The 72,089-nt window shown below is 42.7% G+C and overlaps 1 protein-coding gene across 1 annotated transcript; it reads left to right on the top strand.

Moving 5' to 3' along the window:
* Positions 1–26,180: 26,180 nt before the first annotated feature.
* Positions 26,181–63,185, top strand: LOC147879841 (vacuolar protein-sorting-associated protein 37 homolog 1-like). Its single transcript, XM_087371777.1, has 7 exons — positions 26,181–26,380; positions 27,268–27,477; positions 54,574–54,661; positions 54,813–54,852; positions 55,035–55,081; positions 62,175–62,295; positions 62,683–63,185. Exons 1-7 carry the CDS (start codon positions 26,364–26,366, stop codon positions 62,850–62,852), a joined length of 693 nt encoding a protein of 230 aa, XP_087227903.1. The 5' UTR covers positions 26,181–26,363; the 3' UTR covers positions 62,853–63,185.
* Positions 63,186–72,089: the final 8,904 nt, after the last annotated feature.

Genomic DNA, 72,089 nt, shown 5'->3' with positions numbered 1-72,089 from the left:
GACTCGCCATGCAATGGTTATTAATGGACAAAGGAATTTCAATACAATCGATGGTGGGGGAGATTTCACCATTTACTACACGAACTAGAATAGGAGTGTATTCCAAGGTTACCGTGAAGGTTAGGAGCTGAGTGCACATGTTATATGAGATCAAGTTATGGCTAGCACCTAGATCAATGAGAGCATCGGCCAAGCAGATTGTTCCTTGCACAACTAAAAATTGGCTTGCATGCCCTTGCAGGGGCAATGACCTCCATGGGGTTTAAGCCTTCCACATATGCCTTATAAATCAATATAAGCCCTTTTTCTTTTGCTTTATCTTGGCATGCTCTAGCTTCTTGTAATGCTTGCCGCTTTATTCTTGTTGTGACCACCAATTTTAGTTCTTTTTCTCTATGGAAAGACTATAATGTATGCAATGTCAAAGAGCCATAGTAGCGTTTAAGCTTACTACCATTAATGTGTCCATCCATCTTAGTGTCATCAATTTGGTAGAACCCTGAGGTGTAATCTCCACCTCTCAATATAGACCCATGCTGTGATACTTCAACTTGCACTTGGTGTTTTGCATGCTACATAAAAGAGCGGCCCTGAGAGAAATCCACAATTTCTTCTTTTTTTGTGAGTCCGAAATATGGGAAAAGAATCAAATACTCAATAAAGCACTTCCATATCTCATGATCTTTTATATTCAATGCTCCTACAAGCCAGGCCTTTCTCTCAATCATTTTCTAGCCAGCTCCATGATTTGTTAAGCTTCTCTATCATGACACCATAACTAATCTCGCCGTAGCCTTGTTTTTCAAAGTTTACTGCCATCAAACTCTTTGTTTCATGAAAGCGTAATGAAATTGCGAAGTAGTGGAAAAACACTACTCTCAAAATGGTAGCACTGAACTACAACTCTATAGAACAAGCCAACAAGAGATGGCAACACCATCTCCATATTGATTTAGCCAAAGAATATGCACCTCCTCCAAAATGACAATATGTAGGTGCCATGCAAAGATGAAACATGAGGAGAGAAGGTTTACAACATATCCACTTATGGTGTGATGGGAAGATTTATCAAAAATGTCTACTCCAAAACTCTACTTCGCCATTCTCAAATCCAACAACATTACTGAAGTTTATGGGTGGCGGATTGAAAGGTATGTATGGATACATCACAGCTCAGTCTCAAGTTGTGCACATGTATAAGTCTTTATACGAGCAAGAGGTGAAGACAAAAACGCAACAATAGATAGCCGAAAGCTCTAGATTGAAAGAGCAATTATAGAATGAAATTGAAGAACATACAAAGACGAGGGAGAAGTTATGTAAAGCAAAATCAAAAGCAACCCCGTTGGGAGATAGGCTTACAAGAAGAAAACTTCACAACCTTGCAAAATTGAAAGCATGAAGTGGAGGGTGCAAGTGTTGAGTTCAAGAAGCACGGTAATATTTTTTAAACCATTTGCTATTTGCAATGTGGCTATGATAAATCTTCCTATGTTAACTCTTATTTATGCATTCAGGTTATAGGAAAGTTTTGGAGCCCCAAAAGGAAAATGTTGATTCGAATTCTCTTCCTATAAAACAAATGAAATGTCTTTTTTCAACTACTATTGCGAAAGGGATGATTGAGGAAAATAAGTTTAAAACCGTCAAACAAAATGTTGTCCAACAGTTTGTGGAAAGCAACAAAGTTAATGTAAACTTAATTCAAGAAGCTCTCGATGAGAGTGGAGTTAGCAAGAAAGGTTATTCTTCTATTTTCAAAGTAGTGTCATCAACTTTTAAAGATCAAAGGATCAAACATGTGCTTCTTCCAAATTCTCCAGAAGTTTGGAATTTCAGAGCTTCACTTAATGAACAATTAGATGATTTATTGGACTATGGTTGCATATTGAGGATGTATTTGAAGGTAGTAAGGGGAGCACTATGTATAACCCTTGGAATAATATTTTTGTTGATCTTGAACAATTACAAAAAAGAATGGTTGAATTCTACAGAATCACATTTGAAGAGTGTCAAAGATGGCTTATATTTGTCATGCACATGTGACAATAAAGTACTAATATAATTGATTGTTTAATCAATTTCTATGCTATATGGGTATTTTGTCATAGTATGAGGACATACTGGCATTTGATGGAGCATTTAGGGTGTCAAAAAATGAAGGGCATCTGTGACATATCAGAGAGGGAGCTATAATGGGTTATGGGTATAGCAACAAAATGATTGAATGGAAAGCCATAATTGAGGGGATAAGGTTAGCGATTAGAATTTGGAATACCTACATTTCCAAGGTTATGGTAGACTCAGATTTGGTAATTTGATAACTGAAAGGGGAGTATAAAGAGCTTAATTAATATTTGAGATAGTATTGCCCAAAGGCTTCATAGTTGGTATCTAAGTTCCACAATGTCAAACTCGCCTATATGACACAAGATTGAAATGTGATGGTACTCTTAAGATTTCTATAGTCTTATAGCTTGAGGGATAAGGCATGTGTTGTTGTACAATTTTGAAAGGTTGCCTTGGAATAGTTTTTGACATATTTGTAAAATGAACTTGTCTTTGTCTAGAACAATGTTTTGGACATTTTCTTATAATTTGGCCAAGACAAATGATGAGCTCTAGCTAGAAATTCAAATGCAATCAAGGCAATGAAAGAACTGTTTAACGAGATATCTCCAAAGTAGTCCTTTCTACATGAGCTACTCATGGTCCTCTAATTGACATCACTAAGCATCGGGTCAAGGTAACTATAATATTGTAGACTCAGGTGGTGTTGTTTTGAACCATGGTAAATAGAATCTAGGAATATATGTAGTAACACTCAAAAGTTGAGAGGTGCACTCATGATGCACCTTCTCCTAGTTATTCGGATCTATTTTAAGTCACAAGTTCCTTGACACTCATAGTTGATAGAACACTTATAAGTAGATTTTGAATAATAGTTTTGCCTAAACCATCACATTTCTATAGAAAACCATATCCATGAAGCTATCAATAGGGTGCATTGGATTTTCATACTAATTCGTGCAATTGTAGGAAAAGATCAAAGTTACATTTTGAAGACAAAGACTTTGGTCATAGCCTCTCAATAGTTATGAGATAGATAAGGACATATCTATAAAAGAGTTAGACCCTTGGAGTTTTAAGCTCAAGATGAGATTGGCCAAATAGGAATAGCCAAGTGTTGGAAAAGTCATGTTTGAGAGAAGTGCACTTTTTTAGTTGAATTTGGATGAAAAGATAGCTTTTCGACAAAAGTCAATTGAATAAGGTTCAAAGACTAGAGAGATTCATGTCAGGGTAGTAGTTTGATTACTGTAGGTGGTAGTTACCGGGACCAAATGAAGTCAACTTTGTGTCAGCTAGTTGCCAGCATAGTGTATTTCAAATAGGGGGAAATTACAATTATTATTCCACTCCAGCAATAATAATGAGACTCAACCATTGATTCTTAGTGTGAGGATAGGGATCTTGCATGGATTTTCCTTCCTATATTATGATGATCTATCCAAAAGTCTTGATTTTATCCAAATGCTCTAAGAGGTGGCAACAAAGAAGATGTTGCTCCCAATTCTAATAGTATATGCCATCATGCTACCAAAATTCCATCTCACTCATTTCTTGCCCCTACTTGCAATCCACAGTCTCTCTATCATCACCATAGTAAAACCTCAAATGAATTTTTCATTCAAGGATCTCCCCTTTAAAACTTTCCCACATATGGTTGAAAATTTGATTGGTAGCTCAGGAATATGAACCTTGATATTTGGATGAAATATGACCATCCAGCAATGGATGAAGCAACAATTATGGAGCTCACCAAGTTGTTTCTTTCAAGCAAGAAAGAAGTTCGATGGTAGGGTGCACCCCACCTAATTGATGAGACATCCATTACCTACATAGTAGATATTGAAAACAATGGTGTCCAATCAGTATCTTTGATCAAGCTACTTACAAGATGTCAGATGATGGACTATATGTAGCCGATCGGCATCACAAATGTCAAGGAAATGGTAAAAGTTGCTAGAAGGTGGAGGTTGAATAAAACAACCTAGTTTTGTATCGAGCCTAGAAGGAACCTCATCATATCTTTTTGAGCCATAGGGTGCTTTCCAGAGTTTGGCATATGTGAGCACCAGAGCCATTCAAGGGGCCTATGCAGCCAAAGTGATGAATTGGGCAATAGAGGTCCATGTAGCAATTGCAGCGGCAAAGCATTTGCACAAAACTATTAGATATGCAAAAGAAAAAGGCTCAATAAATTTTGATGGGGTCATGTTTGGCATCAATTGATAGACACTTATTTGTAATCAATCCAATTACGTATGAGTAGGTTTAGCAACTATAGCCAATGCTCAGCTAAGTATAGGGTGGTTGTGAACTGGTGGAGGTGTACTTTAAAGTCACCTAAGGATGAAACTCCAATCGATTCCTCAAGGGGCCACCCTATAAACTGACCAATAGACATGTGATAACTTCTCAAGATGCCAATAAAAGTGGAAGAAGCCTATTAATGATGAGGAGAATGATGCAAAAACTAGTTGAATGAAGTGATAATGTCTTCAATAGTGTAGGTCATCTAGGGAGACTTTTGTGAGACCATTTGATGATTTCAACTAAAATTCCATTTCTTGAGTTTATGTAGTCTGACCTTCTATCTAAGGAAGAGCTAGTGACAAACCCTTTGGTAATCGATATTTAGGATACCTCGAAGGCTTCCATAGCATGAGGAAGCAGATTTGTTGCTCTCCTTTACCAAACAGGGTGAGTGATCAAAATGGAGAGAACCAAATCAAGATGTTTCATACAGCAGGTCTAAGTCTAGTGCGGGCTTGTTAAATCACAGAATTCCTTGAGAAGACAACTGAAGATCCATTATGAGATTCCATTAAAAGATGCATAGGGTAGCTAATGCCTATCACTAGGAAAATCAGCTAGCCTAATACATGGAGAAAGCTTTGATTCGAGGTGCTCAAGCACTTGCCTCTAGGGGTTAGGCTTTTCTCAAATAGTGCCAGGAAGAGCTTCAAGCTAGAGAGTACTATGTCAAAAAACTTCATAAAGCCTATGCATTTCTTAGCACTCAAGCTCGGGCATTAAGTGATCAGGCTAGCAAATCAAAGTTTAAGCCAACCCAATACGAGGCTGCATACAAGCAAGAAGAAACTCTAGTCTAGGCACTTGAACACAAGTCAATTTACAATGAGTGATGAATGTATCAGTGCCTAAGAGTAGTTTTCAAAGGATCTAAGGGAAGAAACAGAAAAGGATATTTCTCAGACAATCAACGAGGTCAACTCATGCATAGAATCCCTTGCAAATTCAAAGCATCAAAATTGAGACTTGGAGGAACTTGTGGTCAACCGACTGTGATCTACTTGAGCTATGCTTTCTATTAAATAGAAGTGGGTGGTGACCTTGGCAGTGCAACTAAGGGTAAAAGAAAATGAGCAAGTTAGGTCGCAGGCCAAAATTGATGAAGTTTTTGTTTAAGGTGATACCCTACCATAGCAAATTGAGGTGTTAAAGAACATGCTATCTGGGTCGTGACTCGACTAAGGTTGAGAGATTAACATAAACAAATTGGGTTCTTGATTAATCAATTTCTATCTCATGGGTGCAAAATGACATTAGTTTAACAATGCCACCTAAGGCATTTGATTAGAGCTACTTGTGCATGGGTGAGCTTTAATAAGTAGGTAGAGTCTATACACAAAATAGTACACACATTGTATAGAGAAAAGAAGTAGACATTGAGAGATCTGTGAGCTTTAATAAGTAGAGTCTATACGCAAATTAGTACACATATTGTATACAGAAAGGAAGTAGATATTGAGAGATCTATGATTCAGAAAGGGATTTAAAGCTCAAAGATGGGATGGGATCTGTGAGCTTTAATAAGTAGAGTCTATATGCAAATTAGTACACACATTGTATACAAAAAGGAAGTAGATATTGAGAGATCTATGATTCAGAAAGGGATTTAAAGCTCAAAGATGGGATGGGATAGAGTGAAGCATATGCTCCTCCTCCTTGTATTATAGATAGTGGAAGGTTCCACTTTACTAAAGAATATAAGTGGAATTTCTATTGCTTTAAAAAATTCAATCTTTCAGTAACTTTCCTATGTGTTAAGTATTTTAAAGTTCAATGTGAATAAATTTTTGCTCAACTCCCTTTTTTTTCATTCAATAAGGCTAACTTGCATTATGCAAATAAGATAGGGGATAGGTTCAAATGCTAGTATGCACAATTTATTCATTAGCAAAAGACTTAGAAGGTAATAATTGTATAGAATGATAGGTGTTGAAGTAGTCAATGGGAAATTTTTTACTCTTTTGACCTTAACTCTAAGCATTGATTCATTTGATGTTGAAGAGGGTCAAGGCTAGGCAAGTGAGCAAGATCAATTATCTTGACTATCGTCGAGGTCCTTGCCTACATTCAAAAGGAGTTTCTCTCATCTAGTTGTTCAATTTGATTGAAGAGACCAGCTATGTTCACAAAGGAGAGATGAGGGGTGGGTATAGGGGAGGGTTGTTTGATATTATAGGGTATTGGAAGGAGAACATGTAATGGTTGAGTAGAGTAGGAGTCCACAAAAGAATGGGGTTAGGGAGTCAAAATCAATGTTGTGATGGTTTGATAGGAGGGCCACAAAGTGAGGGTTTGTGAGGGATAGTAGGACCACATGGCTAGGGGTAAATTTCCAGAAAGAATTACATGGGAGGTGGGGTGAGGTTCAATAAAAAAAAGTAGAAAGAGTGGAAGGTAAGGAGTGAAAGAGGTTGGGGAGTCAAAAGCAATGTTGCAAGGTTTTGATAGGAGGGCCACAAAGTGAGGGGTTGTGAGGGATACTAGGGCCACATGGGTATGGTTAATCTTTTATGAAAGAATTACGGGGAGGTGGGGTGAGGTTCATTGGGTGAGGGAAGGTGAGCAGAAAAAGAGGTTGGAACTAGTGGTGGTGAGTTTAGAAGGGAAGGACTAGTGGAAGAGGATGTGGAAAGGATGGTACTATGATAAAGAAGAGGCACACTGGAAAGGAGTGGGTGTGCTCCACCTTAATTATGACCTAAATTTGATACTCCTTCAATTTGGATCCATTCTAGACATAAACAAATATCTTTTCTTTTATAAAAATCACTTCTTACATAAAGCATGAGATCTCCTTTGCTGAAATTTGGTTACCTCAAATGTCTGCCATGCCTTTTGCCTCCTTTTCTCTCTATTGCAAGCTATTCTAGTCTCTCCTCTTCATCAAGTTGAGCCATGACCTTTAGCTTCACAAGGTATGATTTGTGGAAGTGCTCTCTTCTTGGAATTATTAAACTATAAGCTCGCAAGTTGAATTCAAAGGGCATGACAACCTCTTGCCCATGTCCCAATTGTAATGCAGTGTGCTTTTAGTCGTGGCTCTATCTGTGGTGCGGTAGGCTTATAGTGCACCTAAGAGAGCCTCATCCCATTGCTAGGATGCCTCCTTGCAAATGTTCAAGATTTGTCTATCCAACAATCTATTTCTACTCTTTGTTAGCCATTAAGAAGCATGAGATGATGAATGATTTTGTACAATGTGAGGAGAGTTGAGATGACATCGTTATTAAAATGTGTACCTCAGTCACTTGTAATTTTTAGAGGACAACTACACCTTGTACATGCTCATAAAGAAAGGTGGCCACAATGTCTGCTGTGTTATTTGTTGTTGCCTTGGCTTCTACCCATTTGGTGGTGTACTCTATGGCTACTAATCTCTTCTTTTGACCATGAGAGGCTAAAGTGATTGGCCTGCAAAATCTATGCCACACTACTAAGGAAGCCTAGGGCTCTCTAATAGTGAGGCGGTTGTGGTTGAGATGATTTGGCCAAGGCCCTACAATTTGACATGCATCGCATTTTTGCACAAAGTCCTTGGAATCTTTGAAGATGTAAGGCCACCATACCCAAATTTGGTAGGACCTTGCAGTGGTGACAAGCACTAAGTAGTGTCCACCTGTCAGTCTTGCATGTACATCTACCAATATGTGTGGGATCTTATGGGCATTGAAATACCATCCTAAGGATACCACCTCTACCCATTTGGTATAGTTCTCCACATGTCATCTAGTACCTTGTGCATTTGAGAAGTAGGGTGCGCTTTTTGCCTTGCTCTCATCCCTTCAAGAAAAAGTCAGAAGGGTGGCCACATCTTCATACCAATATGGTATTGCTTCTACTTGGGACAGGGTTGCATCTTGTAGATCATTAGGCGTGCCTTCTTCTAAGTTGGGTTCTCAGACTCAAGAGGTGGTTTTTTGTTGCAAGGTGTTGCTTGTCAGGCAAAATCACCACTTCAAAGTCAAAAACCCAAAAAAACAATAGGCACCTTTGCACCTTTCTTGAAACCAAAATTTAAGTAGATACTTGAGTGCTAGATGATAGGGTGGGTAGCCACCTATGAAATTTTTGCAAAGAGACATTCCCACCCTCTCTATACTTAGTCTTAGTAGCTAAGTTGTGATGTAGGCTTGCAAATATATGGGGAGGTGCAGTGCTCCCTCACCTTCCAATTGAGTGAGTACCACTCCTACATCATTATTTATTGCATAAGTATGGGGTCACTAGGATTAAAGTGCACATCAATGCTCTCTTGAGTGTATCACAGGCCTGCTATTGTCAAGTGCCCCAAGAAAGGGAACATTATAGCAAAGAAACTCTATTAGAGTATATACTATTTTTTCATAGTGCTTGATGAATTTCCTATGGTAGCTTGGGGCCCAAGGAATATTGGCACTCCATTAACATTGGTAGGAAGCTCCCGTGTTAGGATTGCCTGATCTTCTTTAGGTTGAGGCACATTCCCATGCAAGATATCACATGTTCCAACAAAATCCCTCTTGTGAGTAGGATTCATAAGGTTGATTCTCAATCCAACTTTTTTGCACAGTAGCAAAAGGAATTGGTGCTCTTTGAGAGATAATTTGTTTGTTTCATGCCTTTTTTATTTTTTTGCAAGAAGTCACCCAAGAACACCCACATTGTGAAGTCTATAAGATTTTCATGGAAGACATGGGTGATGGCCCATTGAAATGTGTTGCCGAGCCTAAATGCCATCTTCCTAAAGTTGTGGGTTCCCCATGGAGTCATGGAGTACACAGACACATAGATACACACATGCACATACACATACACACATGGACATACACATATAAATACACACACACAAGCGCATGCACACACACACACACAAGCCAAGATCAAAATTGAAAAGACATACCAGGATACTACTAACTTCAAAATCGTATGCAGAAAAAACGTGGAGAATGCATTTGTCAACAATTTGCTAATGTCACAACTCCTACTCCTAGAAACACAGAGCATGATGTGAGGTCCACTATGCAGTGCTTGGATATTTTCTGTAAAGCATCTACTTGATCACACAAAAACTAGTTATGCTACTCTCAAAGGAAGGGAACATGATTAATTGAAAGAACTGGAATGCTACATGATCAACAAGGGAACTGTTTTCATATTGCCTGGGATTCCCATGGGATTTGATATTACCATGAAACAAAGATGGGACTGGTTCATGGAGAGGTTTCAGAAGAAGATAGACAAATGGAGAGGCTATCAAGCCAATCTTATAGGCAGGAGGTTGGTTCTCAATCATTGAATTTATCCTATATCCATTTTTCACTTATCCTGTTGGTGGCATCCAAAACTAGACTGGACAGATTCATTAGGATCTACAGATCCTATCTCTAGGGAGGGAACTCCAAAATATCCAAGGTAAGATGGGCCTACTACATTAAGCCTAAAGAAGAAGGGGATTTAGGAGTAATTGATATAGCTTCAGTAGCTAGAAAACTCTTTGCAACTTGGATGATCAAAGCTATTTTAAATCCAGAATGTGACTGGGCACAACTCCTATTGAGAAATAGGTCAGACCAATTAAAGCCCTTACAAGGAAGAATTGACCCATTCTCTTTGATGTACGCAACCATGATCCTTGTAAGGCTAAGGGGAGTTCCCTTTGGCAATCTTTTTGGAAAGCCTTTAAGGAGATAAAAGCCTTTTTTAATTTTTTTGGCAAAGGAGCCCTTATGGCAACTGATTCTATATGGGTCTTAGCTATATTTAGGGAAGCTCAACTCATAGATGAACATTTATTTCTAGCCAACATCCTCTTAAAAAAAGGACTACAAACTTGGGCCCAACTTTGGAATAAGGATCAATTAAGATGGAAGACCTGGCAAGAAATCAGAAGAGAATTTGCCTTAACCAATCAGTGCCGCACTGATTCTAAGCAAATTTGAGCTTTGTCAAGGGAATATTTGTTGGAAAGGTTGTACCTTCCTAATATATCATAGAGAGTTTAGCTGGGTAGGAAGCTCTGCACTGCTTCCAATCCCCACTCCATCCTCTAAAATGGAAGATCTTTTCAGAACTCAGAATACTAGATGGATACTGTAGGACAACAGAGAAAAGTTGCATGAAAGGTTTGGGAAGGTATGGACCAAGCAGGTCCATGAAAAGATGCCATGCCTAGCTTGGATTATTTTATATAAAGCTATGTGGACTAATGCAATAGGTCTTAGAATAGGGAGAGGGGATGCAAAAGTTGCTGTAGTGTTCTTGAAGACATTTTTCATTGTTTGTTGCTTGCCCCCATACTAGAAAGGTATGGAAGTATATATAGATAGAAATTGGGGAGCTAGTTAGCTAGAAGGCCATTTTGTTAGGGGATGCATTTCAGACCAAGCAAGGGCTTTGGTTTTGGATAAGAGCTCATGCTTTATGGTATATTTGGATATCTAGGAACAACTTCCAATTTAATGATGTGCAGATGCTTACTAAAGCTCTATTTATTGTATAGTTGAATAGGAAAAAAGGAGATTGGACTTCCAAATAAGTGCATACAACCTTGAGCACACCAAGTTGAGTAAAGATCTAACTGACCATATAAGCAGATGTACTTTGAAAGAAAAACATGACAAGCCACCTCATTACCTTCATAGGAAATCACCCTCTCAAGCTGAAGCTATTCATACCTCTGCTCAAGACAATGTTGCTCAAGGATCTATTGCTCAATACCCCTCCTCAGATATTGCAGACTAGACACCAGGTGTTTCATCTCATGATCAAGATATTTCTATCGACCCTTTACAGGGTGTTCCCTCGTGCTGCTACTACCACCAATGCTCAGGGTTCATATGCTTCTCATGCTACTGCTCAAAGTTTCTCATTTTAGGTCCCCTCATGCATTTATAGGAGGACCTAAAATGTCATGCATGCCTACTACATGCTTTTATCACCTAGTTACTGGCTGTTCTCAGGTTTTTTGTTTGTATTTACAACTGATGACTTAGTTAGATTACAAGAAGGATAACTCTTATGATGTACAAACGTTTTTTATATTAATATAACCACTTTTTTTTGCTTTAAAAAAAATGTGGAGAATGCAATGCAACTATAGAAGACCACGACTAAGTGTGTGTCATGGGGTGTGAAGGATCAGACTCCACCCTATGAATTTTTACAAAGTTCAATGAACTTTCATGCCTACTACGTGAACGATGGATGTTTTTCACATAATATCCATTGTCAACATTTTATATTGCTACAGAAACATATTTTATATACATCTTACTATGCCACTTTTGGATTCACGGAGTTTGGGTTTGGATGGCTACATAGATTTTTATGATATTTCTGAGTAAAGTCATTTGTGATATAGGTCAGTAAAATGCTTTATGAGCCATGCTCATTATGTTTTAGTGGGTAAGGTTGTTTTAAAGTAAGACTCATGAGTTGAATTAAATGAATGTCAAGTGTACATACTCTATATTTATTCATGTAAGTTTCTTCCTTTTAGATATTGGTCTGCTTAAAGGTAATAATTCTCTTGCTTGTGAAAGGACTACTAGACCTCGTCTTACTTAAGGGGTATTTCCAAGGTTGAGACATTATATTTATTATTTGGGGTGTAATTTTAGGAATAATAGATATATTTGTAACTTCTACAATTATGTAAGGTCTAAGGTTTGCCAAGAATTATTAATGAATGGCGGGTGGGTGGATTAGTATGTTGGGTGATATTCTTAGATAATAATTAGGAAAATTATAAATGCTATAGATGCCCTATATTTCAAAGGCTACAGTGTTTTGAATCATATTTTATGCATATAAATTAGTTATAGAGGTAATTGCTTTGGTTGTCTTTCATTGACTTTTAGATAGTTGTTCTAAGAGTACTTTTGCAACGTTTTTTTTTTACGCTTGATTAAATTTCTCTTTGAATAAAGGGGCTTTAAAGATTTTGAAAGATTGGTAAGTTTGGACCTTTTTCTTGTATAGGAGGTTTATTTATTATTTTTTGTTTTTAAAGGTGGATTTTAAAGTTAGTAAGAAGGAATTTCTCCTCTACTTTGTAGATGATTATAAATACTAAGCTTGTAATGGTTTAAGTTTGATAAATGAGTCTCATAAACAATCTAATGAACTTTAATGTGCACAAGATTATTAATCATCATTCTTATGAATAATGGGAGTTTTTTTTTAAGAAATAATTAATCTTTGACCTTGTGTGGGTAGGCAAACGTCCTAGTACAAAAGAGGTGGAACAATGCAAGCAAGATGCCTACTAGGGATGTCAACATCTAAATTCAAATTACTTTTTTAACTCCCACTTCTTCCTAAACTCTACTAACCATTATAAATGTGGTTCCACCAAAGAGATCTTCTTTTGTTCAAAATGTGCCACTCAAAATGATGCCGGTGGGCCCCAGCTTTTCTACCAAAGATGACAACTTTTATGTCAAGAACTATTGGAACCTCTTCAGGCCTTACATAAAGTGCACTTGTCTCATAAAGAAAACAAACATATCCTGCAAATCCTCTATCCTATGGTTTGATCATGTGGTTTGGTATATACTCAACCATTTGGATCTGTTTTTTCCTATTGGTTCCCTACAAGCAAAATTATTTGCCTTCTTAAACTAGATGGTGCAATTACCCAAAGAGGTGATTTTCTCCCTTGCCATGTTTTACCACTTCAGGATCCTACTCCTTGAAATGGCAAATTCCCTGTTTGCCTCTGTCGATTTCTCACTCCCCTCTTCTTTTCTCAACCTCCTAAGTCCCTCCCTCGCCCTTAACATTCTTTTCCTTTCCTCTACTCCCAAATTGACTCCCCCTTTACCCAAAAGAAGGCATAGTCCCCCCCCAAAATACACCCCCAAATTTCAAAAATTCACCCCTTCTACCCCTCTTAGCAACCTGTCTTTCGCCTCTCATATCAAAGATTCTAGACCAAAGTCCTCCACCACTTCTACTCCCAAAAGAAAAACACTTGATAATGATGATACTTCACACTACTCTATCGACTGGGATAAACACTGATCATCTCCAACGTGTTTTCTTTTGCAAAGCGCTCCATCGGATGATCCCAAGGTACATTCCATAAAAGTACTCAATAATGATTTATTTCATTTTCAGTCTATTCCAAAGAAGAAAAGATCAAATTACTTTCATGTTCTTATGCTAATAAAATTTTAACTAAAATCCCCCCTAGATCTCTTTTTAGAGATACATCGTTGCTACACTTTCACATTGATTCTGACACCCTCCACACTTTCGACTCTTTTACTTTCAGCTAGAAGTATACTCCACCCCTTAGATCTTTACTTTAGAAACCAAAACTAAGCTCCTCTACTTTGTATTTGATTTTAAATCACTAAGCTTGTAATGATTTAAGTTAGATAAATGAGCCTTGTTAACAATCTTATGAACTTTAATGTGCACAAGATTATTAATCATCATTCTTATGAATAATGGGAGTTTTTTTTAAAGATATAATTAATCTTTGACCTTGTGTGGACAGGTGAACGTCCTAGTAGTGCTATTGTATAAGACAAAGGTGTGATAATATTATGAAGATATTTAGAAAAGATTGGTTAATTAATTAAGCGCTAGATGAACTAAGGATTTTTTTTTATCTCAATCACAATGTGCTCTAAGGAGTATGCTTCAAGTGGAAATTCCTTCACGGTGTAGCCTACCTGATGTTTCACTTCAAGAGTGAGTTGCTAAAGTGGTGGTGGTGTTTGTTTACTCTTAGAGTCGGCATGCTAGCTCATTCGTTGTCGTCCCTTGCATGAGTTTTGCCTATAAAGTACCTCCTCCTCTATGCTAATTCCTCCCATTCTCTCCTTGCCTCCGTCACCTACCCACTCATGCCTATTTCCTAAAAATCACTTCCGATAGCCCCTGTGACTATCCGCTTGCTTTCACCTCGCCTCCTATGCTAGTTGCCTCCCATGTAAATCATTTGTTGTCTTGCCTCTCATGCTGGTTTCCTTGGTTCGCCCCTCGAGTTCTCTCTAATCCCTCATACCTTCAAAGCCTCTAGTTCCTTCAGTCCTGTAGTATCTCGAGGCCCATTTTCTGACTACACAGTGCAATGTTTCTATCCCGGTTTTGTCTCTTTTTTCGCAGCACGCACCTTCTTTGGGTACATGTCTTGACATGCATTGCCAGGTACTCTTCATTTTTGTAGGTGGCATGATCTTCGTCTGTCTTTTCACTTATTATTCCTTAGTACGTCCCCCCCCACCCAAATTCATTTCATTACCTTCTGTGTTTTTTAACACTTTGTTTCTCGATTTTTCTCTTAAGTCTAAATCCTATCTTTATGCCTCCTTCACCTCACTAATTCCTTAATTTAAAAGGGAAAAACAAATTTCTCAACCTCCTCGTCTCCATTTCTTCCCTCCCCCATTATTCTAATCTCTTCCCCCTTCTATAGACTGCCCTCCCTAGGCTCTTTTTAGTTAAATCCCCCCCCTCTCTATTCCTAAAAGCTATCCTTAATTTTTCGTTTATTTTCCTCCCCTTCTTGTTAATTCTTTATCTCATTATCACTTTTCTTTTAGCTTTAAAAACCTTAACAAAACGTAGTAAACGGTCACACTACTCCTACTCAGATTTTTGTCCCCCACTTCTCCTTAATCTTCTTCAACTTCCCTCTCTAATTTTAGATATTTTTAACATAAGGTTTTTTCTTTATTTTCTATCCGTCCTTACCCCTAATATTCTTCAAACTCCCCCTCCATTTTCTCTATTATCCTAATTTATTTATCTATGTCTTTATGTTCATAATCTATCTATCCCCCTTAACCCCCTCCCCACCCACTATTTCTTTAGATTTTAAAACTAACTCGTTCCAAGTTCTCCCTCCCCCTTTCCTCTAAACTACCTTCAAGATTCCCTGTCTTACTTATTGTTTTTCCTCCCTCTCACTTATTCCCTTTCCCTTATTCCCTCGCCCATTCTATTTATTTAGTTGCCTCTCATATAGTTCCTTTTCTAAATTTCCTCCTTCATCTTCCCTTAAAATATAATTGTTTCCCCTTACAATTTCCCTCAAATAAAATTTCCCACCTTCCAGGTTCTCAAAACTTTGATTAAATTTTTTAGTACATTGTTTTCTTCCCCTTCGTTCTTCCCCAAAGTAATTTACCCTAGCTTATTCATCATAGTTGACTCACCCCACTCCATTGGTTCTAAACCCACCGTTCTACACATTTAACACCACTAACTAGCTGAGTAAGTCTGTGTTTAAGCTAATTTTTTACTGTGACCCTTATAACAAAGAAGTATTTATGACATGAGTCTTCCCAATCAAAATTAAGCTGGTTCTTACCGTGTTTTCTTGTTGGATGGTGGCAGGAATGCAGATTCTCCTCTTCAATAAAAGAGATGCTTGTCTGGACTTCATCGGCTTTAATTTTTTTGCTTTTTTTTTTTTTTGCTAAACCAATACTAGCACTCCTTATCAATTAAACTCTTACATTTTTCTAAATACAATTTGGTAGTTGTTTTACCTACTCACTTAAGCACTTCCTTTACTCCATAATGTTCTCTTTCTATCCTTTTCCGTGACCCCTTTGTCTTTTAACTATGCAAAAGGGGTTGTTTTCTTGTCTACCACACACGTCTGTTTCCCTTGCAACTCTCGACAGTTGAACATAGTACACTTTAGTCATCAAGGCTTCTTAGCCTCTTGACTCCTTTCATTGAATTGGCTTTTCTTTCCTAATGTTGTACATAATTTTTTTGTTAGTAATTCATTTTTTATCTTTACAGAAATACTCTTGGGATACTACACTCCAGTGCAAGTCACTCAACACTCCTCTCCCCACTCCCTCTCCTATGACTCAAGCAGTACTCTCGTGTTTCCAAAAACCTAAGTTCTTTTCATTCATTAGAATGTATGATATTGAGGCTCTTGCAAAGAACACTCCTTTGCTCATTAAAACGCTTTTCCTTAATGATTGGATTAAGCTTCTCAAATTCCCACAAAGCAAAAGCGATGGTGCCCTTGCGAGACTTGAAAAAGTTGCCACAAACCTAGCCTCTATCAATCTCAACAACACAAAGGCTTTGAATGATTACCATACCATCCTCCCTGGCCTCGCAACAACATCCGTGTCCTCAAGGGTGCCTTTCCCCTCCCCATCCCTGTCGTGTTAGCTCCTGCTAATTCAAATTTTCACAGCTTTATAAATCTTGACCTCCTTTCTCTTGAAGATATAGCTTCCTTCGAAACATTTTCTTAGTCCCTCTCTCAACCACCAAAGCCCCTCAACAATAGAGAGCTTAAAAGTTTTGCTTCATGTGTTCCCCTTCTTCCTCTTAGACACATAGAAATGAAGGTTCTAGTTTTGGATCACAAAATCTGGTTTCCGGATAATTTTAGCTCTCTTGCACCCTTTTCCATACCCTCGCTTGCCTTGATTTGTAACCTCTCTTCAAAAGAGGTGGAACAATGCAAGCAAGATGCCTACAAGGGATGTCAACATCTAAATTCAAATTACTTTTTTAACTCCCACTTCTTCCTAAACTCTATTGACCATTCTAAATGTGGTTCCACCAAAGCGGACTTCTTTTGTTCAAAATGTGCCACTCAAAATGATGTCGGGGGCCTCGGCTTACCTACCAAAGACAATAACTTTTATGTCAAGAAATGTTGGAACGTTTTCATGCCTTACATAAAGTGCACTTGTCTCATAAAGAAAACAAACATGTCCTGCAACTCCTATATCCTATGGTTTGAACATGTGGTCTGATATATACTCAAACATTTGGATCTATTTTTTCCTATTGGTTCCCTACTATGCAAGCAAGATGCCTACTAGGGAAGTCAACATCTAAATTCAAATTACTTTCTTAACTCCCACTTCTTCCTAAACTCTATTGACCATTCTAAATGTGGTTCTTCTTTCGTTCAAAAGGTGCCACTCGAAATGATGTCGACTCTTCTACCAGAGGTGACAACTTTTATGTCAAGAACTTTTGGAACGTCTTCAGGCCTTACATAAAGTGCACTTGTCTCATAAAGAAAACAAACATGCCCTCCAAATCCTCTATCCTATGGTTTGACCATGTGGTATGGTATATACTCAACCATTTGGATCTCTTTTTTCCTATTGGTTCCCTACAAGAAAAATTTGTTGCCTTCTTAAACTAGATGGCACAATTACCCAAAGAGGTGATTTTCTCCCTTGTCATGTTTTACCACTTCAGGATCCTACTCCTTGAAATGGCAAAATCCTTGTCTCTCTCCATCGACTTCTCACTTCCCTCTTCTTTTCTCAACCTCCCAAGTCCCTCCCTCGCCCTTAACATTCTTTCCTTGTCCTCTACTGCCAAATTGACTCCCCCTTTACCCAAAAGAAGGCATACTTCCCCCCCAAAATACACCCCCAAATTTTATAAATTTACCCCTTTTACCCCTCTTAGCAACCCTTCTTTAGCCTCTCATGTCAAAGATTCCCAACCGGAGTCCTCCGCCACTTCTACTCCCAAAAGAAAAGCACCTGATAATGATGATACTTCACACTACTCCATTGACTAGGATAAACACTGATCATCTCCAATGTGTTTTCTTTTGCAGAGCACTCCATTTGATGAGATCCCGGATGTACATTCCATAAAATTACTCAATAATGGTTTATTTCATTTTTAATCTATTCGAAAGAAGAAAAGATCAAATTACTTTCATGTTCTTTATTCTAATAAAATTTTAACTAAAATTCTCTTTTTAGAGATACACTAATTCCAACACTCTCCACGCTTTCGACTCTTTTGCTTTCAGCTAGAAGTATACTCCACCCCTTAGATCTTTACTTTAGAAACCAAAACTAAGCTCCTCTACTTTGTAGTTGATTATAAATACTAAGCTTGTAATGATTTAAGTTTGATGAATGAGTCTCATTAACAATCTAATGAACTTTAATGTGCACAAGGTTATTAATCATCATTCTTATGAATAATGGGAGTTTTTTTAAAGAAATAATTAATCTTTGACCTTGTGTGGGCAGTTAAACGTCCTAGTAGTGCTATTGTATAAGACAAAGTTGCAATAATATTATGAAGATAAGTGGTGTGTGTTTGCTTTCGGAGTCAGTAGGCTAGTTCATTCGTTTTGGTCCCTTTAGTGAGTTCCGAGCATCTTCTAGTCAGTTGAGGACTGGAATGCTCGTTGCCATGGAAGTGTTTATCTTGGTTTCTTCTGTGAAGTGTCTTCAGCTATACTGGCTTGCCTATTGGTCAGATCTCATCGTGTGGGTCTTCACTCATATCATTATGATCTTCTTTTCTTCCGATTGGTCAAGTTTTGTTTTGTGCGTACCTTTCCGTTTTGGTTCACGAGAACATGGAGATTATCAAGAGTTTGGAGCTATTTCTCAATTGTCTGGTGCAGTCAAAGGTGTTGTTCTTTGTGCGTGATTCTACCAGCTTCTTCAATGATAGTCTTCCAGCCCATTTTGTGGCCTCAAGTTGATGCCTCATACTTCTAAAAGCCATAAGTTTTTTTCATTGTAAGAGATCACATCTGCTAAAGTGGTGGTTGTTTGATTATTGTATCCCTATCTTGATGTTTTCAATGGGTTGGTTGATTTCTCAAGACTGTCTGTTACTTTTATTTCTTGAAGCTTGTTTTTTGGAGTGATATTTTATGGGCATGTGACTGAATGAGCATCCGTGCATATCTTTCCTTAGTTTCACCTTCATGCTAAGCTTCATGTAGAACTAATTTGCTCTCTATGGCTTGCTTTTCTTTGTTCTTGCACCAGTCTGGGTGTTGAGCAGTTTCCTCTAGTCTAATGAGGATTTGCTCATCTCAATAAGTAAAGAGCTTATAAAGCTTTGGGCACTAATCTATCTTCATAGTATTAGTCGTCTTACTCCATGAGCTCCTTGTTTCGCATGGCTTCCTTGTTGGTGAGATCCTTGGTCCATCACCCTTGAGCTCTTGGTCCTCCTCTTCTAGGCTTTCCTTGTTATTGGTTGGTGTGCTCTGTTGTGATCCGAGTGGTTTGCTCTAATTTCTTCTTGGTGCTCCATTTGTTTTGGAGTCTAATTTCTTCTCATTTCAACCTAGTGACAGATTGAGAATCGACTGATTTGCTTGGTAAGTCTTCTAGCTTTTAGTGTTTAATTCAATCTCCTTTCTTTCAAGAGGTTGATATTTCTCGCTTCTTTATTTATTCTTGAGTGTGGTCTTTCTCTCCTCTAGTTTTAAAAAATTCTTTAATCATTTTTATATCTTTTTGTCTTTCTTTAGTTTAAATTTGCAGTTTTATATATATATATATATATATAGACACACATATATATACGTGATTGTATATGTGTGTATGTGTGTGTGTGTGTGTGTGTGTGTATAGAGAGAGAGAGAGAGAGGTTTTTTTACTTTGTAGCACCAATGCCAAGGAGCAAGTTGACTCATTCAAAGTGATTCCTAGGAATCAAACACACACACACACTTTTTTTTTGTTGTAAATCTACACACACACACACACACACTTCCTACCCCTTCCTCCCTTTTGTTTAACCTTGGCTCCCTTGTCTTCCCACCTTACAACCCCCCCTCCCTCCCAACCCCCCTAATTTTTTACTTATTCCCTTTATTACCCCAATTTATTCCCGTAAACTATCCAAATTTTTTAATCCCTTTTTTCTCTAAAAACGCTCTCCCTATACTCTCCCTATTTTCCTTTTGTTATTAAAGAAAAAATAACTAGTAATTTCTTCCCTATTACCTATCCTTTAAACTCTATTAATTAATCTCTCTTAATTTCCTTTATCTCCCCTATATTCTTCCTTTATTTCTCTTAATTTTTGAGACCTCTATTCTTCCTTTATTTCTATTATTTTAAAAATCTCCTTGTATTTCTTATTTATGTATTTATTTTATTCTTTTATTAGTTCAACTTAGTTAAACTTCCTAACCCCCTTTAATTAAACTCCCTAACTAAACCTATTTACTTCAACGCTCTCCGCTAACTACTTCCTAACCAACCCAAAACCTGGCTCTTCATTTCCTTGACTCTCTATATCCCGACCCCCCTTCCTTGACCTATACACTCCCTCGCCTATAAAGTACATTTTCCTCTATGTTATTTCCTCCCGTTCACTCCTTGCCTCCCTCGCCTACCCACTCATGCCTATTTCTTGCAAATCACTTTTGACAGCCTCCGCAACTGTTCGCCCACTTTCGCCTCACCTCCTGTGCTAGTAGCCTCCCGTGCAAATCATTCGTTGTCTCGCCTCTCGTGCCGATTTCCTTGGTTCCCCTCGAGTTCTCTCTAATCCCCCGTACCTTCAGTGCCTTCAAAGCCTCCAGTTCCTTTAGTGCTGCACTACCTCTAGGCCTGTTTTTTGACTACGCAGTGCACTGTTTCTATCTCGTCTTTTTTCCACAGCACGCGCCTTCTTTGGGTACATGTGACCCTTGACATGGATTGCTAGGTACTCTTCATTTTTACACATGGCACAATCTTCGTCTGTCTTTTCACTTATTATTCCTTAGTACGTCCCCTGCCCCCCGACCCACATTCATTTCATTACCTTCTTTTATTGTCTTTTAACTGTTTGTTTCTTGGTTTTTCTCTTAAGTCTAAATCCTATCTTTATGCCCCCTTCACCTCACTAATTCCTTAATTTAAAAGCAAAAAACAAATTTCTCACCCTCCTCGTCTCTATTCCTTCCCTCCCTCATTATTTTAATCTCTTCCCCCTTCTATAGACTTACCACACTCCCTAAGCTCTTTTTAGTTAAATCCCCCCCCTCTCTATTCCTAAAAACTATCCTTAATTTTCCCTTTATTTTCCTCCCCTTGTAGTTAATTCTTTATCTCATTATCACTTTTCTTTTAGCACTAAAAACCTTTTTTTAAAAAAGTAAACGTCACACTACTCCTACTCAGTTTTTTGCTCCCCACTCCCCCTTAATCTTCTTCAACTTCCCTCTCTAATTTTAGATATTTTTAACATAGGGTTTTTTCGTTCTTTTCTATCCCTCCTTACCCCTAATATTCTTCAAACTCTCCCTCCATTTTCTCTATTATCCTAACTTATTTATCTATCTCTTTATGTTCATAATGTATATATCCCCCTTAACCCCCTCCCCACCCACTTTCTTTAGCCTTTAAAACTAACTCGTTCCAAGTTCTCCCTCCCCCTTTCCTCTAAACTACCTTCAAGATTCCCCCTCTTACTTGTTGTTTTTCCTCCCTCTCACTTATTCCCTTTCCCTTATTCCCTCCCCCATTCTATTTATTTAGTTGCCTTTGATATACTCCGTTTTCTAAATTTCCTCCTCCATCTTCCCTTAAACTATAATTGTTTCCCCTTACAATTTCCCTCAAATAAAATTTCCCACCTTCCAAGTTCTCAAAACTTTGATCAAAATTTTTAGTACATTGTTCCCTTCCTCTCCATCCTTCCCCAAAGTAACTTACCCTAGCTTATTCATCAGAGTTGACTTACCCCACTCCATTGGTTATAAACCCACCATACTATAGATTTAACACCATTAACTAGTTGAGTAAGTCTGTGTTTAAGCTACTTTTTTACTGTCGCCCCGATAACAAGGGAGGAGTGTTTATGACACTAGTCTTCCCAATCAAAGTTAATCTGGTTCTTACCATGTTTTCTTGTTGGATGGTGGCAGGTATGTAGATTCTCCTCTTCAATAAAAGAGATGCTTGTGAGGACTTCACTGGCTTTAATTTTTTTGGAAAAAAATATTTTTTGCAAAAGCATTACTAGCACTCCTTATCAATTAAACTATTACATAGTTTTTAAAACAATTTCGTAGGTGTTTTACCTACTCACTCAAGCACTTCCTTTACTCCATGATGTTCTCTTTCTATCCTTTTTCGTGACTCCTTTGTCTTTTAACTCTACAAAAGGGGTTGTTGTCTTGTCTACCACACACACACACACACACACACACACACACACACACAAATTTTTTTTTTTGGTGGAATTACACACACACACACACATTTTCTTTTTGGGTGGAATTACACACACATACACACACAATCCTCGTTCTCTCTTTTGTCCTTGCAAATTACTGTTCTTGCCTTTAAAGTCCTTTTGAAAACCCTTTTAAAAAAAAAACTACCTCTCCCCTCTCCCTCTCTCAAAAGTCCCATGACTCTCTCTATACCCTTCTTCCTTCTCTTTTACCTAATTTCCCCTAAAAATCCTCTCCCTTTCCCAACTTATCCCTTCTCTTCTCCCCTAATCTAGCTCATTATATTCTTCCTAATTATTTCTAAAATTTCATAGTTCTCTATTAATTTTTCATAGTCCTAATTTTTCCTTTCATGCCCTAGCTTAATTACACTCCCTCTAATTTTTTCCTAATTATTTATTACTATTTTTTGCTTAAATTTTCTCAATTAATGTTTTCCTAAAATTTCTCCCCCTTGTTTTTTTTTTGCTACACACACACACACACACACTTTCTATCCTTACTCCCTTTTGTTTTACACTTCCTAACTTTTCTCCCCATCTCTCTCCAATTTCCCCCTCTTTCTCTACCTAACCTCTCCGTCTTCACCTCTTGGCTCCCTCTCTACTTATCCCCTCTCTCTACTTTTTAACCCCCCCTCTCTCTCTTTCCTCCCCCCCACTGTCTCTCTCTCTCTCTCTACACTTCTACCTCTCTCCCTAACCACCACACCTCTACTCACCTTACTATACTTCTACCTACCTCTACTCCCTAACTACTCCCTAACCCAAGCTCCTCCCCCGACTATTCAATTCCATTTTCTGTGACTACTAATCGCCTCAAATCCTGACCACCATCTTGACTACCTACCCTCCCGACCCACCAACTTCTTCCTCCTTGACTTTCCCTCTCCCTCTATGCCGACTGAGCTTTCTTCCCTGTTGGTTAAGACCAACTGGTTATTTAAACCCCCTCTCTGTGTTTTGTCCGCCTTGCCTGTTGCTCTATCTCTGCCTTGCCCATCATTGCACGATGCTACTTTGCACTGTGTAGCAGCCTATGAACCTCTAACACCACTCACATCCCGTCCTTGACTGATGCTCCCAAGCCATTCTGCCGCCTCCATCGTTGTCCATCGCTAGCGATTCTCTTCTTTCGACTTGCTTGCGTCAATTTTCTCATGCTTCTCCCTTACCATCTTGACACATGTCATTATACACCCCCCTTCTCACTTATTGCTTTTTCACTAACCCTTTAACCCCCCCCCTCTTCCCGCTTCACTAATGTTCCTTTTATTTCTCTAACCTATCTCACTTCCCTTCAGCCTCACAAATTTATAGCCTACCCCTCCTAAATGGTTCATAATGTTCCTCTTACTTCTCTAACCTATCTCACTTCCCTTCAACCTTACAAATTTAAGCCTACCCCTCCTAAATGGTTTTACTATTCTTCTAACTAACTAACTTTCTCTCTACTTTTCCTCTAACTAACCTCTAAAAGCACTATATACTCTTTATTTTTTCTTTTTGAACCTGAACCACCAAGACCCACACGAGTCTTACAAAACTTGGTGAGAAAGGATGGCTTATATACATGTGGAGAGAGAGAGAGAGAGAGAGAGAGAGAGAGAGAGAGAGAGAGAGAGAGAGATGTGTACATTTATGTACATGTACACACACGCATGGATGGATGCACACATGCACGTGCACATGCATGCACACAAAAATACATGTGGGTATAAATGTAAATGTAAACATATATGTATATAAACATAAAAATATATACTAATAAAAAATAAGTAAAGAGATACATACATATGAATATTAATCCCTCTCTCTCTTTCTCTTAATGCACATGCACCCACACATGTATATGCGCTTACTAGACACATGCATTTAAGTAGACATGCATGCATCACATGCATGTGGTCACATATAAACACACACCCACACATGCACAAGACATGCACACGTGTAGATGCACCTTACATAGGTTTGTTGTAAACAAATAAGAGCATGCCTAGACGAAGCTAGGAAATTAAGCTATTTCCAAGAAATGTTCAAAACCATGGAAGCAATGGAATCCAAGGAACGGTCAAAGCCATGGAAGTAATGGGACTTGGATTTTAGGAATGCCATGGTGAAGTACATGATTGAGTTGTCCTTGATCTTTGGTACATATTTCTAGGGGAGATGTCTAGGTATGTACATATTTCCAAGGGAGTTATTTAATATAACTTGAATTTAAAGATATGTGGAGGCTTAGAATTGGCATGTGCACATGGATTGTACATTTGTCCATTATCATCAAATACAAATATAAGAAACTATCCCTTTATCCGATAAACAATCTACCTACCACCTTTTTATGATTGGTACCATAAAGTGGAAAGTAAAGGGGTTACTATGCTCTGTCAATCAAATGCATGGCTTACTAAGATGTGGGACCTTTCCTTGATTCCAGCTATTTAGGGAGGGATTGCCTATTGGCTTTTGTTCAAATCCATATCCCTACAATTAATTTGCAAGTGTTCGGATACCTACTCCCCCCTTTTGTTTGAGGGAAAATATTATAAGTAAAAGAAGATGCTTGCTGTGCATTTTAGCTTGTATGTCACATGGCCTCTCTTTTTTAAGGAATTAATAGTAGAGCAAAAGAAGATGCCCACTTGCCCTATGTTTGCCTTGTGTGTCACACATCGGAAGAAGGGATTAGTCCTTTTTATGAAGATGTACTTGCATCCAACATTCCAATCAAGGAGCTTATTCCTATGAATATAATCTCTTTTCACAAAAAAGGAAAGAAATGAATCCTTATTTTGTCTTGATGGACTATTGGTTTAGCAGCTATCTATGATAAACAAGAGAGTATGAATGCCCATGTGTATGCCTTTACCCATGGGGGCGACCCTTTAAAGGAACTACACATTAACTTGGAAACTGGAAATAGATAACAGTTTGTTAAATCCAAGAACTTTACCACTAAATTTATTGATGCATAGGCCATAGGAAGAATAAGAGTAAGGAGCACATCCCACTGCACTCATGGGAACTAACCATAATGACCATAAAGAGCCAAAAATACCACCTTTGGCAGAACATAGAACATGGGAGATGATAAGCTCTAATAGGCACGAGTGTACTTAAACTTAGCAAGGTAAAACAATGGATGATCGAGTGACATAATGCCTATCAAAATGGTGCTATAAAAATAAGGTCAATAGATGAATAACAATAAGACTAAGCTAGCTGCACTTTAAAGCCATTTAAAACACTTATAACCTTTGTAACAAAGCTAGCTTGACCAAATATAAAGGAAAAACATGGAGGCCCTTTGGACTAAAGAAACAATCCTCTCCCCATAGTCCCTTAAGGTGTTTATAGACTACATGCACCGTGACTTGCCCATGGTGCATTGACAGACGTGGGTTGGGCAATCTTGCTCGTCCATGATTTGTGGGCATGCATTGAATACATTTGGGCCCTGGATTGTGGGCAACCTTCCTCGTTCGTGATCCCGAGCATGTCCGCGTGTTGCGACAGTTTATAAACACTCTTAGACTTGTTCACGAGAAGGGGGTGGTTTGCAAACCAGGTGGGCACCAAATTTTCAATTTGGATTCACACATGGCGATTGTGGAGGGGAAAAACTTGGTTGCTTCATGGGCAAGCGGCGAGCAATTTCAGAGAATGGTTTGGCTGTTGATTTAGAGAGTTGGCTGTAGATGTGGCAGTTCGGGAGCGAAAACTTGGTTGCGACGAGCTGGAGAGAGTAGGGCCAAAATAGAGGTCCCCAGACGAGCCACGTGGCAAGGCGTGTCGTTTGACCGAGGAATGGGTGCGAGGGTACTTTCAGGGAAGGGCTGGGTGTAAAAGGGCTTTAATGTTGGCAAAGAGTCTGCTTCTTATAGTCGTGTGTTTCATTTTGTGAGGCATCGCCATAGCACTCTTGATCTCTGCAGCCATCTTTTGTTGATCTGCCTCTTCATTCCTGCAGCCATCTTTTGTTGATCTGCCCTATCTCCAGATTCTTTTCCCTTTTTCTGTCCTTCCGCGATCTTAGCTTCATCATGTATCGATCATACCCGTAAGTCTTGCCATTGCCGCTTCCATGATTTTTTGTTTTTCCTCATTTGCCCCTTCTTTCCCCGTGACGCTGAATCTCTCTTCCTCTGTCTGCCCTTTTTTGTGGTTACGAAGCGCTTTGTTTTACAGTATAGGTAAATACGTGCGTAAATATTTGCTTAGGGCTCCGGCTCTCACTGGAAGATAGGAAACTAACTGTCTGCGAGATGTGTTCATGGCACGCGTGTTATTTTCTTTTGAATGTGCTACATGTTGTCCTTATTCCTGGTGCGTTTGGTCACAGTATCTTGTGTGATATCCCAATTTAGTAGAAACATGGCAATAAATGACAATATCATTTTAGCATTATGGAGAAAAGCAAGGATGAGGGTGGATGGTGTAGAAGGATCACAATTATTAGTATTTAGTTTTGTGACTGTCAACCGGTATATTCTTCCTCTTGCGTCGATTCCTTGGGCTATTTTCTTGTGTGAAAATTCACATTGGACAGTACGCCTTTTTGTGACTCAGTCCAGTGAGTCAGATGAATATCTAAGTTCACATGCAAACAAGAAATTATACTGTTTATCCAATGTAGTTAGCACTCGCTGTACTTTTAGTTTGGAGCTATGACTTCGTTTTTAAAAAAGGCCATTCAAAGTTTCAAGCATGTATTGTTATAGCGCGGTAACCTTATTTCAACTTTAATAACTCGCATTCAAATTACAACTCCTAACCTCGTGCGATTGCTGGAGGCACTTGTCATTTGTTTGCTGTTTATGTCCATAGCCATTGGGATAATTAACGGCAAAATCTTTTTGTGAAAGTGAGAAAGCGAAGAGTATGTAAGGAGGAAGATGCGATCTGAAGGATTGACCGGTTGAACTACTTGTCCTGGTTCTGCTGCAGGAATGGTTCTCAACAGCCACATTTTCCAGCAGCGTCGTGGTATCCAAACTTGCAACCAGGTTTGGAAGTAGCTCCATCTGGAGCTTCAAGCACGACTGCAGCAACAAGTCAGAGTAGTGAGCTCAGGCCGTATTCCCCTGCTTCTCCATCAGCTCAACAGACTGCAACGGCTAGTGCTTCAGATATTTTTCTTGCTCTCAAGAACAAGAGGTAAGCGTCATTTATGCAGAGTTCTTGTGTACAGATGAATCTAATACAATCATTAAAACACATTAGGAGCTGTGGCAGGGCTGTAAAAGTTTGGAAAGTTATGAGATAAAATCCCATAGTTACATGCACAAAACAATATTTGAACTAAACTTAATTGAAAGACTCTGTGATAGATGAACCACTATGCATGGAGACATTGGCTCTAGTTATACATGAAAAGGTGCCTGCTGTATTCTCAAGGCTTGACATGTTTTCTTCTTCTTGGGCTCACTCTAGCATATTCATGGCGTGGAAGAATATAACATGTGTATGTATTTGATACCATGAGCATTGGCTCGCCTTTGGCAGACTATTCTCTACATAGGGCCTTGATAGATGGCCGGATCTGCTATGCTAATCAGGTGGCAGTGTCCATGAACGTCTTGTTAAGGAGAGCTCACAACTAGTAGTCTTATAGATCTAGCTTAGCCCTAATCGCCAGAAGCTTGCCACCATTTGTAGCAGATGGTCGTGAGAAGTACAAGAGAGATTACAATATCGAAGTTCTACATAGTAAGATTAGGAATTTGGATAAGTACTTTTCATTTGAGGAGCCCATAGAGCAAAAAAAGGGGGACTAAACAACACTCTTGCTTGATGGATCCATTGTTTGCAGCTACTCCTGCTTGGCATGCTTTCAAAAACCAGCTTCAATGGCATTATCTTTCTCCACACTTCCAGCTTGACATATCTAGTGAGATGCTTTCAGATAGAGTGCACGTGAAATCGTTTGAGAGTATATCAATAGATTTTTTTGAAAGTGCACATTTTTTCCTTCAAAACTTTTATTGAGCAAGCTAAAAAATGCCTTGAGGATTGTATAGAACAGGTCACCCTTGATCAAATCAGCTGCAGCAGCTTGAATTAGCAAAAACACCATCAAAGATGAGTCGAATAGATGTGTAACAGTTTCAGGAACTTGAGAACCAGCTGAAAACCACCTTAAACAGTTGCAGCCTGTTAAAAAACAGGTACAACAGGTCAAAATCTGAGAAAAACCCCTCCAAAATGGGTCGCCCAGCACTGCAGCATCTTTAGGATTGCTCTAGAAGAGGCTGTATAGGTGACGGACGAGGCCAGATAGCAACGTACCTCAAGACAAAAGTGAAGTTTTTTGTGACAGATGATTCCAAAGGGTGGGGAGACGCGAGGGAGTAGGGGGTAGCTTGCTCTAATACCAATTTTTGAGAAATGTAAACGAGGTTTACTCACAACGGTGGAGGAGAAACAACTCGGTCAATTGCTATGTTGAGAATGAGAGGCTGAAATGAAGAAGGGTATAAAACCCTAAAACCCACCCTTATTGGGGTTAAAGCCCTTACAAACAACTAACTCAACCAAGTCACTCAACTTTTAATTGTGGTTAAAGGGAAAAACCCTGAATGAGGGGAAAAGTGTCCCTACTAACCTAGCATTGACCAATGTATGAATGCATGTGTGTGTGTGTGTGCATGTCATGTGCACAAACATACAATACATACATACACATACACGCAGAGAGAGAGGTGGGAGGCCTCGCGGGCCTATGGGACAAAAATGCGAAAACAAAGTAAACTCATACAAGCCACTGTGGGTTGGGGCGAAGGGCTCGCTAAGGCCCTCGCTGAGTACTAGAAAATACATAAACTGAAATACTAATGTAGTACATCATATCAAGTCAGGCCAGAAAAGCCAAATAGTGTGTAATGTGAGTGAGGCATGTCAGGCGCTCAGGACTAATGCTCCAAGAACATGCTCTGGCTCCATGTATCTAGGCTCCGTGATAGCTCTCTGGTGTGACACAAAGAGCTCACGTATTTGCATCTATCGAGCTGTTTGGCGCTGTGGTGGGGGGCGTAGTCTCCTCGTTCTTTGGATCCGATGGGCTATGTCAAGTGTAATGCCACGTCTTTGTCGGTCGCCTCTGAGGAGAGTTGAGATAGGTCAAACCTCAATCGTTTGTGCTCTGGTCTCCTGTCGCATGTGAGATCCCCGTGTCCCTCGTCTAGTTGTGGTGTTGTGTCGACTCCCTCTACTGATCCATCTATCTCTCATGTTAGCTAGCTCCTCCTCCTCTACTTCCGAGTGCCCTAGAGCTAATTAAATGCATAGAAGTCGGTGACTTGCCTCTGCACTCGATCCACCTCAGTGTCTTGTGACATGGTGGTCGCATCCTACTGCTCTCTGATCCATTGTAGTAGTGTCTCTCTATGTCTCCGCATCTCCACCAGGTAGAGCCCAATATAGACCTGATCCTGGAAGTGGATCAGTCGTGAGAGTGGGCCAAACCCGTGTCTCTCTTGAAAAAGGCAATGGTAGGCAAGACACATACAAAGAAAGTGCTCCTTGGTCTCGACTTGACCCATCGTGCATAGCATACAAGTCCGTTGCTCTCTGGGTATGCCTGCAGCTCTCCCTGCCTCGATCCTCAGCTGATGGGAGGAGACTCGCATCTGTACAATGGCAATCCTTAGTGCATGTGAGACTCCTCTGTCCTCAAGATACTGGGTCTGATGATGAGGCCATCCTTCGATACTCTCAAGAAATGGTCATAGTAGAGCTGGGTCTTGGTGGGGAACTCCTGGTCCCCCCAAGTCCGAAGTGTGTGAAGTTGGAGGAGGTCTAACCGTATGATGCGGTTAATCTCATCTCGCGGAATCAGCTCGGGGGTGGAGAGAGAGAGGGAGGGAGAGAGAGAGAGAGAGAGAGAGAGAGGGCCTCGTGGGCCTATGGGACAAAGTACACAAAAAAAGGAACTCATACAAGCCTCAATGGACTGGAGAAAAGGGTGTGCTAGGGCCCTTGCTGAGTACTAATCTATGCTGGTCTAATGAGCTCAAGAGCTCAAGCAAGAGCAAAATAAGATACAAACTGAAGCAAACTGAGAGTAGGGGCTTAGAAGCTGAAACCTGGTACCATAGTGGCTCTTTGGTTAGCTGTGAAAATATCTTGGATCTGCGTCTGTCGGGTTGTCTCATGTTGTGGCGAGGGGTGCCATCTCCTCAATCTTTGAATCCGTTGAGCTATGTCAAGAGTGTACCCCTCGTCTTGATCGATCAGTCTCCCTGAGGAAAGCTGCGATAGGCTGAACCTCAATAGAGTGTGCTTTGGTCGCTCTACGTCTCGCGAGTTGTCTCTGCGTCCCCTCGTCTCTCTCTCTCTCTCTCTCTCTCTCTCTCTCTTTGGTACCAAGTCAGCTCGATGTCCTCGGTCAGCCTTTGCATCTTGTGGTCTAGTCACCTCTTGTTGCTCTCTCATCTGTCATAGTAGTGTCTCCGTGTATTGGCGCAGCCTAATGCTGCCCTGGTCATGGAAGTGGAGCAATTGTGAGAGTGGACCGAAGCCGCTCCCCTCTAGGTAGTGACAGTGGTAGCATTCCTGGATGTCAGCGGGTTGGGCAGGCACAAAGAAAATGCTCCTTTGTCTCAATCGCCCCTAGTGTGCATAAGACATGGATCCGTTGCTCTTTGGTATACCTGCAGCTCTTCCTGCCTCAATCCTCAGCTGGTGGGACGAAACCTGCATTTGTCCAATGGCGATCCTCAGTGCATGTGAGACTCCTCTGTTTTCGAGATAGTGGGGTTTGATGATGAATCCCTCCTCCGACACTCTGAGGAAGTGGTCGCGATAGAATTGGGTCTTGCTGGGGAGCTCCGGGCTCTCCCCCCAAGTTCGAGATGTATGGAGCTAGAGGAGATCTAACCATATGATATGATTGATCTCATCTCGTGGTATCGACTCAAGTGGTGCGGTTCATGCTGTACTCAAAGGGGGGAGTCTGTCCATTTGAATACTGTGCCTGGCAAACCATGTGGATATATGTGCATACCATATGTGTGCTCCGCTCTTTGCTAGTCGTCTAGATGACTCTAGGGCTATCCTCGGGAGTCTTCAGTGAGGTAATGTCATGTGCATGGATTGGTATCTGACGTGTACTGGGTACACAAGACTAGCTCAGGTAGCCTGGGGAGGTTTAGAGCTAGGCAGGCTTGATTCTCGGGTTGAGTGGCAAGGGTACGAACCGGTTAGAGGTCTTCGCTATTTTTGGCGCTTGGGGCCCGAGTCTATAAAAGGGGCCCATGGGTTCAGTTCTCAGAGAGCCGATGGGAGCAAGTTTTGTTCCCAGGTGCCATCTCTGATCGTGGATTGAGTTGTGGAGACGCGCCTGCATCATAGCGTAGCCCAAGGCCCAATAGCAGATCCCAGGCTTCACAGCGCCACCTGGTGGTATGGGACACCAGGCTGGTTTGGATCTGGTTGGGAGTTCGTGCCAGTAGCTCAGCTCGTGGCTCGGAGGGGACATCTCCTGATTCGGGATCACATCCCGTAGATGTCATGGTTGGGTGGTGAGCAGCCTGCTCAGTTTCTCACGTTGTGTGTGTGTTCTTGTGTTTGCTTGCAGATCAGAGGTTTCATGAGTGCTGGGACGTGTCAATTGGTATCAGAGCCAACTCCTGAGTTAGGAACTTCTGTTCCAAGAATTCTGGACGATTTGTTCCTCTAGGTATGCCCTAATTTCGAAATTTGTGTTGCAAGTTCCTGTTTGGTTCATCAGTTATGGGAAGTGGTCAGACTTTAGGGAAAAGGTAGGAAGAAGAGAGTGAGGAATTCTAGATTACTGAAGGGTTTCAATAAGAGAGGGTGTGAGGTGTAGCTAGGAGAGAGTGGAGAGGATTGGAGGAGAGGCGTGAGAGGGGCTGTTGGGTAGATGAAGGGATGACAGGAACCCTAGGGAATTCCGAGTCTGGTCAAGGCTGCGCAGTAGGTTAGGTGACGCAGGTAGGTGCGCCAGGCTGGAGCGTGATTCGGCCAGGCAGGTAGGTGCGCCAGGCTGGAGCGGGATTTGGCCAGGCAGGGGGGTACGCCATAGGCTGGAGCAGGGTGCGGCCAGGCTGTTCGGGGAGGCTGATGTGCGAAAAAGCACCACCCTCCAAGTTGGGAGGGTGGGGCGAGAAAAAGCAGCAACCCTCCAAGGTTAGGAGGGTGTGGATGCTAAAAAAAAAGCATCAACCCTCCAAGTTTGGGAGGGTGGGCTTTTCTAGAAAGCATAGCTTCCTAGATTAGCTGCACCGTCTCCTTTATAGCCTGGTGAGATCCCAAGCTCAGCCACAGCTTATGCACGTGTGCGCAAGAAGTCCTCTTCACACCTCTACCAGATTTCGTCACCTAGGTATGGCTATAGCTGCAGCAGATTTCCGTACAGTACAGCCTGCAGCAGATTTCCGTACAGTAGTCTGCAGCAGATTTCCGTACAGTGCAGCCTGCAGCGGAACCAGCAGGGGGAGTCTCCGGGTTCACCTACGCGAGCTGATTGACAGCTTAGTACCCCTTCTTCTCGGCTAGCTTCTCTTCTTTCGTCACCTCCTCTTGGGACGGTTTTTTTTCTCTGCTCCACTCTCCTTCCAGCTTCGATTCCCCCAGTCACTTCTCTCAGTTTGCTACTCTTTTCAGATCAGATTTCAGACATGGCTGATTCTGTAAATCCTGAGTTCGCCATGGGAGATCAAGATTTGGACTACCCTGCGGAGGAAGACCAGGGTCTCTACGACGATCTGATTACGAAGAAAGCCTTTAGTGAATTCACCACTGCTCTTGATGGAAAGTTTGAGCAGGTTAATGCGAATCAAACGGGGTTGACGCAGCAACTCCAAGGGATTCAGACTACCCTCACACTTCTGACTAGCACTGTTTAGGCACTCACGCATGTGGATGCCATGGCTTTAGTGTTAGGTCCGAACATCACTCCAGATCCTTTTCCCAGAGATCAGAAGTCTCGAACCAAGGAGGTTGTCGACACTTGGTTGCACAAGTGGCAAGTACACTTCCAGTTCCACCCGTATCCAGATGACAAGAAAATACAGCTTGCAGCCGGCTTCATGTCAGGAAAGGCTTTGTTATGGTGGAAGGAACTCCAACCCAAGCCTATAACATGGATAGATTTCGAAGGGGTCTTTAGGAAGGAAGAAGGAGGACGACTATGATATTGTAGGCAAGCTTAAAGCCCTCGATATGTCCAAGCTGAACTTGAATTTTGAAGTTTATCTTCAAAGGTTTCGGGATCTGCAAACGAGAGCCACAAAGATGGATCCAGTAACCTTGTTAGGTTTCTTTGTGGATGGTTTGCCAGATTCGTACAAGTTGCAGATCAAGAACAACAAATGTACCACGTTGCAAGAGGCCATGAATTACGCGCGTATTTATGATGATACCATGGCCAGTGGAAAGGGAACCACAGTTTTCGACACGAGTGGGAAGAACAAACGGAAGTTCTTCCAGTCTACCACTGGTACCGGGGAGACGAAGTCTATAGACAACGCCTCCAAGAAACACTTGACTTAGGTGAAGAATGGTCGAGCCCGTTTTCTTCGTACCTTGAAGCTTAAGAAGGAAGGACGTTGCTTCTTCTGCGAGGAGCGGGGCCACAGTAAGAATGAGTGTCCAAAGCGCAAGAATCAAAAGCAAGCGCTGGGACCGAAGCTCTAGGCGGGTCCGGGTACCAAAGCCAAGGGAGCGAACCAAATTTCGATGACAGGTATTTCTGTAAATGTCATTACCTGCCCACTTTCTTGTAATTGCACTTTTAATACTTCATTATTTGGTTCCCATGATCTTTTCCGAGTTTATGGAGAAGTTAGGGACCAAAGAGTTCACATTCTCCTTGACCTGGGCAGCTCTCACAACTTTGTTAGCTACAAATTTGTGCAGAAGATGGGGCTGTCCACGATACCTAGCGATCACACCTATGAGGCACAGCTTCGAGCTGGGAAGTAGTTCTGGGATCGCAAGATTGAAGCACTTTCTATCCGGATTCAAGAATACACAGGGGCTCTTACGTGCTATGTTATGCACTTGGAGCATGTGGACTTGTTTATCGGAATAAAGTGGTTTAAAACCCACAATATTTGGATTGGATGGACGGAGCATATCCTTTCTTTTGTGGATAAGGACACCCAATTTTGTATTCAGTGTGATAATATTCCCTCTTTTCCACTTTCTTTATTTGTTGTCTCTGTAAATAACAAGAATGATTTAAGTGGGTTTGAACACTGTGAATTGAGAATGTTGTTAGATGGTTTCAAGGATGTATTTCATGCTCAACTGTCGGAAGGTTTACCTCCAGGACGGACAGTAGATCATCGCATAGATTTAGTACGTGGCGCTCAACCTATTCGTGTACCACCTTATAGGATGAGCTAGCTTGAGGAGGATGAGCTAGCTTTACAGCTACAGGATTACCTGAATATGGGCTATATTTGCCCAAGTAAATCACCTTGGGGAGCACGTGTCCTCTTAAGGAAGAAGAAAGATTCTACATGGAGAATCTGTATAGATTATAAACGATTGAATAAAGTGACAATTAAGAATCGATACCCTCTACCTCGTTCCGATGATCTGATAGACCGTTTGGCCGGAGCAAAGTATTTCACTAAGATTGATTTGCGTACGGGTTATCACCAAATCCGTATCTATGCTAAACACATAGATAGAACCGCATTCCGAACTAGGTATGGCTACTACGAGTTTTTTGTATTACCTTTTGGTTTGACCAATGCTCCTGTCACCTTCCAGCAGATGATGAACGATTTGTTCCGAGGTTTTCTGGGCAAATTCGTTGTAGTGTCCTTAGATGACATCTTGGTATATAGCCGAACGCTTGAGAATCACATAGGACACCTCCGGATTGTCTTAGTTATTCTAAGACAGCATAAGCTCTATGCCAAGATGAGTAAATGTGACTTCTTTATGAAGGAGATGATTTACTTAGGACACAAGATTTCTTTTGAAGGTATTAGCATTGATCTGGATCGTATCCAGAAGGTTTTAGAATGGCCTATCTCTCAGACTGTGAAACAACTTCGTTCTTTCTTAGGATTTACGGTATTTCTACGGAAGTCTGTGCGTGATTATTCACATATCATGGCACCCCTGACAAACATATTGAAAGGTCGTGGACGTAGTTCTACCCAGCCGATTTCTTGGAATGATGCATTGAACAAGGCTTTTGAAACCTTAAAGTTTTCTATTAAGGAAGCACCCGTTCTTGCATTACCCGATCCTACTCGGCCTTATGTTTTAGAGGCCGATGCGAGTGATTTTGTGATTGGGGCAGCTCTATTCCAAGAGGGTAGACCTGTAGCTTTCGAGAGTAAGAAGCTAGACGACACCCAATATCGTTGGCCCACACTAGAAAAGGAACTCTCTGCTGTAGTGTATGCCCTTAAGGTTTGGAGACACTACTTGTATGGTTCGAAGTTTCTTGTATTGACTGATCATCAGTCAATTAAGTATGTGGGTGATGGGTCTAAATTGAGGGGACGGAAAGCTAGATGGGCAGAATTAATGCAAGATTTTGATTTTGAGATACGTTATCGAAAGGATTCGTTGAACAGTGTGGCGGATGCCTTAAGTCGAGTCAAGTTTGTAAATGCTATGTCATTTACGGAAATATCCTCAGATCTATTTCAATCCTTGAGAGGGCTTTACGCAACTGATAGTCATTTCAGTTCTTATTGGCAGAGAGTCCAGGATGGGAGCTCCATGGTTGACCAGGACGCAGGGATTGTGCCACCTATGGTACAGGCGGCGGGAGGTCAGTGGATGATTAGGAACGGCTTGCTGTTCCGAAATGGAAAGATTTGTGTGCCAGATGTTCTGGAACTTAGATCCAAGATTCTCTGGGAGTGTCATGATGCTCCTAGTGCTGGACATCCGGGTATACATCGGACTCTGTCGCTTGTGAAGCATACCTTTTATTGGCCTAAGATGCGTGCATTTATTGAAAACTATGTAGTAGATTGCCGGGTTTGTCATGTTACTAAGGCAGAACGCCTTAGAAGCGCGGGTTTATTACAGCCATTACAGATTCCAGGTAATAAATGGGAAAGTATTTCCATGGATTTTATTACTGGTTTGCCTCGAACGCGCAAGGGTCATGACTCCATTTGGGACATAGTCGACTGTCTGACAAAAATGGCTAGATTCTTACCTACTAGAACAACTATTTCAGCAGTTCAGCTGGCTCACGAGTTTGTGGACCACTTGTTTAAGCTGTATGGTTTACCCTCTGACATAGTCAGTGACAGGGACTCAAAGTTTACAAGTAACTTTTGGACACTTGTTTTTGAGAAGTTAGAAACTACTCTAAGTATGAGTTCCTCAGATCATGCACAATCCGATGGCAGTACAGAGAAGGTTAACCAATTGGTTGAAGATATGCTTCGGGCATATGTATCTAAGAGACAGTCTTCATGGGAAGATTATCTATCTATGATAGAATTTGCTTATAACAGTACAAAGCATTCGAGTACTGGTTACAGTCCTTTTATGCTTATGTATGGGTTTCAACCTAAGTCACCAGTTATGGTTGGGTTAAAAGGGAGCAAAGACCTTCTTGCAAGACATGTAGGAAATGTTGCAGTTTGCCAAGGAGTCTATTAGAAGTGCCCAAGATAGGAACAAATTTTATGCTAATAGACATCGTTCACCTAGAGAGTTCTCTGAAGGAACGATGGTATATTTGCGAATTCCCAAGGAATCCAAGAGCCTAAGTATTGGTTTGGTTCCGAAGTTATCCCCCAGATACTGTGGTCCGTTCAAGGTCATCAAAAGAATTGGACCAGTTGCATATCGACTAGAATTGCCTCTTGATGTTAAAGTACATCCAGTCTTTCATGTTAGTAGACTGAAAGAAGTCTTGGGTGCGGGTGATCAACTTGTTTCTCCTCAAGAGATAATAGAAGTTACAGATTTGACTTTTATTCCACACAAACCTGAGTGTATTCTTGAATTTCGTGAAAGACAGATTCGAAATAGAACTATCATGGAATACAAGATCAAGTGGAAGGATCGTGTTGAGGAGGATGCAACATGGGAGACATTACAAAATCTCCAGAGAACATTTCCGGGTTTTTTAGTGAACTCTGGAATGAGTTCTTAGAGGAAGGGAAGTATGTCATGTGCACGGATTGGTATCTGACGTGTACTGGGTACACAAGACTAGCTCAGGTAGCCTGGGGAGGTTTAGAGCTAGGCAGGCTTGATTCTCGGGTTGAGTGGCAAGGGTACGAACTAGTTAGAGGTCTTTGCTGTTTTTGGCGCTTGGGGCCCGAGTCTATAAAAGGGGCCCAGGGGTTCAATTCTCAGAGAGCCGATGGGAGCAAGTTTCGTTCTCAGGTGCTAGGTCTGATCCTGGATTGAGTCGCGGATGCGTGCTTGCATCATAGCGTAGCCCAAGGCCCAGTAGCAGATCCCAGGCTTCACAGCGCCACCTGGTGGTATGGGACACCAGGTTGGTTTGGATCTGGTTGGGAGTTCGTGCTAGTAGCTCAGCTCGTGGCTCGGAGGGGACATCTCCTGATTCGGGATCACATCCCGTAGATGTCATGGTTGGGTGGTGAGCAGCTTGCTCAGTTTCTCACGTTGTGTGTGTGTTATTGTGTTTGCTTGCAGATCAGAGGTTTCAGGAGTGCTGGGACGTGTCAGGTAAGTCCCAGTCTCCGTGGATGAATGTCACTTTTTGAAAGATGGCATCAACTTGGAGAGGTGTCATGGCCCTGCCTGTACTATCTCATGTGGGAATAAGGGCTTACTCCGAACCATTTTGGACCGCATAGCCACATGTAGCCACTCAAATCTCCTCCACGCTGTCATTGGGAGATCACACCCCGAGAAGGGTGCTGCATACATAGTAGTTGGCGCACTAAGGTGTTGAAAAGCCAACCCTTCGTCGGTGGATCTTGAAATTGTGCTTGAAGCACTGTCTCTCTAGTCGGGCCAAAGCACTCTACCCCAGTGTGAGCCGTGTCTTGGCTGCGTGAGACATTGTGAAGACGGGTCTTGTGAAGACTGCTACCAGGTATGTGTAGGACTGCACTATCTCCACTGGCTCATCTTGTTAAGTGAAGCTATGTTGGTGAAGCACCGCGCATGAGGTGTTGAAGATCATAACCTTGGTCTTCCCAAGGTTGATTGTCAAGTTTCCCTCTCTGTAGAACACCTATATGGCCTCTTGATGTCTCTGTAGCCCTCCACTGAAGATGATATGAGGACTATGTCATCAGTGTATAGCTATATCTACATCATGAGGTGAGCCTATAGCGATCCCTCACAGGCGGTCTATGAAGGATGTGATCTCATCAATGTAAAGTCCGTAAAGAGTTGGTGAGAGGAGGCAGCCCTGCTTCAACCCTAGTGTGCTCTCGGCCCAATCCGATAGACCTCCTGGGGCACGAACTCTCCCTCTAATGGACTCATATAGGCTCATCTCACCTCAAATCAAAATCTATGGGATTTGCATTTCGTGTAGTTTCCGGATCATGTGGGATTGCGGGATAGTGTCAAAGGCCGCGTCTAGGTGCTTGCTAGAACTTGTAGGAGTCCTGAAAGGATTGCAAACAACACGCATGCACTGCAAAAAGCTGCAAAGAAAGAAAGAACAAGGAAAAACAAAACTTGTAATCAATTTCCGTTGTCTGTGGCAGAGGGGTGAGCTCCTTCCTCGCACCTATCCTTTGTCCAGGCTCCTCGTAGGGTGTAGGAGGCTTCCAGTTATCGGGAGATTAGAGAAATGAAAGAAGAGAGCGGAGAGAATGCAAGAAAGAGCTGTAGAGGTCAACAGGTAATCAGACCTGTCCCAAAGCCTTGACCTTGGGATCTGATGCCTCGATCTCCGTGCTCCCACAATTCGTACACCATGTCGAGATTCGTGTCAGCTCGGTACAACCTCTCAAGATGCGTGCTTGCAACAAAACTGCCTCGAGAAACGTGCCAAAGGGAGGGGAGTAGCCAGAGCAGCAGCACAACAATAGCAGGGGCAGCAAAATGCAACGAAAGTCACACAGGGAGCTTCTGCTAGACGTCTAGAACCTTTGGGAGAGTGAGGGGAGAGAGATGGAAGGTGGGAAAGGGCATGCATACACATGCATGACAAATGGCACCTCCTTGCCATTTGCCCCTTCATTAAAGTCCTAACACCCATACTTGGGCCCAACCTTTAGACCCGTCTTAAAAGCCTTTGCCTTGCCCCTAGGACCTAGTGGTGCACCTAGACTTTGCCCCTAGGAACTTCTAGGAAGCGTGCACTTCCTCAAGCCAGTCCGTCACGGTCAAACAATTACTACACTTAACCACGGTTAACCGTGGGTTACTTTACATCACTTTTCACGTCCCCATGTCATGCCCTCCTCTTAAAACAGCAAACTAGGTTGCTGCTGAAAAATTACAGTGAAAGTAAAGTAAATGGGCAGAAATGGCCCATACCAGAATAGACATCATCTGTAAGATACAACCTGCAATGATTGATAATATGGGCTAGGAGAGCTTGAGCGTCCATTCATACATCAATGTATCCTCTGTGTCGAGTGTCATGAACACCCATCATGGAGACCTCACGGCAGAAATACTATCAGCAAGTAGCATCTCGGGTGAGACAATCGGTTCCACCAAGCAATCTCTAGATACATGAGTAGTTTGAATCAAGGAAGGGGAGGCGCTACCCTCCTCTCGTGTACCAGGCAATACTCTAGATCTCCGCTCTGCTGAACCTGTAGGAGCTTGTACGACAGTAGGCGCAGGCTGAAATGCGTCCAGGTAGAGCTGCAAAATCTGAGGTGGCTTTGCCAGGTCACCCTCCTCCATCCACTTTGCATCCAGTGTAGGATAATTCTTGAACTTCACCAGGTAGCGACGGGAAACTCTACCTTTCACTTTTCTCTCGATATGTGCCAAAATCTGTTCCAGAACCAAGATTTCATCCAACTCTTCAACCTTGGGCTGATCCTCATGAAGCACGTCAGTAGGCATATCACCTTGGAAAGGCTTCAATAAAATCACATGAAAGGCATTGTGTATGGTCCAAGGCAGGTAGCTTCAACCTGTAAGCTACATCATTAATGCGTTCAAAAACTTGAAAAGGACCATAATACCTCATCTTCAGCTTTGTGTACACTTTGGTCTTGCCTTTCATCTTCCTGAGTCGTGCTTTCTGAAAATGCAGCAGCACCCTATTGCCCTCTTTCAAGAGTAACTCTTGGCGATGCTTATCTGCTGCCCGTTTGTGCTTCTCTTGGCTTTTTTGGAGGGTTGTTTTGACCTTTTGGTAAGCAACATCCAAGCTCTCCACAAATCTGTCCGCTTCAAAAATCTTCTCTTTCATATGTAGAATGGGATGTACCCTCCGTTCTCCTGCCACATTTTAAAGGGGGCTTTCCCTGTGGATGAGTGTACAGTGTTGTTGTAAGTGAGCGAACTAAACAAGTGGCAGAAATTGCTCCCATTTCGATTGCTGATCTGACACATAGCACTTGAGAAGATCAAGGGCAGTGGAGTTGGCTTCTTCGGACTGCCCATCAGATTTAGAATGAAAGGAGGATGAAAAATTCAGTGGTACCCTTATTCTCAAAGATACCTCTCCAGAAAAAGACTTGTCATCTGCGGGTCTCTATCATTGACAATTGATTGAGGCATCCCGTGATGTTCAAACACATGAGATATAAAGAGTCTTGCCATCTGGTCTGCTGTAACTTTCTTCCTTACTGAATCTACAAATAATGTTCCACATCCCATCATGTCCGATGGTGTACGAGGAAGATCAAAGATAAAATCCATGGCAATGCCCTGCCTGGGTCGATCGGGAATAGGTAAAGGCTGCAGCAGTCCAGCTGGCTTCTGTCTGTAATATTTCACCTTCTAGCAGGTGATGCATGTCCTGACATATGCCTCGACAATCCTTCCTCAATGACGGCCAAAAGAAATATTGCTCCCTAGCTTTGATGGTGGCATCAATGCCTCTGTGTCTTGCATAGGGTGAAGCATGACTCTCTGTCAACACTTTGGGCCTCAATTGTTTCGTGATACAAAGTTTGCCATGCATCATTAGAAAACCATCTTTGAGAGTAAAGTGCTCATGCCTCTGTCCATCAACCAACTGATCATAAATACGTGGAAAATCAGCATCATTGACATATTGATCCTTCATGGCGTCAAGTTCATCATGATATGCAACGATCACTCTTGAAACTTGTGGCTTAACAGACACTGCATCTGGAGTGGGCTTTCGTGAGTTGCATCTGCAACAACTTTCTTCTTCCCAGGCACATGCACAATCTGAAAATGAAACATAGAAAGAAAAATTTCCCACCTCATATGCTTCTCTGACAACTTTCTCTTAGTGAGAAAGTACCGCAATGATTGATGATCGGTCTGAACATGAAAATCAGCACCCAAAAGATAATGCTTTCGGGTCGAAAGAGCATGTATGACAGCCAACATCTCTTTCTTATAGATGCCAAAACTCATTTCAGCATCCTGGAGCACTCTACTCTCGTATGCCACGACTCTACCATCTTGCATAAGTACCCCTCCTACGTTGTTCCCACATGCATATGCTTGGACAGCAAGGGTTTGGGAAGATCTTGCAAAATTTTCATAGGATCTGAGCAGAGTTTCTCCTTCAGTAGGTCAAAAGCTGCAATTTCTTTGGGACCCCATTTGAAAGTGACCCCTTTCTTCTGTAAGGCATGTAAAGGAGATGCAATCTCTGCAAAATACCGAATGAACCTCCTGTAGTACGAGCACAAGCCTAGAAAGCTGCGTACTTCATGGATGTTCTTCAGGTGTGGCCAATTCTTCATGGCCTCTACCTTGGCGGGGTCCATCCTAACTCGATCCTTGGAAACAATGTGCCCGAGAAAATGGATCTCATGCATAAAAAATTCACTTTTCTTGGCATTGACAAGTAGCTTATGCTTCCGTAGCTCCTCAAGCACAATTGCTAGGTGCTTCTTATGTTCAGCCTCATCTCGAGAGAACAAGATGATGTCATTGAAGAAAGTGCCAACAAAGGCTCGGTGTTCTCTAAAAATCCTGTCCATCATTCTATTGAAGGTGGCAGGTGCATTGGTTAACCCAAATGGCACGACAAGAAACTCGTACAGACCACATGTGGTACGAAATGCTGTTTTGTGAACATCCTCTAGCTGAATTCTGATCTGGTGATAACCACTATTCAGATCAACGCGGCTGAACATTCCAGACCCCTGTAACCTATCCAAAATATCATCTATCTTGGGTATAGGGAATTTGTTCTTAATGGTAATTTTATTGAGGGCATTGTAGTCAATGTACCTCTGCCAGGTTCCATCCTTCTTCTGGACCAAGAGCATGAGTGAACAGCACGGTGAAGAGCTGGGCTGAATCAGCCCCTTCTTTAGCAGGTCCTTGACCTGGTTCATAATTTCCTCTTGCTGGGCTGCACTGACCCTATAAGGAGGTTGGTTAGGAGGGCTGCTACCAGGGATTATATCTATTGTGTGGTCTTCTGGTCTTTCAGGGGGTAACTCTTGTGGAAGGGAGTCTGAAAAACATTCCCTAAACTGAAAAAGAAAATCTGTCCGCTGTTTTTCAGCTTAGAAAAATGAGACTCCTCTTCTATTGACTTCTTTTCGGATGCAAACGCTAAGTACGTTGAAAGATGCTTTTTGATTACGTTGCCAATGGCAGAAGCAGATACAACAGGGATGGATTCTCCCTTCAATTTAGCATCAAGAATGTGGGTTTTATTCTTTTAATCCAAAACAGCCCCAACACGAAAGTGCCAAGGTATCCCCAGTAACACATCACAACCATTCAACGGCATAATATAGAACTCTTCTGTGTCCACGTAACTTTGAATATGCATCCGCAGCTTGCCTATTACCGGAGTAACTGACTGGCTGAGTCCCGGACAAGCCATATCTACATCACACAAAGGACCCATCTCTTTTGCGTGTATTCCCAACTTGCCAGCCAGCTCTGGAGAGATGAAGTTGGCCTTGGCTCTTGGATCGAAAAACATCAGAGCTGTCTGGTCTCTTATCTTGCCCCATGCCTGGCATAACTCTATAGCATCTGTATTTTGAACAACCCTTGTATGAATGTCAAGGCTTTGTAGCATCTGTATTTTGAACAACCCTTGTACGAATGTCAAGGCCATATCTGTATCACACAAAGGACCCATCTCTTCTGCTTGTATTTCCAACTTTCCAGCCAGCTTTGGAGAGATGAAGTTGGCCTTGGCTCCTGGATCGAAAAACAGCATAGCTGTCTGGTCTCTTATCTTGCCCCATGCCTAGCATAACTCTGTAGCATCTGTATTCTGAACAACCCTTGTACGAATGTCAAGGCCTTCAATCTGTTCTGCAAGGTCTCAAACTTTACAGTTGCCTGTCTCTCCTTGTAATCTTTCAATTTTCCTTTAGGGGTGAGATTGTCATAGACGGGGGGATGTAAAAATGGTAGGGACATCACTGCTCCCGCATTCCAAGCCATTCCACCCGTATCCATGGTGGGGTTTGACATTGCAGGTCCCACTCCTTGCATCTGTGGCATATTCCAAGTATTGCCCATTGTCCCAGGCATTCTTGTCTGCATTCTAAGTTGCATCCCAATGTTCGAGTACATCATATTGGCATTTGCAGGGGGCATTCCACCAATCATAGGTTGCTGTAAATTCTGCATTCCGAGTTGCATGCTGCCCATAAAGCTACCTGGCATCCTGGGTGCCTCTGCAGATGGTGCCACCATTGCTTGAAAAACCGATCCCCCTCCGAAATATCCTGGATGCATCGTGGGCTTGCTGTCCCTGATTGACTGAATGAAAGTTGTTGGCATTACCTGCTACAGGGGTGATTGAGGGCATTTGTGAAGGCTGTCCACTGAAAGAAACATTCTATGAGTCTTTTTATGCTTCTTATGTTTCTTCTGAGTTATCTTTATGCTTCCAGTGTGAGCAACCATAGGGGGAGGAGCTTGCATAATCTCTGTGACAGCATGTTGCAACTGCGACTGGGCTCTCGAGTCCCGCTACACTTTGCATTTGCAACTGAAAAAGGGCATTGGGATCAAGCTCTTTGCCTCATCTACGTCATTCTTGTGAGTCCTCAGTGGCATGCTCAGCAGAAATTGGTTGTGTCCCACTATCCTGGTCATCACTTCCGTTGATGCTATGCTCCTCTTCAAAGCTCTCTGATGCTCTGTCTTCCTCTTGCACCTCCTGCTCAGAGATGGTCAATGACCTCTCATGGTGTGACATGCTTGCTAAGATTGATGGCTATAGCAACAATTGCAATGAAGGTGTCCTTCACCCAACTCTACCAGCACTCACCTCTATGGGAAGATGGTGACTATCCCGGCAATAGAACCACTGTAACCGGCCTTCAATTTAAAAAGAAGGGCAGTGATCTTCTTCTACTCAGTCATAGACTTCATAAATGGCCACAATGCAAGCTTCAGTCACTTCAATCACTTAGCGCAACTTAGAAACAAACTTCAACAACAACAAAGGTGAGGCTAGAATGCCCCTGCTCAATGAAAATAGTACATAGTGCACCCACCGGCCCCAAATGCCTTGGGCACCCCTTATGGTATTAATTTAATGCTTCTGAATGCAAATGCGTTACAACAGGGGTTCAACCCTGAACTGTTCCCCTCTGCAAATCCTCTACGTGTCTTCAAGGCATCTAATCCAAGTGCACCACTAGAATTCCCACTGGCAAGGCATACTCAAGCATCCACTTCTGATCTGACCCAACTGAGAGGCATTCATGCATCCAATCCACTGAAAAACTGAGCTCAAAGTAGCCTCAAGGCTATCACATGCATCCACACTGCCCTTAGGCCTACCACGGGAACACCATTGCCTCTGGGTGCTTGCGAGAACCTGTAGGAGTCTTGAAAGGATTGCAACGCATGCACTGCAAAAAGCTGCAAAGAATGAAAGAACAAGGAAAAACAAAACCTGTAATCAATTTTCGTTGTCTGTGGCAGAGGGGTGAGCTCCTTCCTGGCACCTATCCTTTGTCCAGGCTCCCCGTAGGGTGCAAGAGGCTTCTAGTTATCGGGAGATGAGAGAAATGAAAGAAGAGAGTGGAGAGAATGCAAGAAAGAGTTGTAGAGGTCAACAGGTAATCAAATATGTCCCAAAGCCTCGACCCTGGGATCTGATGACTCGATCTTCGTGCTCCCAGAATTCGTACAGTACCTCGAGATCTGCGCCAGGTCCGTACAACCTCTCAAGATGTGTGCTTGTAACAAAACTGCATCGAGAAACGTGCCAAAGGGAGGGGAGCAGCTAGAACAGCAGCACAACAATAGCAGGGGCAGCAAAATGCAACGAAAGTCACACAAGGAGCTTCTGCTAGACGTCCAAAATCTCTGGGAGAGTGAGGGGAGAGAGATGGAAGGTGGGGGAAGGGCATGCATACACATGCATGCCAAATGGCACCTCCTTCTTGCCATTTTCCCCTTCATTAAAGTCCTAACCCCCATGCTTGGGCCCAACCTTTAGACCCCTCTTTAAAGCCTTTGCCTCGCCCCTAGGACCTAGTGGTGTACCTATACTTTGCCCCTAATAACTTCTAGGAAGCGTGCATTTCCTCTAGTCAGTCCCTCTCGGCCAAACCAGTACTACACGTCACATTACTTTTCACAGTGCCTTGACACTACCCACCCTCAATGCGTAGTGGGTGCAATGAGACATGGAACTGCCCAGTTGATATTCTCAATGAATAGGGGAGTTGGATACTGTATAGCGTATTGGGTCAATTAAGCCCTCCTTTGAAATTGGTAAGCAGTGGTCTTTCTAGAGGCTAAGCTTCCAGGAAGATCGTTGGGTACCAACGAGGTACTGAATGTGTCTAGCTGTAAGAGATCCTCCCGGATAACGTGGTTGACCTTATGATATGCGAGCGGAGCAAACATGGGGCCGGTGAGGCTTGGTGGGAGGAGGGCACACAAAAGAGAGAGAGAGAGAGAGAGAGAGAGAGAGAGAGAGATGATATGATATGATTGTATTAAAGTCCTCTAGAGACCCTTCAAGATCTATTGGACTGGGGACCACTATCAAATGATAGTGGTTCATCACATCGAAAACTTTATATATCACTTTCTATGCATACTATGCAGCAAGCACGTATTTAGTGAATTCCTGTTGCCTCTTGAGGACTTGTTGTTGTGTCCTAGGATTTCCTTTGTAGGTGCCAAGCTGTTGGGCCAGCATCCCCAGGAGGGTTTTCAGGCTGGGACAAATTTTACAGAGTCTTGCATTGCAGGGGGGGTTTGAGTCTTGTCAACTGTAGACTAGGGCAAGCAATGGACGCACAAGAGGTGAAGCAATGAAGACAAAAATGGGCTGCTGTAATGTTTTGCTGCAATAGAGAAATGAGTACAAAGTATATCCTATATGATGAAACCTTTGGATAGGGTGTCCTAGTGGTACTAACTATACTAACTGGTACATGTGCCCATGTGTCCTAACTACCCCTAACTAGACCTACAAGGTACACATACCAAGGAATGAGTGGCACCTATGGATACTCCATAAAATGGCATACAAACCCCCCTCCATGGTATGGGCTGAAGTATCTTAGACACATCTCAGAATACCTGAAGAACTAATGTCATGGTTGAACATGTTCATCCTGTAGGGATATAGCAACCTATGACTGTACAGAGCATAATAGATCAAGTCACAAAAGGTACTAAGTTCAAAGCTTGCCGAAAAGCTTGAAACTTAGGTCGAGGAAGAGCCTTCGTAAAAAGATCTGCCAAGTTGTCTTCAATGGGAACATAAGACAACTGAATATCACATGCTGATAATCTCTCTATGACATAGTGATAATGAACCTCAATGTGCTTTGTGCAGGCATGGAAAACTAGATTCCATGCAATAGCCAAAGCACTTTGATTATCAATGAAGATGACGGTAGGAGCTGTCAGATCTGCAAGCAACTTCCGGAGCCAAACACACTCCACCGTAGTTGTAAAAGCTGCTCTGTACTCAGCGTCACAGCTAGAAGTAGCAACCGTAGTTTGCTTCTTGCTGAACCAAGAGATGCATGAAGTACCAAGCATGAAGCAGTTGCCACTATGTGACACACCGGTGTCAGAACAGTCAGCCCAATCACTATCAGTGAATCCATGCATGACAAGTGAAGAATTGGCCTCATAGAGAAGAATTGGCCTCATAGAGAAGGACCAAATGCTGAGTGCCGTGAAGACACGCTTCACGGTTAGTTCCTTTGAGTTTCCTGAAGACACGCTTCACGGCCTGCCAATGGTGTGTAGAGGGGTTGTGCATATATCTACTCAACTGTGAGATGGTATACTGAAGATTGGGTCTGGTCTATGAGACAACCAATTGCTTGTTGATAGAGAGTGACATCACACGCCATCCTCAGATGAGAAATGAAAACCAGGCTCTAATGTTGTGGATATTGGCTTGCAATCCTCAAACTGGAAACATTGCAAAAGCTGTCCAATATACTTGCATTGTGACATCAAAATACCTCCCTCACTGCTAGCAAATTGAATGCCCAGATAATAATGCAAAAGACCAAGATCAGACATATCAAATGTCCTCTGCAAGTCAAGCTTAAAAGCTCCAATTTGCTCAGCATGTGTCCCAGTCACAAGCATGTCATCCACTAGAGGACTAAAATCAGCAAATCCGTCCCACTCCTACGGATGTAAAGGGTAGCCTTTGTAGGGCTGTTCTGAAAGCCAAGACTTAGCAAATGAGCATGTATTCTGGAATACCAAGCCAGGGTGCCTGTTAGGGCTTTCTTTAACTAGCATACCTACCTTTTAGAACGTGCAACCTCAAAGCCACAAGGTTGGGGACTTCCTCTTGCAAGTACCCATAAAGAAAAGCTGTCTTAATAACAAGCTGATGTACCTTTTGATGAGGGTGGGCAGCAAAGGCAATAACAATCTTGATAGTAGTGATCTTGGAAGTGGGGGCAAAAAGTCTCCTCAAAGTCAATGCCTTGTTGCTGTGCATAGCCCTTAGCAACAAGACGGGCTTTGTAAGGGTCCAATGAACCATCAGCTTTCTGTTTAATCTTGTATACCCACTTAGTCCCAATGGCAGTTTTGCTAGGAGGGAAGTCGCGCAGCTCCCAAGTGTTATTCTGATGGATGGAATCCAATTCAGCTTGCATGGCTTGCAACCAACATTCATTTTCAAAGGCATCCTCATGGCATAATGGCTCTTCATTGCATGGTGTAGCAACCAATGTAGAAGCAACCAAATTAGCATGTTCTTTCCTGACAACTACTCTAGTGACTCGACCCCGCAGGATCTAACCCTATCACTGACCTAGAATCTCGTCCTCAATCCAACTAGAATCATAGCGTAGGCGCCTCGATCCTCTCGACCACCCTCGAGCACGTGGGCTATAGCTCGACTCATCCATAGGCCCGTATCTAACCCAGGCGTCCCATACCACCTGAGCCCGTCCAGAGGACCTTCGATACACCACCTATGATCCGCCATGTAGATGGCCAGAGTCCCGGTTCGGGTCCAAGCCCCATCCATCAGTTGAGGAGCGCTCAACTGATCTACACAATAGCATTGGCCCTCCCTCTATATAGAAGGAAACCCGCTATAGATAGCACAATGCTATGAATAGCTCCCTCCATATAAAGTGAGCACTATATATGAATCAATCTCTACATATAGCAATCTCAGCTAAAAATAGCCATCCAGCCCTATGCTATCCCGTAACCCACGTTCACCTGCTTTCCAACCCTAGGTACGCCATGCACATGACATACTCCCCTTCCTCTAAGAACTCACTCTTGAGTTCACGAGAAAGCCCGAAAACTCTCTGTGAAGATGAGTCAATGCCAATGACTATACTTTGACTATCAGTTTGAGTGTGCTATACTTTCCATGAGATTCCAATCAAAGAGAATCTAAGGCCAAAGCCACAAGCTTTGATAACCAACCCAAGGAAAGTAAATCTCTCAATCTAAACAAGGTTACGGATCATCAAGTATTCTCCTTGAGAAATCAAGTAACACCTGATTCCACGGAGTTAATTCCGTTGACATATCGGTACACAAGCATGGTAAAATCCGTACATGAACGTAAATGATTCTATCGACCTTATCTATTGAGTATCCTTGAACTCAAAATCTTAGGTTGAGATCAAGGAATCATTGTTCGAACAACCCCATCAATTGAACCCCTCGAGGCCAATTTTTGGGTTGCAATTTCTATCAACCCTAATTCTTGAATTACTTAGTATTAAAAAAATCCCTCAATGGAATATCTTTGTAATTCAAATTCTTGGGTTGAAATACATGACAGACTTTCCATCGCAAAACAATTAGGTATCCGTTCATAACTCATGATGGAAGAATCTTCATGGAAGTATCAATGGGCAAAATCTTGACAAAAAATATGGTCCCCTTGATCTATCCTCGAAATGCCCTTACATGAGGATAATCAGTAAAAATTCAGTTGGCTATATCCAGTCAATGGTATCGTTCTAAAGACATGTATATAGTCAACCATCATAGGAATAACATCCTATGTGATCCAAAGACTACAGAAACGATCCATTCCGAAATCTCTTAAAATAAGATCCACTATCAAATATCCTGTATAAACTTGTGCACAATAAACCGCTCCGATCACAGGATCATCCAGTTCTTAGGATCTCTTATCTCGGAACATCAAGTTCCAAACAAGGCATTGACAGACCATCATCAGAAGAGATGTGGTAACCCTCCTTGAGATTGAGTCTAGACTATGGAGCTCGAGGGTTGAACCCCAAAAAATACATGGCTTCTCTCAGGGTAAAGAATTTTAGTCATCCCTCGTAAAAAATCTAATCAGGTTGCTCCCAATTCAATTCAGCCTACTTGTACTTCACCCTAGAGGTCCTTGGGTATTATTTCGCACTGGATTATACCACCACATCAGGGAATCTTAAATGTAACATACCTTAGTGTCCCATACCACCAAAGTATACTGCAAATAAAAAATTCGGTGGACAATATGAGTGAGTCAGGTAATCAATCCCTCTTCAACTCAAAGGATCCCAGATTGAGTCAAGGTGGCAAATCCGTTCTCAATCCTTTTGTTAATGTGATTATATCACCCCCTTGTGTTACAATACCTCAACCAATAGGTCAAAGAAGAAAACCAGTAGGTAGCATCCCTAACAACTCTTGAATCCTGACTATCCATGACCTCGGGCTAAAAAAGAGAGAATCAGAATGACCCTGCCTTTGGACATGATTCAAAGAAGGTATCCAACAAGACTCATCCTGGTCTAATCAATAAGAGCCTTCATATGTCCAAACGGTAACTCGAAGAAACGCCATAACTCACAATCACATCGAGATCAAAACTTCAAATAGAAACCAAACAGGAATCTACGCACCAAGATTCGAGAAAGGGAAATCCAATTGTCTTAGTTAAGTCCAGTTTAAGATGTAACAAAATCTCAAGCATCCTCAATGTACCATATACGTAAAAAACATCAAGATATATGGAACAAAAGTACACGTTATATAATTTGAAAAAAAAAACCATCAAATTATAGATGCCACAAGTTACAAATCATAACCAAATTAACCAAAACCTGGTCAATTTAATAACAAGACAATTTAGAACATAATTCATACAAAATTGGGGAGCTTCTTGAACCAAGAGTGGTTCAAAAGATCGAGTTGAGCAAAAAATAATTAGGTGTCAGTCAAAACTGAGGATCTCAACTTCTTCATCGCTTCTCAATAACTTGGAAGCGGTACAAAGAATCTAAAACAAGTTGTCTACATTTAGAACTACATGAGCCTTCTTCAATATATTTCTGGTATTGAGGGGTTTTATAGTAGTGAAGAGCTGCCCAGAGTTCATCCATCAAGGAATCCATCTCTCGTAGCAGGTCATGAGGCCTACGAGGAATAATCTCTGATGTAGCCTCATCCTCCATCTCAATAAAGCAGTAATCCAACGTAGGTGCCTCATTACTTTGATGTCCTTCCATGGCTGGAAAATACCTCGCACGGGAGAGGGACTAGAAGAAAAACAGCTGTATCCAAACATGTGCTCTTCCCAAGAGAGAATCTGGTGCTGCGTGGAATCAAGGAAGAAGACGAGTAGAGGACAGCAAGAAAGATGGTGGAATTTGATAGGCTGATCTTAAACAGAAAGAGGGTGGGGAATTCGCCTTCATGCGCTGAAGTGCTGAAGTGAGAGAGAGAGAGAGGAATCCTGGGTATATAATTAGCCAAGAAGAGCCATCAAAAGCTAGGCGAATTCAGGGTGGGTGCTTGATTTAGAGCAAGTGCTTTCCTTGCTAGAGAAAAACAAAAAAGCAACCTGCTTTTTTTAACCAAAAACAGTCTCGCTTTTAATAGATCTGGTCCCGCTTTTCTCCAACCAGCCTAAAATAGCCAAAACGTGCTAAAATCAGGCCATACGCTCCTTCCCAAAGCCAAGCGCCTGCCCCCAGTCATATCGCCCCCATCTCTGATGCCCGAATTTCCTAGACAAGCCGTTCTTTGGCTTACGTACACCCTCTCTTTCCTCCCACTTCTCAACTGCAGCAAATCTAGGTCTCTAGGGTAGGAATCTCATCCTTGAGAACCTAGAGCGAATTCTTTCCCTAACCAGCCCACTCTCGCGCGTCCCCACACAGCCAATCACATCAACAACCCAAGCGTGGGAAGTTATAGGTCAGAAACAACACATACTCATATCTCTTGCTGAAACATCAAGTCTCCTCATCGCCTACCCTTCTCAGGGAATCTCGATTTCCAAACACATAGCAATGGAGAGAGAGCACACAGCCTATGGACTTCTATTTCTTCCACAACTCGCCCAATCATGAGCACACATCATCAGCCAACGATTCAGCCCATACATGAGCGGAAATTCAGATTTGCAAGAGCAATCTTGAAAAGCGTACCTGGAAGACATCTTTTCTGCATACCTCGTGTTGAATTCAATTGTGATAGGACGGCTCTGATACCAAATGACACGATCCCGTAGGATCTAACCCTATCATTGACCTAGAATCTCGTCCTCAATCCAACCAGAATCATAGCGTAGGTGCCTCGATCCTCCCGACCACCCCCGAGCACGTGGGCTACAGCTCGACTCATCCATAGGCCCGTATCTAACCCAGGCGTCCCATACCACTTGAGCCCGTCCAGAGGACCTTCGATACACCACCTATGATCCGCCATATAGATGGCCAGAGTCCCGGCCTGGGTCCAAGCCCCATCCATTAGTTGAGGAGCGCTCAACTGATCTACACAATAGCACTGGCCCTTCCTCTATATAGAAGGAAACCCGCTATAGATAGCACAATGCTATGAATAGCTCCCTTTATATAAAGTGAGCACTATATATGAATCAATCTCTATGTATAGCAATCTTAGCTAAAAATAGCCATCCAGCCCTATGCTATCCCGTAACCCATGTTCACCTGCTTTCCAACCCTAGGTACACCATGCACATGACATCTAGTATGGGCTGGCATAGGAGCATCTTGTTTGCTGTCTTTTAGAGTGTCAAGGAGCCAATGGGGAATCCCTTCGGGCTCCTGAATTTCAGCTCTCTTGGTCAATGGCCTTGTGCACAATATCCTGATCAATCAGAGGCATATCAGGCTGTAAATCATGCTGATTTTCAGACTGCTCATGTGGCTGTAAATGATCATTAGAAGGAGGAGGAATAATTAGATGTGACGGAAAGAAAGGCATCATGGGGTCTGACGGAAATAAAGCATCAAGTTGTCAAAGATATCTGTGGCATCAACTGTGGGCTGTTTTTGACAGTCCACCAAAGGCATAGATGATGACTCATAGAAATTAACATTCGTACTAACAAAACCTTGCCCGTGCAGGGCTGGTAGAGCTTGTAGCCCTTACTTTCTGAGCTGTACCCAAGAAAAATGCATTTGATAGCTTTATCATCCAACTTTGTTCGTGTCTAAGAAGGCACATGTGCATATGCCAAGCAACCAAAAGTCCTCATGTGAGAAATCGTGGGCTTATGACCTAGCCAAGCCTAGTATAATGAAATGGTTTTCAAGGCCTTCGTGGGAAATCTGTTCAAAATATAGTTTGCACACATAATGGCATCCAACCACAATTTTTTAGGCAAGTGCTTGCCTTTTAACATACACTTGGCCATCTCCATGACGGATCTATTCTTTCTCTCAACCACGTGATTCTGTTGAGGAGTATAAGGCACAATGCATTGATGATGTATGCCATGTGAGACAAAAAAATCAGCAAATTTCTTTGATATATATTCACCCCCTTGTCTGTATTGATGTGGGCAATCAGCTTGTATTGATGTGGGCAATTTTCAGCCTGCTTTCATTCTCTACCAAGGCAATGAAATGTTTAAAACATGCAAAGACTTGAGATTTGGATTTCAAGGCAAAAATCCAAGTATATATGGTAAAGTCATTAATGAAAGTGACAAAATAGTAAAATCCCGCAATAGCTGCAACCCGCATGGGACCACAAACATCACCGTGAATCAAATACAACTTGCGAGATGCACCAACTCCCCCATCCTTGGGAAATGTAAAGCGGTGCAATTTTCCAAGCAATCATGCTTCACAGACATGCCTTGAGGCATATGCATCTTAGGAAGATCAACAACCATATAATCTTTATGCAACTTCACCAAAGCTCCAAAGTCGAGGTGTCCAAACCTCTCATGCCATAAATGAGTATCTGCCATTGTAGAAGCATCAACAGCAAAAGCATCAGCATCTACTAGTCCAGCATCATCCAAGCATCTGTCATATGTAGAGTCCTCTAGTCAATGTGCCACACCATGGTAAAGGCATATGTAGCATCATAGACTGCACACCTATCTCCCCTTTGGTGCATTTGCAAGTGAGTTGAATAACTTTCTGCCACTCTCCACCTCCAGCTCATTGAGATCTGGTCCTTATTTTACAGGTTAAATGCCGTTTGTACCATGATGTGTCCTCCCCAAGATAATCCTGCATTTCATATCTGTCTATTTGATTGATTTTTTGTTTCTAGAAGTCGATTTTCGGCCCTGGGTAGTTTCTGTAGCATTTTCTGCATGATCAGATTTCTGATTTCTTCTCCATCCTCTGGGATATGGGCAGCCTGTATTTCCCACTGTTCCATCCATTTCGTCCCTTCTCTGTGCCACCCTGTTGTTCTTGTGGATATTTTGGAGAGAGAGAGAGAGAGAGAGAGAGAGAGAGAGAGAGAGAGAGAGATTAATGGATATTTTGTCTATCTTTTCAGTACTGAAGAACTTGGAAGATTGCTGTCAGATCAAGATGCCTATAACTCATTCCTGCAATCGTTGGATTCGGTCAGACAGATTGATTCAGTAAGCGTCTTATAAAGAACAAGCGTCTTATAAGAATTTTGAGAAATCGCTGTCTTGTTTGATGGAATGTGTCATTTGAAGTTGATAGTCAGTTTTTGTAACAGAGTTGGAGTGAAGCTTATACTACTTGATTGGGTTTTGATTATACCAGTTGTGGGGCGAGCTGCTCAAAAGGAACGTTGAACTTGCAAGTATGAATCTGACTTGTGACTCAGTTTCTTTCTTGGTTTGATACTATATGGGTTTCTTTCTGGGTTGTGTACTATTGGTGAAGTTGATGAAATGTAACCCATTAATGGAAATCCAGATGGGTTGGGTTTGTTATGAGTGTTCCATAGATGTGCACGCTAATCCATTGTACATTGGATTACAGAACACAATCTTGAAAAGGAATCTGAGATTTTTCAGCTCAAGAATCAGGTAAATTTCAGCTTGAAGCTTTGATCAGAAAATGCTGTGCTGCATCATCTTACTGTACATATAATTTTGTAGAAATGGTGCTTCAAGGTTTGTCTACCTGCAATCTTAGCTCATATTACATTGGGACCCTCCAAGTAGAGATTGTCCTTTTATGCTGATTGTAGGTTGAGATTGTGCCCTAATGATATGTTTTTAATAGCAGTACCAGAAGTTACTTTGGTTGAAGGCTTGGTACCAAAGTGGCCAGTTTAAACATCCTTCTCCTTCAAATTGTACTTAGGCTCATACAATTGAGCGAGCTGCATAGCCTTGTTGAGAGTGCTTTGCTTTGTGCTGCAACATCTGAGCCAAGATGAGGATGTAGTCCATTTGTAAATTTGAGCATTCTACTTCTGTCATCAATGTTACGGATGAACAAAGCTAATTTCCAGAACTGTCTGACGCAATTCTTCCATATTCCTTGTTGAGACAAGTCATACCATCTATAGATATATTGATCTTGGGTCAGAGGAGATATAAAAGTCTGAAACATTCCCTTTTTAAATGCTTCTCAAGTATCAATTACAACAGTCTTTTTGTAGATGCCTCGACCTTGTATGAGCAAAGTTTTCAACATGGAGCACATCAAACCTTATTTTTCCTGGATCCCTATTGTTGGAATGTGAGAACTGAGTGAGATCAGTAGGAAGCCCTTTGTACTCATTAAATCTCCGAAATAGAACTTCAATTTCAGGACTGGTAGTTTTTTGAACTGTCCATGTGGAAGATCTTTAGCTTTTATTGACTGTCGCCCAACATGTATATTGAGCTGTTCTAGCAGATGCCATAAATGCCTCAGGATTAGTCATATGCTAAGGTTCATCATTTGAATGAGGGGCTGCGTCAAAGACAATATCTATAGGTCTCTTCCCTTCTTGAATTTGGTTTCTCTTGAGATGGTCAAACGCTTTGTTCATAGTTGTAGATAGATTTTGCAGCCTTTGATCCGTTCTTTGATTGTTGAGGTTGATTTCATAAGCAAATTCCCTAAATTCTTGAAGCATAGGGCCCAAACAACTTTGAAATGAGTATTCTTGACTTGATTGCATTTTGGATAGCTTCCACAAAGCCTGATTTCCCCAAGGCTCTTTACTTTGAAGTTTGATTAGAACCTTCAGCTTGCTCTCCTGCTATTGATCCCAATACTATAATTGCAAAATTGAATCTTTAATTACTTCATCCTCCATCCTAGGGTATGAATCAATTAGTGTCTGCTTTCTGCCCTAGTTTCCAGACTTGTTCGTAGGCATTATACCCATAAGCTCAAGATCACATGCTCCAAATTTCAAATGAAATTTATATGATTTTCCCATAATTTCCCATGAATCTAATGCTCTGATACCAATGAAATAGAACTATGGCCAACTCTAGCTAATTAAGTCTAATAGATAATCTTAGGCCAAACCATTTCTAACACTAGAGCAGAAATGTTGAAATTCTCGGCTAGAAAGAAAGAAAGAAAGTTTATTAATGTCTTCGGAAGACTGATGGGTCTATGAGACTGTGAGAAACCTGATACAAGCCAGCTGAAAGGGTGGAGCTACTAATTGAGCATCCACACCCATACAAAAAGTAAAAACTATATCCTACATAGTCATATTAAAATAGTAGTCATCTACAACATCACTGTCATCATCATTATCATCAGAGCGACCGTCATCATAATACAAAGTGAAGTATGCTCCAAGGTCACTATGGTCTCCCATCATCAAGAGATAGCATGAAATCAGATATAGAGTGCTGCCGGCTTCCTGAAGATGCAATCTTGCGTTGTCTCGTGGTCACAACTCTACGTCTTAACTGTTGGAATGGTCACTTCCCTATCTGTGAGGCCCCAAATGAGGAGAGCATGGGGAAGGTAGACCAAGGAATGATTAGGCTGCTACATGGGCAGCACAAAGAAGACCTTGTGCAGGAAAGATGGCGGGGACATGTAGCCCTGGATCTGGCCTGGCAAGACAAAGCTTCATTGCAGGTGTACGGCCTGCAACAGATCCCTATGAAAGGCGCGATGATTCAGCAGGATGTACGGAGCTGTACTGCCCTAAATAAGGGGCTGGCAGAAGCGCAACATGGCGGGGGTTACCAGCAGTTTGGTCGGCCAGGGGTAGGCCTGGTAGGGCTGGTTCCAGCCAGCCTACCATGCCTAGAAAATGGCAGGGCAGAAGGGGGCTGGACCCTGCATATATAAGAGGGCATCAGCCCTTGAAGTGAGGGCCAAAGCCCTAGTTTTGTGGCCCAGGGCCCTGGTTAAGTGAGCCCTTTTAGGGCAGTTTTATAGCAGCCTGGTCGGCCTGATTGGGTCGGCCAGATTCAGGCTGCTGGTTGGTTTTTTCCATGCAGGCCCTGGGCCTATAAAAGAGGACCATTCAGTCCTCATTCACTTATCACTTGGAGCAGCCCTCAGGACAGCAGACAGGAGCAGCAAAGGGGGAGCCTTAGGCCTACATTCAGGAGGACAAGGTGACCTAGGAGAAGCTGCAGACTGAGCTAGAGTGGCTGCCCACCTAGGCTGGCTTCCGGACAGCAAGGTGGAAGGGATCTAGATAGAGAGTCTACATATGCTCAAGGTGGAGCACGTGGGCTCAGAGATCTAGAAGTGCCAGGCTTGGAGTAGAAGGACCTTTTGGTATTGTATCCTGTCCTAGTTTCTGGACGGACGGAAATATAAAGTGCTGCTTCTATATTTGTCTCTGAGCATTGTCTATTTACTGGCTTGCACATCTATGCACATAAGTTAAGAAGTTTGTGATTCCACACTCCACATCACACTGTGTGAGCTCCTGGGCATTACTATCAGTATTCCACTGTGCGTACCCTCTGTTGGGTCATTTCTAACATTAGCAAGGGCAACTGTCACCCCTTCGGTCGCCTCCCACTCTGAACATTGAGGGAACGTCCCCAAGTGTAATCTGTGCATCAACCTTTTGCCTGAGCTGCTTTGTCACAGGCTCTGGGTCCTGATCATGCTTAGGGCTTGTAGGGCGGGAGTTTATGTGGTCTGACTGGAAGAACTCTGCGATCATGCTTTGAGAAGAGTCTATCAGGTTACGCTCTTCTTGCCTCTGAGATTGGAGTAGGCGCTCATGATGCTTGATTGCCTCATGAATGAACGCGGCAAGGCGACTCTAATCTGGAAATAAGAGAAATCGGGATAACAACTCAGAGCTATCTCTGAATAGACAATAGAATTGCCCTCTAATTTCATAGTAAATTGAGCATCTGACGATGAAATGTTCCTCCGACTAAACCTCCTGTAGGCCGCACAAAGTGCATATGCATCTCTCCCTAGGTAGACCCTCTGCACGACCATCTCAATACGGAGTCCATGTGAAGAGACACGAAACTGTCCAATGGAGATCCTCAATGAATGGGGTAAATGAATCCATATATATCTTGGTGGTTCGATAAACCCCTCATCTGAGATATGTAGGCAATGATCTCTGTAGAAGTTGATCTTCATTGGGAGCTCATTCGGTTCCAACTAGGTCCGGAATGTGTAGCTGCAAAAGTCCTCACGTATGACGTGGTTGGCCTCATGATACCTTAGTGGGGAAAACGGTGCATACTGGAAGGGAGGAAACTATCCATGTGAACCCCAGTCGCTCAAACTATCTCGTTGTGTATGCAAACCAACATCTTTGCTCACCTGTCGCTGATAGCGTCATGAAAGAGGATAATGCTAACCACGGTAATTTGCTGTGTCCAGAGGTGTGATCTCCGTATGCCCTAACTCGATATAAGTAGGTTATGACTTGAAATGCTGCATCAAGGTGCAATTATGAAGATCCAAACTCAGCTTGGATGGAACTGACAGCTTATTGCGAAACATCTGTCATAGCATAAGAATCTGTAGTCGCTCCACACGAGCCCACTCGATATCTGATAGGTCTGGCTCCCAACAAGGGCTGCCATGCATCCCTATTGGTCGAACCAAGGAGTCAAAGAGTAGGCATTTGGTCCGAGGGTTCTGAAAATGTGAATGGAAGCACTACCTCTTCAATCTGGCCAACGAGGCATATCCTCTGCTTAGGCGAGCTTGCATCGCCGGTCTCATGGTGAAAATAGCTCTGGAAAAGATAACCCCCAAGTAGGTGTATGATGAAACAATCTCAATCGGTGATCGGTCAAAAGGAAACTGCTCCCGATGCATTGTGACCAGAGATGTATTGAAGATCATGACCTTGGCTTTACTAAGGTTGACCTTCAGATCATGTGACTCACAGAAAGACTAGTGTGCAAGCATTCAGCCTCCCTAAGTGTCTGCATGATTGTCTCAACCTCATCGATGTAGAAGCCAAACAAAAATGCCTAGACGAAGTCTCCACTGACACGATAGAGAAGAGTTGAGGGGTGAGAGAACCTCTTCTTGCTTTGATACCATGTTACGAAAGTGAATGGCGGGTATCAACACACAATACACACGGAGGGAGTAAGGAAGGAAGCCTTCTTCTTCTACTTAGTGAGATCCTTCGAAACACAAAATAGACTAAGTGTGCCTTCTATACACGGGCACTAAGAAGAAGAACACAACTACGTCTAATAAGATAAACTGTGTGTCCCAGCTTATTGGTCACCGGTGTGCTTTACCTATCAACGATGAACTAGCAGATAGAGATCGTGTCTCCTTACATCTCTACATTTGGAATCCGTAATTCATGCTACACTAGGGCTGCTTGAAATGGAGTACTATGGGGGAGCAATGATATGCTTACTTGTACTTGCAAGGGGTCTTGTAGACCCCAACTCTGCATGGTCTAGTCAATGTAGATTGGGTCTAGCCTGTCCAAGCCAATGGAAAATTTTAGGCTGCCTTTCAATTTGGAGAACTGTGGCCCTCCCTAAGGATCTTTGACTCTTTGACTCGCCTATACCGGGGAACTTGTGAAAAGGATGTGCCCCCAAGCTTGTCTTTGGCAATTTCTAGGTTGTTAAAGTCCCCTCCTATAGCCCAAGAGTCCACTTCTGAAAAACAGTCAGTGAGCTGATGTCATAAGGGCCCCCATTGTTGCCTGCAACTAGGAGAGCATAAACATTCAAGATACCCATCTTGTGCTCGTCCTTGAATGAGCTCTCTTTAGTTAAAAATTGGAGACGAAACTGACTTATTGAAATGCACACCCCTCCACTATGACCCATTGATGGAGCATAGATCTTGCCACTTTGTCTTGGGAGAAGGCTCCCACTCTTGCGAATGTCTACATATGCTCTTGTAGCATAAGAATATCTATCGTGCTGCCCACAAGGTCTTGCTAACAGCTCTTCAAAATCAAGCCTCCAACAGCTCTCTGTGTGCATCTTCACCCTTGGACAGAGCTGCTATATTCAATCGAGCTAGTCGATGCGCACGATGCAGGTTGTTTTCTGAATTTGCATCTGTTGAATAGCTTTTGCCCATAAAACGATTTTTGGTTCATCTCCTTCGAAGCATGAATCCAAAATGTCATCAACTTTTTTTTGGACAAAAATATTTGAAATAGCTATGGATCCGCCTTAAACCAAGATTGACCTCTCTTACCTTGCTCAAAATCGATTGAGAGATTGATTGGTTAGTGGTGCAACAACATGATAGTGTTACCAGGCGGTCTAGGATCGGCAGATTTGAAATGGGTTTTAGAGACATTTCACAAGTTCCATATTTTTGGAAACGTTTCAATAAAATTTCTTTCAAGTCTTTAAAGTTATTGCCTATATTATTAAGTCACATAACTGACAGCTATCTTCTTTAGAGAAGCCTTTGATGTTGAGATTGACCACATGAATCTTATGTTTTAACTTTTTTTTGGGGGGGGCGGGGGGGTTCAATCCTCACGACTGAGGATTAACTTAGCATTCATAGCAACTCTGGATATCCTCCCCTTGTTCTTGTTTTATACAATGAAACGTTGCAGTCCATTTTGTATGGTTATGAAATGCATTTCAAAGCAACTATGAAGGCCGATTTACAACATACAAGCATATAGAGTTTGCACTGAATACTTTACGCACCTTTTAAAGTGCGGTTTAAAAATTGGAGCATGTATCTAGTTGACCCTATGATGCTTTCCTACTCGGCTATTAGACCACTTGAGCTTCACCATCCGGTCCAGACCAATTAGTTCATTTAGCATCGTTGAGCTCCTCCCAACTTTGAAGTCTACTCCCTCCAGATATTTTCACCAAAGCACTACCACGTGAAAAGTTTGAGGCATTTCGCAGTGCCCTGAACTTATATCCGTTTGGTGATTGATCAGCCTTGTATATGCATGACTTCCAAGTTGAATTTGATGAGGGTTTCCACTCCTCAACAGTGGGGTCAGTCGCCAAGGATATCCACCTGAACATTATATTTGTCTTGTAATTTTGCTTAAAAATCTTGTGCCTTGTCAGGAATGGGTCTTGTGCTGTTCCCCTGATTAAGATTTGAGATCTCTACCCACTTCATCTTTTGATCTTTTTGTAGAGCTTTGTTGTTGCTGCATCGAGGGCCTTAGCTTTTTATTAGTGTGCTTGCTATACTTCTCTCCTTTCGTCTTGAATGCCCTGTGACGGGTCAATCTTTACAATGTGCCCTCCTCCTCTTCTGCAAAGTTAGGCAGATGTAGATAGTAATTTCTTGCTTCCATACCACAGTTCCTCCTTTTGCCTCAATTATGACTGTATCACTTAGAGCTTCATTGAGGTGAGCTGTGGGTTAACCTTGCAGTTGATAAAGTGTTTGTACTCTACCGGGCCAACTTTCCTAGGCATCTTTAGAGTTTCAGGCAGGGGATAATAAAAATTACAGGAGCGCCTGCATATGACCCTTCTTTTCAGTCTCTTTTGCACATTCTGACCAGCTCCTTTACAACACGGTGGCTGAATGGCTGTGTCAGTGCTGTCACTGTCAGTTCCTGCGCAGAAGACTATTCAGTACTTTTGCATGTCTCTCCTGCATTCCTTCTGTATGCCTGTTTCATTCAACATTGCTTATCCTTTGACTGTTTGTAAGATCATAAAACTGAAGCGTAATATTGAACTAACATGGTTTAATAAAAAGATATAGAGCTGGCTGACATTTTATGTTAAATATCAGTGCACAATTATCAGGACAACTGAGCTGGCAGCAGCTCAGGAGAAATTCAATGAGATCCAAAAGCAGGAAAGGGAGGTCAAGGCAGTCTTTTCACCTGCTGTGCTTTTAGAGAGGCTTCAAGGTATGCTGATGAATGCTCTAATGGGTGAAAGGTTTTACTGGAAGTGCTCGTGTTAAATACATTATATAATACTTCAAAATGTACTGCTCGTGTGCTGCATTGTGCTGAAAATTTGGAGTTTCCATCCACACTTGCTCTTGTTCCTGCCTTGATCTTTATGTTATGTTGGTTCAGTTCTCTGATGGTTTAAAGATATTCAGCTTTTTGTTGAAATTTGATGGCGTTTTTCTTCTTTTTGTCTTTTCAACTGCACCACTTCAGTGTCCTATTTTGTACTGCTGAAATTTTCCGTTTGTTATCACACTTGGTCCTGTGCTAAGTTGATACACAATTTGGCTTCTGCTTCTGCTTTAACAAGTTCTTTTCCCGTGTGACATTTACTTCCAGATGCTGCATCAAAGGTAGATGATGAATCAGAGCAGTTATATCAACAACTGCTTTCTGGGGAGATCAAGGTGGCGGAGTTTTTGCAAAGCTATCGAAAGCAGCGATACTTGTATCATAAACGAGTGCTGACTCGTCTTGCAGCAAAAACCTCAATATCCACTCCAGGCTGATTCAGAGTCTTCGTCTTCAGGTGCTTCTGTAGCTGCAGCGCTGTCTTAACTCTCTTAAGGCTAATGCAGGTTGACACAGACTGCCTTTTGTATATTGATGGACCTTGTGTATATGTGGATAAACGTCTATGGGTGGCAAGGCCTCCCTGGCCATAATTATTTTTATGCCACCAGAACGAATGCTTTTCTGTCAGGTGCTGTCGGTGTTCTCCCACGGGAGAGCTCCCTTTTACTCATGTTAATTGAATACCTTGCCTAAAGGATAAATGCATGATTATATTAGATGTGTATTCTACTAGGATGCACTAAATTGAGCTTGTTTTGTAGGCCTTAGGATTGGTCAAAAAAGACCGTCCTTAGTACCCGATCAATATTGGAATGCATTGAGGATGTAAAAAACCAGGAATTTCAAAACATATATGTTAAAAGGTATTTTAAGAAAATCTGCGTCACTATCGGAGATGAAAAGAAAATAAATGAAAGCAAGCAATACTATTATGGTAAAAGAAAAAGATATGTTATAAAGCCAATGCAATTGGATATCAAAAGATGGGTCGCTTCAAAGCTTGAAAAAAATGATGTGAAACTATAAGACTCTTTGTTAGAAAAGTTTCTTACCAATTCTCTTTTTTGTTTTAATGACTCAAAGATAGCTAAGGATGATCTTTTCGTTGATGGTTGGAAATTAATGGTATGACATTGCAAAAAGCTAGCAAAGAAAACAAACATGAGTAAGACACTTCTTTTGCAAAATTTGGCATAGTACCCGTGAGTATCACGGTGGAAGCAATTGCCATTTGGGTAGCACTTGCTTGCAGGAATTTACTTGAAAAATTAGGGCAGAAAAGTGGTTGATAGTGGAGGTCATATGTCCGATTGGTGAAGCGGGAATGCATTTGAGCACTTGAAGCAAGCTTTCTTCAGTAAATTGGAGTTGGAGCATGCATTTGAGGGTGTGTATGCCCAAAGTTGGATGCGTATGATGCCCAAAGCGTGGGATAAATTTTCAGATTGGTGAGCCATTGCAAGAGCACATTTGAAAGGCAAATTTTGGTTGTTTGATGCCAAAATACACTCATTTACAGAAAGTGGAAAATGCAATAAGTGCATTGATATATGGGTGAATTTGTGCTCAAAAGTGGACTGTTAGTGCTCAAGTTTGATGTTCTTGGATGCCTAAAAGTTAAGCAAGTGTGAACACTTAAAAAGAGGGCTAATTGATTTTTTTGAAGATCAACTTTGAAAGTGACCCTTGGTCTGGCAAGAGGGACTCAAATGGCAGCACCTTTGACTCCCAATACTGTTAAGGTTTTGCTCTCTCCAGAGGATAAGCAACAGGTTCAAAGTGCAGTGAAGGCTCTTCAGGACAGGGCCTTGGTATGCCGCATTGTTGGGCTCACCCCCTCAAGGCGACAGATTCGGGATTGGCTTCATGCGAGTTTAGCCCTAGGAGATGACCACATCTAGGAGGTCGCCATCTATGGGAGAGGGGTCTTCCTTCTCTAGCTAAGCTCTGTAGAGACCACCTTGTCACTTGTGGAGCATAGCCCTAACTTTCTTGGTCCTCATCTGGTCTTTCTCTTCCCTTGTGGTACCATGGCTTCACAGTGGCAGACATGGACACGACTCACCACATACCGCGCTTCTCGGTGACACTCCGCTTCTCGGGGCACTCGAAGGAGTATCGATCCATTCTCTCGTCTATCAGAGGATGTTTTGGTACAGTGCTGGAGTCTCCTTCTCCCTCGGCAGCCATGGTGGTCACAGATGATGGGGTCCCTAGGCTCAGAGTGATTGTAGACACCCCCGAGACACTTCCTAAGGAGATCCTTCTGGAGACCTTGGATGGAGGCGAACTACGTCAAAGAGTTGAGGTCTCTGGGCTTCCAGGCCAATTCCTTCGATGCAGACAGATGGGACACTTAGCTCGGGACTGCATGAGAGGCCAGAGTAGGGATCCTCCTCAGCCTAGGCAGAGCGGGAGCCTCCCCCTCAGCCCAGGTAGGGGTAGAGGGCTCCTTAGTATCGGGCCAGGCAGTCAAATCGTCAGCAGCACTCATAAACACCTTGGGTCGAGCCCTCTCAGGGGACTTGGACCAAGGTTGAGAACACAAGAAGCCTAGCATGGCAGCCCTCAAGCATTGCAAGTATCGGGCTAGGGTTAGAGAGCGTGAGAGCCTGATCGATGATCGAAGAAGCTAGCAGAGGTTGCCCCTATGGAGTAGGAGGAGGGGACCTTCTTCAATCTCCTGACTGAGTCGCAGGCGCCAGCAAAGCAGAGCGCCCAGGTCCCTTTGCTGCTAGTAGGAGCCTGGAGCCATTGCTGAGCAGGTCTTCGTGGACCCTCCATCGGGGTCGCCCCCCCTTCCTGACCCCCCTGTGTCTGTCCCCCCTCCCCTGCCCCCTGAACCTATAGTCACCCGTACCACCTACCCCCCTCCCCTTCTTCTTGCCTGCCTTCCCTCCTTGCCTGTAGGATTGGAACCCCCTCTGCCCCGTCTGTAACCTGTCCCCCTTCTCTCTCCAAACTTGTGCCTTCAGGCAAGGGGGTGCCAAAGTCCTCTCCCTTGTAGCAAGCCTCGGGCTCCTCTTCCCAGGCGCAGATAGTCCGGGTGCATCCTCCTCCATGCAACAAAGCTCAGGCGATCCATTCTCGGAGCTTCCAGGTCCCAAGCCTCGTCCATGACAGCCTCTACCTAGAGAGTTCTGGCGGCTAGGACCATGGAACTATCTTGAGATCCCTGACAAATATCCGATGGCTCTAGAGGTGTGTGTCTTGATTTTGCAGCCTTGAGGAGGAGGCTCTATAGGAGTGTTTGGCTCACAGTCGTGCCCTTTCTGGGGGTTTCTCTTTGCCGGTGTCTGGAGAGGAGCAGTGGACTCCCACATTGTTCGACCTTATGATGTAGCAACATATGTTTGACACGATGGAGAGTGGCTTGGCCCTCAAGGGAGGGAGATGTGGGTTACCCATGGTCACACCGCCACTTTTCAGCTTGGCTTCTTAGTTGACCATCCGGAGCTGGGTGTTACAGTCTGTGTGCTTCGCTTGGGACGCAAGGTGAAGCAAGCCACGTATTGGACTCTACACCTTTGTGCAGAGAGATTAGGGGTTGATTCCTCATTTTTGAGGCAATGGGCCACCAAGGTAGGCATCGAGCTAGTTATGCCCCTGGTGTTATGCTGTACTGACACAGCTTACTCTCCATCTAAACCGGCAGCAAAGTCCTAGAGGTGTCAGCTTTCAATACAGGCTCCTACTCATAGGCGAGCTCTATTCTCCACTCCCCCCACCTCCCCATGAGTTGGACCACGATGAGCTGGAACGTGCACGGCCTCCACAATCGTGCACGTCAACAGCCACATCATTTGTTACTTCGACAAAAGTTGCAGAGGGCAGTGGACTTCCTCTTGATCCAGAAGCATATGTTTTCAGCCGCAGATCTTGGGAGTTATAGAGGGCAGTGGACTTCCTCTTGATCTAGGAGCATATGTTTTCAGCCGCAGATCTTGGGTCGATAGTGGACTTCCTCTTGATCCAGGAGCATATGTTTTCAGCCATAGATGTTCGACATAGATGACACCTCCTTCTAGGGAGAGGCCCTGAGGTATGGTCCCTGCGCGGTTGGCAGGAGTGGGGGGGACTGCATTTCCGTGTCCCAATCCGTTGGAGCGGATGTGTATGGTCAATGTGAGCTCATCCTAGGCAGAGCAGTATGGATGGGTTTGAGGGTTGGGGACTCTAGGATTGAGGTTCTCAATGTGTATCCCCCAGCTTGTAGACAGGCGACCCACCTTTTGGAGGCAATTGACGGAGTCCCTCCTGGATGTGGACCCATGGATTTTTGGAGGTGACTTCAACAATCTCGAGTTTGAGGAGGACAAGCGCGGGGGTGCTTTTTATTCTGGGATGCTAGCTTCGAAAATAAGCACTTGGGAGCAGTTCATTTTCTCGATCTACGGTCGAGACCCCTAGAGGGAACCGGAGTTCTCTAGGTCTCTTGCCAATCTCAGTTTATCCTTTGGGCAGCAACGGCAGGATAGTCTACTTGAGAGACTAGACATATTCTATGTCGGAGATTAGGTAATGCATAGGGGTGGAGCCACTGGTATTGGGTGGACTACCTCTTGGACTACTCCCCTATTGTTCTTCACCTAGAGCAGTCCCGTCATGGCCTACCGCAGAGAGGGGTCCGCATTCTAGATACTTTACTCATGGAGGAGGAGCTACAACAGAGTATTACAAATATTTTGCAGCAGCCTGAGTCCCCCCTATAGGGAGGGTGGCCGCGTGGGCAGTTGAGGTGATTCATCGAAGCAGTGAGGAGCTTTGCACCCATGCTATGCACCGCCGTCATACTATTTAGGGGAGAGAGAGAGGGCTTTGCGGTGGGACTTGGCCTCCATTGAACATCTTTGGGAGCAGGATTCAAAGTCGGAGCGATTAGTAGACCGGTATGAGTGCGCTCTCTTAGAGCTTCAGGATACTAAGGTGAGACGAGCTAAGTACTCCTACCATTCCTCTAGATCTCGATGGGTACAACAGGGTGACAGGATGACTAGATAGTTCTTTCAGGCCATTGGCCCTAGATCAGCTGGCGCATAGTTGTTGCAGAGATTGAGAGACTCTATTGGCCAGATGCACTCGGATCCATAGGAGATCTTGGAGTTGACAGATTTCTATCGACGCTTGTTCTAGGCTGAATAGGGGTCCCCGTAGGTTTTGGCAGCTCGAGATTCAGTTTGGGCACACGTTCCAGAGGTGGTCTTCGGGGCTCTTCCATCCCAGAAGTGCCCCGAGGAGGATGGGCTATCCCCGGCTTTCTTTAGGTGCTTTTGGGGGTGCATTCATACCCCCTTCACTTGGCTTTTTAGGAGATCTTCAACTCTGGCTCTCTCCCTTAGACCCTGAGTCGTGGCTGGATATGCTTGATCATGAAGGGGGGGGATCGCTCAGACTTGAGATAGTGGAGAGACTGATCACTCTCCTGGACACTGTGTACAAGATCTTGGCCAAGGTCTTGAGCTTGTAGCTTCGCCCTCACCTAGTGGACATCATCCATGACATGCAAACATGTTTTGTCGAGTAGCGTAGCATCCTAGACAACATCTTTACTTTTTGGGAGGCATTGGATTGGGCTAGAGAGGAGTGTCAGCCTCTTGCGATTTTGCCTTTGGATTTCGAGAAGGCCTATGATAGAGTGGAGTGGTCTTTCTTGGAGGGCACCATGCAGACGGTTGGCTTTTCAAATCACTAGATTAGGGGTGTCTCAGCCCTCTATGTAGTAGTTCGAGCCAGATACTTATTGGTGGCTACACGGGGGAGGCATTTTTGCTTTCCCACTCAGTTCGATAGGGATGCCCCTTGCCACTTTCTTATTCCTCTTTGTGGTCGAGGCCCTAGGGTATTTTCTAAGGTCTCAGTCGGTGGGACTCACAAGGATGAGGCTCCTGATTTGGCAGGAGGAGGACCTTTTGGACTCAGAGTTTGCAGATGACACAACCCTTTTTGTAGAGGGCTCTACTCGGAGCTTGGATGTATTTAGGGAGGCCTTGGAAGTGTATTGTCTAGCCTCAGGCTCTAGGATCAACTGGACCAAATTAGTGGGCTTTCTCACAGTGACAGAGGCAGTACAGGAGATCTAGGATTGGGGCTTAGCATGAGGCTTATGGTGGATTCTGAGGAGGCAGACAACAAGATACCTTGGCTGCTAGGTTGGCATTGATATTTCAACAGAGCACCATATCTCCCCAGTCCTAGAGAGTGTTCGGCACAAGCTTTTGTACTGGAGCTTGGCTAAACTCTCTCTTGCAGGAAGGGCCTTAGTGGCTAAGTAGGTCCTCCTTGCTACCGCGTGGTACATAGCCTCATGCTGGTGTTTTCATCGGGGATGCATGGGATAGCTAAGGCACTTGGTGCGCAATTTCCTCTAGGTGGGATCGGATCGCACACTTAACACCCAAGCCAGGGTAGCTTAGCAGACAGTGATCCTGCCCCAACCGAGGGAGGATTGGGCATCATTGATCCAGAGATGCAGAGTAGAGCCTTGTGGGGCAAGTTGGTAGTGAGGGGCCTTATGTTGAGAGTTGTGGTGCCATGACCACATAATTAGAGGCTAAGGTATGGTATAGGAAAGAATCAAAGTAGCCACCCTAGGATGTGGACTACATGATATGGAGATGTGGATTGAGGATATCCAGAAGGAGAGATGTGGATCAGAGGATCCCACATGTGTTGACTATTCTAAAGGCTCTCTCTATATAAGAAGCCTATCACATATTGTTTTTTACACATTATAATAGATTGAGTGTTTGCTACCCTATGTCTCTCTTGTGGTGCTTTGATCCTCCTTGACCCCTCACTTTGTCATGGTATCAGAGCTCCCTTGCCTTCCGATCCTTAAGGGTGCAAGAGTGATTGAGAGATTGAGAGTTCTCTTGAGTGATTGTGAGTTCCTTCCGTTCACTTTCGTTGAGAGAGTTTCCGTCCATTTGATTGAGAGAGTTCAGAGAGATTCATCCATTTTTGATTCATTCCGTTCACGCTTCTTCAGTGTTAGTGAGACTTTCTTCGTAAGGGAGAGAGAAATTGCTTGTGAGTTCATTGAGAGAAAGAGACTAAAATCCATTTAGTCAGAGAGAGATCTTTTGAGAGCTTTTGCTAAGCTCTTTACCTATCACATAGTAGCATCGACCATCTACCAATGAATGAGGTTATCTAGGGACTTTGCCACCGACTCTTGCTCAAAGCTTTTGAAGCTAGATGCAATGACTTAGCTAACGGGCTCTACAACTACTACGGACTTCGCCTTAGACTCTCCTATGAGTAGACGTCCACCGATAGCCACAAAGCTCACCACTCCATCTACCAAAGTACCCTTAAGCTCCCTACAATGCAGCCAATGAGTCAAGCTCTAATGACTCGATTACTTGTAGCCTTCCATGTCAATAGCATTAATGTTTCTCCAGATGGCTCTTTGTGTGCTAGTGGGGAGAAGGACGGTGTAGTGATGTTGTGGGATCTTGTTGAGGGAAAACGCTTGCAACTCGCTTGATTCTGGGGATATCATCCATTCCCTATGTTTCACTCCCAACAAGTACTGGTTGTGTGCAGCCATACAATCATGCGTGAAAATTTGGGACCTTCAGAGTAAGAGTGTTGTTGAAGAGCTGCGCCCGGAATTTTAGCTTCGTGTAACAGCTTCGTGACCAAGCTGCACCAACCAAATTTTAGCTTCTTGTAACAGCTTCATGACCAAGCTGCACCAACCGACAAATGCCTATGAAATGGCAAGCTCTCTCATGACTCGCACCTCTTTGGACGGGTCTTCAATGCTCTAGCCTCCATGACCTGCACAGGCTTCCATCGACGCTCACGGGTGCCTCTACATAAAGCTCACGATGCTTCAGATCAGGGTTTCTCAAAGTTCTCTTCCTAAGGTCACCATTGAGTGACACATGGCAGATAGGACTAGCTAAGTCAACCCACCCTAAGCCATGGTTAGGGGTGGTTAAGTTAGTGGGGTTAGGTTCAATGCTTGGACCATAGTTAAGTTTATCTACCCTTGAGTTAATTCAGTCTAATTAGAAGACTGCCACATGGCATAGTGCCACCAAAGCACAGTCCCTTTGTAAGCACAATTTGAATTCCATAGGTGAATCCCTGTGCCACGTCATCATGCCTCTTCTTTCTTCATAAAAACTTCGACAAGCCATAACTCTCAATCCCGAAAGAATTTGCATGAGCTCCAAAAAGGAAAAATAACTGGGTTTTTAAGCTCTACACACTTGTCAACTCAGATTTTCTGTATGCAATTAGAATTTGCTAGATTTGAAAGTATCTTCAATTGGTAAGACCTTTACAATGGCAATATGCACCCCAACTATTGAGAAGTTCACTGGGAAAGGATTTCACACTTGGCCTACACAAATGAGGTCTCTCTTGATGCATCAAAAGCTTTGGAAGACTGTAAAAGAAGACATATTCACTGTAAAAAATGATGCCTGGAAGGAAAAAGACGAAGCAAAACTATCACTCATTGGTTTGCACTTGGGTCCAAACATTATTCATCATATAGACTCCAAGGACCATGCCAAAGATGCATGGGATGAGTTGAACAATCTGTTTGGTGCAAAAGCCAAAAACCAAGAAATTCATCTTAAGATTGAATTCTATGGTTTGCACATGAGCTTCAATGAATCCATGGCACAATTTATCAACACAATCAAAAGCATTATGACCCAACTAGAAGGCATAAATGCAAAAGTAGGGGAAAAAGATGCACTTGCAATTCTCTTTAAAAGCATGCTTGCAGAGTACAGCTCACTGACAACCACTTTGAAGAATCTCCCAGATCCAAAGTTTGAGGAATGTGTATCCTCTCCTCTTGAAAAAATTGACATCGACATCAACATCTACATCAACACACAACAGCTATAATGAAGAGCAAGCATTGTTCAGTAAAACATCAACGAAGTGCTACCATTGCGAAAGAATGGGTCACTATCAAAGTGATTGTAGACTGAAGAACAAATCAAAGTGTCACCATTGCAAGAAGCTAGGACACAAGGAAGAAGATTGCAGATTGAAGAACTAGCAAGTCAACTACATGGAGTCATCATCAAGCCATGAGCAAAATGACAAGAACAACATGTATTGAGAAGCAACATCCTTGCCACCTTCAACCCATATGTTTGTAAATCAAACCTGACCACTTGAGAATAGCCATGTAAGCATCTAGGGGAGGATTTTATCTTGTAATACCCACACTTGACCACCTTAAGTAGCCATGTATGCACTAAGGGGAGGTGATGGAATGTAACTCACATCTAACCACCTTGCAGTAGCCAAAGGATCATGGCACCAAGGGGAGGTGTTGAGAGTTGTGGTGCCATGACCACATAATTAGAGGCTAAGGTATGGTATAGGAAAGAATCAAAGTAGCCACCCTAGGATGTGGACTACATAATGTGGAGATGTGGATTAAGGATATCCACAAAGAGAGATGTGGATCAGAGGATCCCACATGTGTTGACTATTCTAAAGGCTCTCTCTATATAAGAAGCCTATCATGTATTGTTGATTACACATTGTAATGGATTGAGTGTTTGCTACCCTATGTCTCTCTTGTGGTGCTTTGACCTCTTTAATCCCTCAATTTGTCACCTTACTCCAGGTGTAGAGCCCTTGAAGCTTCTTCTGCAACGTGGTCTCCTTCGAAACATCCCCCCCATGGG

Source organism: Dipteris shenzhenensis, chromosome 33 (assembly GCF_047967505.1).
Source record: "Dipteris shenzhenensis isolate YYH24624 ecotype China chromosome 33, Dip_SZ_1.0, whole genome shotgun sequence".
Classification (NCBI taxonomy): Eukaryota; Viridiplantae; Streptophyta; class Polypodiopsida; order Gleicheniales; family Dipteridaceae; genus Dipteris; species Dipteris shenzhenensis.
This window is presented reverse-complemented; position numbering and strand designations above follow the sequence as displayed.

Bases quoted from the DNA above. Each gene is read 5' to 3' on its own strand.
- LOC147879841 (XM_087371777.1), top strand. The intron at 54,853-55,034 runs GTATGAATCTGA...ATTGGATTACAG, and splicing joins AAGGAACGTTGAACTTGCAA to AACACAATCTTGAAAAGGAA. The intron at 62,296-62,682 runs GTATGCTGATGA...ATTTACTTCCAG, and splicing joins GCTTTTAGAGAGGCTTCAAG to ATGCTGCATCAAAGGTAGAT.